At 38.1% G+C, this 72089-nt stretch overlaps 3 protein-coding genes, 2 long non-coding RNA genes and 1 pseudogene across 6 annotated transcripts; 3 read left to right on the top strand and 3 right to left on the bottom strand.

Annotated features, from left to right (window-relative positions):
- Window positions 1-6803: 6803 nt before the first annotated feature.
- On the bottom strand, window positions 6804-9490 carry LOC103414252 (G-type lectin S-receptor-like serine/threonine-protein kinase LECRK3). The gene has a single exon (XM_008352654.4). The coding sequence runs from the start codon at window positions 9413-9415 to the stop codon at window positions 6983-6985; it is 2433 nt and encodes an 810-aa protein (XP_008350876.3). The 5' UTR covers window positions 9416-9490; the 3' UTR covers window positions 6804-6982.
- A 3885-nt stretch (window positions 9491-13375) lies between these two features.
- LOC103414265 (uncharacterized) lies at window positions 13376-16957 on the top strand (annotated as a pseudogene).
- Window positions 16958-35722: 18765 nt separating this feature from the next.
- Window positions 35723-39466, top strand: LOC139190333 (O-fucosyltransferase 20-like). Its single transcript, XM_070810373.1, has 6 exons — window positions 35723-36632; window positions 36990-37158; window positions 37715-37804; window positions 37928-38211; window positions 38316-38574; window positions 38872-39466. The coding sequence occupies exons 1-6, from the start codon at window positions 35920-35922 to the stop codon at window positions 39106-39108; spliced, it is 1752 nt and encodes a 583-aa protein (XP_070666474.1). The 5' UTR covers window positions 35723-35919; the 3' UTR covers window positions 39109-39466.
- A 6550-nt stretch (window positions 39467-46016) lies between these two features.
- On the bottom strand, window positions 46017-53332 carry LOC103418601 (linoleate 13S-lipoxygenase 2-1, chloroplastic-like). The gene is made up of 9 exons (NM_001328828.1): window positions 52942-53332; window positions 49636-49904; window positions 49084-49321; window positions 48328-48648; window positions 48140-48225; window positions 47811-47921; window positions 47425-47726; window positions 46933-47199; window positions 46017-46776 (listed from the first exon to the last, which is right to left on the bottom strand). Exons 1-9 carry the CDS (start codon window positions 53330-53332, stop codon window positions 46017-46019), a joined length of 2745 nt encoding a protein of 914 aa, NP_001315757.1.
- Window positions 53333-56127: 2795 nt separating this feature from the next.
- Window positions 56128-57987, bottom strand: LOC114822539 (uncharacterized). 2 transcript variants are annotated; one of them, XR_011574482.1, is made up of 3 exons: window positions 57138-57252; window positions 56923-57011; window positions 56128-56262 (listed from the first exon to the last, which is right to left on the bottom strand). It is a non-coding gene; the product is annotated as an uncharacterized lncRNA (long non-coding RNA). The 2 variants fall into 2 exon arrangements; XR_011574480.1 differs by lacking the exon at window positions 56128-56262 and having other exon boundaries at window positions 56795-57011; window positions 57138-57987.
- A 2330-nt stretch (window positions 57988-60317) lies between these two features.
- Window positions 60318-60823, top strand: LOC139190670 (uncharacterized). The gene is made up of 2 exons (XR_011575013.1): window positions 60318-60596; window positions 60685-60823. It is a non-coding gene; the product is annotated as an uncharacterized lncRNA (long non-coding RNA).
- Window positions 60824-72089: the final 11266 nt, after the last annotated feature.

Raw genomic sequence — 72089 nt, 5'->3', positions numbered from 1 at the left:
AACAACGTAAATCCAACCGTGAATCTGCATGAAATGTAAATAACACAAGATGTATCGTGGTTCACCCCAAGGTTTGGGCTACGTCCACACTGATTATGTATTTATTTGAGGGAATAGAGAGGGAGAGGGTGAGAGCTTCTAAGAGCTTCTGAGGGTGAGAGAGGGGATCTCAGGCCTATGAATTGACCTCCCTTAATTGTGAGGGTGAGGGGTCCTTTTATAGAATAAGGACTCCTCACTTATTACATATTTGCCTCTTCCTTTATCACATAATTACATTTAAGTCGCCCAAGTATTTATACGGGGTCTAAATACGAGGCCCTAAATATGGTATAAACAGTAGTCCCCCAAGTCTTCAGTCAAGATAGTCTTTTGGCTGGAGACTTGAAATTCAGTCCATGTGTGGGCCGAAGTAACTAGATACTGTCTTGAACTGATGCTCGATATGAGGCAGTGCTTAATCTGAAATGACGCTCAACTAGAAGTAGCACACGCTGCGAGGCTGCTCGGCTTGTGGCTTATGTTGCCTTGGTTGGCTCAGCTTGTGGCGTTTGAAGGTGAGGGAGTCCCTTTTATAGAATAAGGGCTCACTCCTCAATACATGGATGATGGGCTAGAGTTGATGCTCTCTAATAGTGGTGAGGGGAGTCCCTTTTGTAGAATAAGGGCTTGCTCCTTAATACATAAATAATGGGCTAGGTTCCCCAAGTATTTTTCATGAGGCCCAGTTGAGGCCCAATATATGGTACATAATGTAGTCCCCCAAGTCTTTGGTCAATAGAGTCTGTTGGCTGGAGACTTCAAATTGGATCCATGTATGGGCCGAAGTGGCGGTTGTTCTAAGGCGATATTTGTATACCTTGCACTGAAGCTTTGTAAGTGAAGTTTTGCAAGTGAAGTTTTGAAGCTGGAGCTCTGTAAATGAAGCTTTCGAAGCTAGAGCTTTTGTAAATGAAACTTTTGAAGCTAGAGCTCTGTAAATGAAGCTTTTGAAGCTAGAGCTTTGTAAATGAAGCTTCTGAAGCTGATTTGACATGAGTGATGCTCATGAATGTTTGATTGACATGAGTGATGCTCATGAATGTTGACATGAGTGATGCTCATGGATGTTATCATGAGTGATGCTCATGAATGTTAACAGGAGTGATGCTCATGAATGTTGACATGAATGATGGTCATGAATGTTTATGTATGATTGTCATGAGTGATGCTCATGAATGTGTATGTATGAATGACATGAGTAATGTTCATGTATAATTTGGAGTACTAGGCGTACTTTTGATCACCTGGTTGGTGGTATGAAGGGGAGTACAGGTTGTACATTTCATCATCTGGTTGGTGGCATGGATGGCTAGTTGCCAATTTAGAGTACGGGTTGTACATCTCATCACCTGGTTGGTGATAATAGCGGCGGGTTGCCGAATAATTTTGGTGTACTGGGCGTACTTTTGGTCACCTGGTTGGTGGTAATAGCGGCGGGTTGCCGAATAATGGTGGAGTACTGGGCGTACTGTTGATGACCTGGTTGGTGCTATTTTGGGCATATGGGCCTTCGCTCTCCACAACATGCCAACCCATTTATTTTGGGCTTTGCCTTTTTCTTTTTTTTTTTCTTTTTTCTTTTTTTTTTTACCCTCTGATCGGGTTTTTACAGATGTCTTCGAAAAATAAATTACATCATTCAGAAATAACAAAAGTAAATCACATTATTTTGATGGGATGTTTATTCCTCACTTTTACTTTCTTTTTGCTTTCTCTTTTCTGCTTTGTTCCCCATTGCTTTTCTGCTTTTCTTTATCTCCGCACCTTTGTTGCTTTTGACTTGCTTGAACCGACGAATATGACTCATTGGTGACAGCTTGCACCTCTTTTGCTTTTGTCTTTCTTTTTTGCTTTTGTTTCTGCAGATGTCGTAGATGGCATTATTGTCAAGCAACACAGATACATTGGTGTGCTCCAGCAGAGAATAGGTTGAGAGAACGCTGTTGTAAGGCTCCACCACAGATGTAGAAACCTGGGGAAAAGGGTACACCGTGGATCCTAGCTTGGATTTCTTTGGATTTCTTTGGTGTAGATCCATCATTGAGTTCACCAGGCTTGTAGGTCCACACACCACACTTTGTCCGCATTAAACATTCTGTGGTTCCACACTTTTGGATTACTCCAACCATAGACAGATGATTGAGCACCGCAGCGAATAAGACGCGGAGAGAGATAATCATCTGACACAAAATAATAAATAAATGAGAACCAGAGAGAGATTTGGTTTGTTCTCTTTCGCGGCGAAGCACTCCATCGAAGACCGGAACTTGTGGTTGCTGCTACGGCCTTCACTCTTACTCCGGTGAAGAAACTCCTTCAGAAAAACCCACCTTCCTCTGCACCGATGACGACCGCGATGACGAAGCTGAAACCGAAGGAGTAGTACTGGCCAACGTTTTTCATAGTGGTGGTCCTGGACGATAATCAGGTGGTAAGGCTCGAAGTACGGCCGCCACATCTCCAAGAAGTCCAGATTTCGAATCGTAGGGATCACGATGTCGAGCTCGTCTGGGAAGTTTCTGCAAAAGTCCCTATCTTGAAGGTCTGATCCTCGCTGAAAGGCTTGGTCCGTGTGGGGCCCGTGCAAACCCTGGTCCGTGTGGAGTGAGACAGGGAAGGTAAGCCAGCCATATTGCTCTAGAATTTTGACGATCCCTTTCGTAATCTCCCTCCACGACTTGCAAACCAAAACGCAAGCAATCACATCCCTCCGAGCAGGCCAAGAAGTCTCACTAGCTTCAACGCGTTGGACTATGTCGAGAAGCAACTCCGGGGGCAAGTTTGCCCACTTAGTTTGCTCAACTGATGCAGGTGATGACAATATATGTTTCTGGGTAATGTGACATTTCGCACAGCGACGCGTGTGCTTCCTCTCTTCCCCTCATCTTCTTGATTTATTCCTCTTGTCATCTCTCATCTCGAATAACTCGTTAAACACGTTTCTGAATTGCAGCGCTCACTAGACGAGTATTTCCACAACAACTATGATCACAGTTCAAATGTCGTAGATGATACTTTTTGTGATTTCGCAAATCCCGGATGAGGAATGGATAGAGATGTTTTTTCTGCCCTTCCTCCTATTTCACCCATCTGCAACTGGTGAGTCTGCTTCTTCAATTGCCACATCGGTTCCTTCGCCGTAAACGGAGATATTCTCGCCGGGAAAACTAGAGTCGCGACAGAACTCGCAGTTTCAATTTTTCAGGAAACAGGGACTGTATGTGGTTTTGTTGGGAGGTTCGATGAGAACTTGAGCTACTGGTTTGAACTGGAGAAGTAGAGCTCAGTGAGGACCATGACTCGGGTTTAGAAGTCAACGGGGACCGAGCCGTGGCGCGACCAAGCTGAGCCGAGCGGAGAAAGGACTCGGAACTGTTGAGTCAGAGGGTTGCTGACGACGAGTAACTGGGTTGACTCGGGCGGGTCGTCGGCGAGCTGGGTCGAGAAGACCTTTTCGAACGAGATGCTGAGGCAGAGCTCCGGAGCCTTGAATTGCAATTAGGGCGAATAGGCGTAGCTGTTCACTCTATTGGCCAGTGAGGGACTGAGTTTCACTCTGAGAGAAAGAAAGAGAAAGACCTAGCCTTGATGCCTACTGAGAGATATTGATCTCTACATAAATCACAGAGAGAGATCTGGCCCTTGATGTTTACAGAGGACCAAAACTGAGTGATGGAGAGAGAGAGAGAGATGAGTGATTTTGAGATCTGGATCTTTTCTGTTTCTGGGTTTTTGCAAATTTTTGCAGATTCACGGTGGTGAGATTTGATGAAAAAATGAAAGAGAACCGACATGATTTTTTGTGTCGTTTCCCACAGACGGCGCCAAATGTTGATGCACAAAACCGGAAGGTCTTGGAACAACGTAAATCCAACCGTGAATCTGCATGAAATGTAAATAACACAAGATGTATCGTGGTTCACCCCAAGGTTTGGGCTACGTCCACACTGATTATGTATTTATTTGAGGGAATAGAGAGGGAGAGGGTGAGAGCTTCTAAGAGCTTCTGAGGGTGAGAGAGGGGATCTCAGGCCTAGGAATTGACCTCCCTTAATTGTGAGGGTGAGGGGTCCTTTTATAGAATAAGGACTCCTCACTTATTACATATTTGCCCCTTCCTTTATCACATAATTACATTTAAGTCGCCCAAGTATTTATACGGGGTCTAAATACGAGGCCCTAAATATGGTATAAACAGAATTCTTTTTACAAAGGTTAGAATTTACTATAACTAATAAAAAGAAAAACAAATAATGGAAAATAAATTATGACCATCTTTCCTTCCCTTTCCCACCAATTTCTTCACAAAGTCAAGAGTGGGGAGATAAAAAAGAAACTAATAAGGGTGTGTTTGTTGCACCAGACTATCTCGGATTGGATTAGCTTCAGGGACTAAGCTGGACTGGCTTAGACTAGACTAAGCTGGACTGATTTAGTGAAGCGTTTGGTGCAATGTCGGACTAAAAAGAAGGATAATAACAAACTACAATATTTTATATTTTTTAATTCATATCTAATAATACTATATTAATTAATTCTATCTCTTTTTCTTCTAATAATACTCTCCCTCTCTCTGGAAGCCTCCATCATTTTCTTCCTCGTTCTCTCCGTCCCAAACTCTCCGTCCCTTTCCTCTTTTTTCTGATTAATTGCCAAAACTGATTAATTACCAATTTTTTTTTGCAAAATGAAGAATCGAGCTTCGTTTTTCTGGTTTTTGTTCATGGGATCGTCGGGCTTGTCCACCAGAGGAGGAGAAAAACGAAGAGGAAGACCCGGTGGACAAACGAGAAAAACGAAGCTTGATTCTTCATTTTGCAGAATTCGGAGGTTGTGGACTCCGAATCTGGGGTTGGATTCTGTCTTCTCTGCTGCTGTTTTTTTGTTTGGATTCTGTCTTCTTTGTTAAATTTGTCTCTGTTTGTGGGCTGTCGAAGGTTGTGGACTCCGAATCTAGGGTTGGATGTTTTGGACTTTTTAATGTGCGAGGCAGTGAGGAAGAAGGAAATGAGAGCGGCGATTTACAAGGACGCGGTGGTTGTCCTGGGATGGTCCGGTGAGGTTGTCGAGCAGGGTGAGCAGTCAAGCAAAGCGCTGAGGAGTCGAGCAGAGCAACGATCTTAGCAATCCGGTGGTATTTGGGGGGTCTCGCTAAGACTACCTAGCGAGCCCCGTAGTCCACACGAGTCCCCTTTAGTCCCACTTAACTTAGTCCCAACACCTATCAAACATGGGACTGTAGTCCAGTCCAGTCCAGTCCAGTCCCTCCTAAGGAGGTGAAACAAACGCCCCCTAAAAGATTTATTATTTTTCATTAACCCTACGTACTTAACGAAATGGAGGTAAGTATTTACTTGGAATTGGATCCCATTCGGATTAGATCTCCATATCTTAGCCGTTCATCATATATCGTGTGGTCAGAAATTATTTAATTTTTTTTATTTAAAATTAAACGCAAATAGTATCTGACGAAAACTGGCCGCACGTTGTACGATGAATGACTAAGATGTTGGATCCCCACAAAGTGGATCCGAAGAGGATCATTTTCCTATTTACTTGTGCGGAAAGTAAGAAATGGCATCGAAAGGTCAAATGTTTCTTCCTATATATATAAAAGCTAGTTAATTATTAAGGCTTAATTCGTTATCCAACCGTGAACTCCTTTCTGTTTTTAGTGTAAATTATATCGTTGTACTGAAAAAATTGTTATTCAACCGTGATTGTCTTAGGGTTTGATCCTTATCTAACTATATCCCACTTGCTTGCATGGTGTCTTCTCCTCCATTAACGGTCAGTTTCACCGTTGATCTCAAAAAATCCATCAGCAACCTAAGCCATGTCACACTCACAATTACTAAGGAACTGCTCATAACTGAAGGCAAAGAGAAGAACATGGTTGACTCGCCACTGTCCATCCAGGTCGTGTTGTTCTTGATAACGACCGGCTGTAACGGTCCCATCAAGGACCAGTTGCTCATCTCAAAGTCCAATTCCTCCAACGAACTCAACACCCTCGCGTCCCTTCTTGCCCCTTTGGTCTTGTCTCTTTGGACACGGCAGATGGATCCGCTAGAGGTGGTCCCTCGATTATGAAGAAAGTTGAAGTTTCATTATAAAACTAATTGAAAATATAGGGAGTAGTCATATTTCTTCTAAGTTTATGCAATGTCACTTCTCCCATCAATGTAAGATTGATTCTGATTAACACGTTCCTAAAGTGTGACGAATTTTCAAGCCTAACACGTGGACAACACAAACGAAATAATATGAAACACGTGTGGTCGTTGGGTTTCATACGTGAGACAACATGCTCTAATACCATGAAATAGAGGTATCTCTCCCTGTCAAAACTTGTTTCAAACAAGTATTGAACAATGTTTACAAGGAGGCAATAACATTACACTGAAGGCTATCTCCCATGAGATTGATAATGAAACCAGGCTTATAATTTTGTAGACATTGAAATTGCGGTGAACATTTATTTCACCAACACATTAAATTTTGATATGTTAGGGCTTACGTGACATGCACCATGTGTCGCACAAATTATAGACATGACATGCTCCCTGCATTCTTCGCCACACTTGTGAAGAATTGCCAAGCACCCCTACACGTGCCGGCTCCTCTATTACCAAAAGCCAAAACCTTGCGGCATCTGTTTATCCAAGATCAAGACATTGCGACCCTTGGATCATCAACGCATGTATTACATCTTTAGAGGTTGAATCAAAGGATTTAAGTTTATAAAGAGATTGTAACCCTTTCATTAATACAAATAGTATTTTATACACGTGTTCTTGTTTCAATTGCTATAGAAACTTTGTGTTTAACCTATATCAACAGAAAATTGTGGAGAACAAGGTTGTTGTCATCTTATAGAAATACATGCCATTAATGTGGTACACTACTAAAATGAATTATACAAAACATAACGTAGATTTCAGCAAACTGAACTAAAAAGAGGACATGGAGGCACGGATACATCAACCACTCCTTCAAGCATCTGCGTAACCTTCTTCATTGTCGGTCTTAAGGACGGATCCTCTTGAACGCACCAAATTGCAACCCTGACTAGCCTCTCCAACCTTTTCATGTCATTTCTTGCCTCTTCATCATCTTCTATAAGCTTCTTTAATGTTTTTTCCTTGTAGCAATCATAAACCCAGTCAGTTAGTATCACTTCTTCTTCGTTTTCCCTTTCCATTTCAAGGCTCCTCCTGCAGCAGATGATCTCCAATAACATGACCCCATAACTATAAACATCAACCTTTGCAGTAATCGGAATATTCCTGAACCATTCTGGTGCAACATATCCTCTGGTCCCTCTGATGACTGTATTAGTAAGAGTTTGATCGCTCAGCAGAAGCTTTGCCAATCCAAAGTCCGAAATCCTTGCCGTGAATGAATCATCTAGAAGTATGTTGTGGGGCTTGATATCGCAGTGGATGATCTGCATGCTACACTCCTCATGCAGGTACATGAGTCCTCTTGCAATCCCGAATGCAATTTGAATCCGTTTGTTCCAATCGGGCCTTGAAATCCCAAAGAGAAAGCTGGCCAATGTTCCATTGCTCATAAACTCATAGACCAAAAGTTTGTTTGGCCCTTCATCACAGAACCCAAGCAATCTGACCAAGTTCTTGTGGTGAGTCCTGGCTATTGCTCTCACCTCTGCTTTGAATTCCTTCTCACCTTCTTGCGCCATTTTGTCCAACTTCTTGATTGCGACGTAGTTTGTTGAACTGATGGATGATATGATTCCTTTGTAAACAATGCCAAAAGCACCTCTTCCAAGTTCTTCCCTAAATCCATCTGTGGCTTCTTCTAGATCTTTATAAGTAAACGAGCGTAGATTTGCTTCCATAATACTTGATGCACTACTAGTAAGATTATGTCTTTTCTTGTATCCATAAAAGAAAACCAAAGAAATCGCTGCAAGAAATATAAAGTTAAGAACCACAGAGCTACCTAGAAGAAGTCCTCCTACTAAGATGAGAGTTTTTTGATCTTTTTTTCCCGTGTCTGAGACTGGAAAAAGTGGATCCTCTAAAGCAGCGTCAGACTTTGGTAATTTGATCAGCGCCTTCCCATACGTATTCCAGTCCTGCCTTCCATGTGAGACTGGCAATTTCTTCTTCCAGCAGCTACCTTCTTTGACAACAGCAACCATACAATTACAATCGTAAAGGCAAGATCTGGTGCAGTCATCTTCGTTCATCGGCTGTATTTGCTCATAGTTTGCAGAAGAGGGAAAATAAGTATTAGTCAGCTCATGCATAACATACAATTCTTCCAGCTTTGAATTGCCTTGTTCGCAAGTCGGTATTTTGTTCTGTTTACAGCCACCGAACTTATTATCTGAATCCAAAGCGGAAAAGCCAGGAAGACATTCACAAATTGGTCTTCTATTTGCATCAAGTCTGCAGACGGTATTGTATCCACACGGTCCACTTCCCAAATCACCATTTACAGCGAAGCAAATGTTGTCCGGGATAGACCAGAGAGGCAACCAGGACGTCCAACTCCCATTTTTTGAGGATTTCGGGTGAGCATATTGAGTGAAAAGCCCATCAAAATCCAGTGTAGCTCTGAAATAATAATCTCTTACTGGTGACACTTTTTTGTTTGTGAGGCTTACCATACTTCCATTCCTTATGACAATATTGAGGTAACCTGACTCGTTAAACAGCAGCTGAAAGCCCGTATTCATACCATCGGCAGCATCGGCAGTGTTGCTATCATAGTACGTTGAGTATGCGAACTCCGTAGGCAAGGCAACCGGATATAAAACAAGCCTTCCATCTTGTTTCACTTGGAGTTGAAACCTTCCCCTCGAGTAGTTGCTTGCAGTCTGCCTAGAATACAGCTTTTCGCCAATCTCCAGCAGTTGGGTGGGCAAAATGGTGTCGGCGGGATCCTTGAAGCTCTGCCATAAGTAATCAGAATTCTTGCCTGCAAGCACAAAGTTGCCTGTGTCAAGCATGGCAGCATATGCAACTCCACCACTAAGAACGGACTCAGGCTTCCAGATTTCTTGTCTTTTTGGGCCGGTGAGCGCAAATTGACCATCAGCGGTGAGCTCAATTTTCGATCCTTTTGGTGCTGGAGCGTCTCCATTTGCATACCAAACTACGGTTTTATCTGGTATATTGTCATACCATATGGCAAGCAAGAAGGTGTGTTGATCACCAATGCGGCGAAACCCGAAAGCAAATGTCCCGGAGGGTGACTGCCATGACGATTTAGATGTGTCTTCAGATGCAGTGCGGGACGACCCCAAGCTAATATTTGCAGCAGATTGGGCTGCTGCACAAAGTGGTTCAGCAACTACAAGTAAAAGGCCAAGCAAGTGAAGGAAAACAGGCATGGCCATTTTTCACACAACCTGATGAGCGCAGGTAGTATAAGGAACCAAAAGGTTGCATAAATAGATAAATAGCAATTGCAGATTTGCAACAATGATAACTCTACTAATATATATATATATATATATATATATATATATATATATATCCGTGGCTGCTTAATCATGTGTACAAGTGTCTCAAGTATCCGGAAATCCCTGGTACTCACGACCCTGGCAATTGGGAATTGGGATAGTCAAGGTTGACCCGGCCGGTATTATTAGTCAATTCGATAAATGTTTTTTTCCACATTTATTTGATTAATCATAGAGTAGAAAGCCAAGGTTGAAAAAGGGGACTCACTGCACCTGTTTTTCTTTATTCGGACTTTAATTTTCATAAAGATTTTCACTCCCGCTAATTTTCACATGTTAATATTCACCTAAAGTGAATCGACTTTTTAGTCAAACGAGTTTACATCCTTTTGATAACACTTTCTTTAACCAAAATATTCAACAATTTTTGTAAAATTTGAATCCAGAACCTCTTTCAACTATAGAATTATTAACGCTTTCCATCCTCTTGTTAGACAAACAATTTGTTATATACACATGTTGATTTATCTCCATCGTTACTTGCGGTGTTAGTCATATTTACGGTGCTTTGTTTATTCATTTCATTTTTTGCTTCCTTAATTCTGTTATTTGTCTATTGAATTTGATTGTATTATTTGTCTCCTTTCAATACAAGCGATATTCCTATTTTTAGTTAACACCAAATCATTACCGGTTATCATTGGCGTAATTTTAGAATTAACAAAAGTGCTGCCAAACGTGTTTGAGTCAATCAATCTTATTTATTTTGAATTAGCTTTGAAAAATTGTAGGTAGATATCTAGGATTGGACGCAATCAATCGGCGGTGGATTGTTAGAGAATTCCAAGTCTGAATTTTCTAGGATTGGACGCAATCAATCAGCGGTGGATTGTTAGAGAATTCCAAGTGTGAATTTTCTATGGACAATGACAAGCTCTAATAAAAAACACAAGGCAAGCACAAAGAAAAAGGACCAAGGCTTCCTACACTCCTCATCAAACATAAATAAGTAAAAATACAGCTTATTTTCTCCGAAGATCACGCATTCGAGTTGGAAAATAAAGTTTTATGTTCAACCATGGGGGCTCTATAGACAGGTATTGTGTGCTTTTTAGAATACTCTACTTATTTATTCAGGCTTCTCGGAGCGCCCTGCGCTTGTGACTGGTGGAGCTGCTTCCAAAATCACACAACTTCCACAATCCATCTAACCCCAAAAGAAGATTTTCGGCTTTCAAGTCCCACGAAATTAAGTACCAATTACTAAAATTTGATTGGGAAGCACAAGCATCTGTGATTGACAAAATGGGTTAATCTTATACCCTTTTTAAGGTTTAAAGCATCCGATCTAGTAAAAGCATTGAAATTCACCCAAACGAGGTCATATTTGCTTGACCAAACTATGGGAATCAATTTGATTAAAATCCTATTGAGATATTATGATTTGGTGCGATATGTCTATTTTTTAGTCTTTGAAAAAATAAGTCCTAAATATATTTTTAATAAAATAATGGGTAATGATGTAACAGTAGAAAGCAAAATTTTAAACCATATTTTGTAAACCAAATGATGTGATTGTTGATAATTGAATTATTATTTAAGTGTTGATTAACGTACTTATTCCTATTAGTGATACATCGTTTAATTTGTAAATTTAATTTAAAATTTTAGTACCCAAAATAAATCCCTAAGTTCATTTAAAAGTGCTAATCTCATCATACTATTATATTAGGATGAAATTAGTACTTATTAGGGATGAAATTGAATGAATGAACTTAATTTAAATGGACAAAAAAATGGGAAAGGGATCCTCTCCGATCCCGTTCACCAAGTCCACCAAGGCCATAAATCCGGACTATTGAAATTTGATCAAACGGCTAAAGTTATTATAACTTTTAAAGTGGGCCCCTGTTTGTAGCCGTTGAATCAAATTTCAAAGGTCTAGATTTGTGGCATTAGTGGACTTGGTGGAAGGGATCCGGAGAGGATCAATTTCCGAAAAAATATACCACATGTCTGTCACGTAACTCAAAATCAATGAAAAATTAAATAAAATATTAGAAATAAATTGGCAAGTTTGAATTAATTTAAATAATTTTTCCGAAAATAGTTGACAGACTTAGACCATCTCCAACCGAATGAGGGCCAAATGGCTCGTTTTAGCCCTATAGCCCTCCGAGAAATTAATATTTTAATGAACAGTGCCAGACCATATTTCTTATCATCTCTAACCGAGGGGCCAGAGGGCCATAGGCCAAACATAGCCCTGTGATAAAAAACCATCTCCAACTGAGGGGTAAAAGGGCTAAACATAATATATTATTTTAATTGATTAATATAGTTACTTAAATTAAACTACCTCAATAATTTTTCAAGATGGAATGTCATTAATTTTTCAAGTTGGAATCTCAATAATTTTACGTCTCGGATTTCGAGTGCCACGTGTCAATTTGTGAGTAACTTTGCAGATTTCTTGTTAATAAGGAATCTCAATAATTTTACATCTTGAGCTTCGAGAGCCACATGACGATCTGTGAGTAACTATGTAGATTTCTTGTCGATATGTAATCTCAATAATTTTTCAGATAGGATTTCGAGTGTCACGTGTCTAGATATAATTGGTTGTGGGTATTTTAGATAGGATTTTTATTTGTGTGGCACTCATTTTCTTCAGCTTCCAATGTCCATAAATAGGGTGGATATTGGCCTATAATTCACACACCTTCAGCTTTGCCCTCTCCAATATCTTTTTCAATTCAAGTTTGCAATGAATTCCAACTTTGGATCCTCTTCGGTTTCCAACTGGGGGTCCTCATCTAATTCCGAATTGGAAGATAAATGGGCGAAAATGAGACGAAAAGATGAAGCATGGCACAATGCATCATATATGGCAGCCATGGCTGGGGTCATGGCGTGTGAAGCAACTGAAGAACAACCTCAATAAGGTGGCTCTATTGCTGATCGTGGTTACAAGCCACGAAATAGAGATATGGCGCATCATAATCTGATGACCAACTACTTCAACCCCAACTCGATGTACAATGAAGAGGATTTCAAACGTCGCTTTTGGATGAGGCGTCATGTCTTCGAACGTTTACTTCATGATGTCCAACATGTCAATTCATAGTTTCGACAGAAACTGGACAAAATAGGTTGCCCTGGTTTCTCACATGATTAGAAGGTTATTATTGGACTCTGAATACTGCCTTATGCCTCTTCAGTTGATGCGATATATGATACATATGGTATTTCTAATCTACATGCCTTGATAATCTTGCTAAATTCTGTCACATAGTTGTTCAACTTTACAAAGAGAGGTACCTCTATCAACCAAATCGAGCAGATCTAGATCGGCTCCTTGGTAAAGCTGAAGACCGTGGCTTTCCGGGCATGATATGGTCATTAGATTGCATGCATTGGTAAAGGAAGAACTGTCCCATCAGATGGCAATGAGGCTTTAGTGGAAGATCGAGAAAGCCAACTATTGTGTTAGAGACGGTTGCGTCATTTAACACATGGATCGGGCATGCTTTCTTTGGAGTCCCATGATCCCAAAAGGATAATTTAGTTTTTGAGCGTTCACCCCTCTTCAATAACCTGACGGAGGGTAAATCACTTCAACTTGACTACTACGTCAACGGGCGTCAGTACAACATGAGGTATTACTTGGTAGATGACATCTACCCAAAGTGGGCGACACTTATCCAAGCAATTGCAAACCCTACGGATGACGCTGAAATGTGGTTTACCTTACACCAAGAGGCATACCAGAAATATGTTGAGAGAGCTTTTGGTATTCTATAAGCACGATGGAAGATCATTAAGGAACCGACAAGAGGATGTAGTTGAGAAAATTTGAACTCCATCATGATGTTGTGCATCATATTACACAACATGATTGTGGAAGATGAGCGAGATGGATATATTGATGGAGACTCTGATGGCAACCAAGATGATCCAAATAAGTCAAGAATGGCTCTTGCAAAAATATATGATAAGCCTAATTTGCCCTTAAATCCAAGAAGTGGTAATATCTCTTTAAATGAGTACATAAGGCGCCATAAGATGATATGTTCGTGTGCCACAAACAAGTATCTACAACATGATCTTGTTGCACATCTTTGGGCCAAAAGAAGCATGAAGTATGTGTTTAAGTTTTATGTTGTTTAATGTTACTTAATACTATTTAATGTTGTTTAATGTTACTTAATACTATTTAATGTTGTTTAATGTTACTTAATATTATTTAATGTTGTTTAATGGCTTAGGTAGTTATAGGAAAAAAAATCAAATTTAACGATTAGCTGACATCAGCAAGTAGTCATTGGGATTCAAAATGCTAGACTAGTCGGGGCTGGCTAGCTGGCTTGGGCCAACCAGTTGGCCCGATTCTCCAATTGTGGCTCGGTGAGGCCCATAAGCCATTTGTCATAGCTTTCGGTTAGAGACGATTTTCATATCATTTTGGCTATTTTCAACCCTATGGTCTGGATAAGTTGAAGATGGCCTTACCTTCCACTTTTCATTGAGGTGATAATGTAAAAACAAAATCGGCGGTTCACTCTGTGATTAATGAATGGATATGACCAAAAATAGGAAGTGACTCTCTCACCGCAGAACCAAACCCTGCAGGCCGTAATAAACACGTCTCTACCGCTCGGCCCACCCCGACGAAATTTGGGCTAATTATGGATGAATTTGACCAAAATATTGGCTGCAGTTTTGGTCTCTCTCTCAGTTCTCGTAATTTCTGTCTCTCTCTCTCTCTTTCGCTCTCCCATGGGTTTTAGCCAGCAACTTGCAGTCGTCACCTGCGACTGATGGTGGCCTGGGTAGACGGGTTGAAGCGATAAGCGGGTGGGGTATAGCAAGCCCAAGGGGAGGATGTAAAGTGGAATGAGATATGCGCAAAACCTAACCCCGATCGACGTCGTCACATTTTCAAATCAAAGCAAACCCAAGAGGCGTCGTCAGAACCTTCCTTCATCATAAACCCTACGGTACTGTTCCCTTCCCAAACCCCTCGTGTCTGTCAGCGTGTGAGTGAAAGAAGACCCATGGAGGAAGGAGGAGGAGAAGCTGGTTCAGCGAAACCAAACCCGAAAATATGCCAAGAGTGCAAAGAGACGGCGGGCGTCCAAGTACAAATGCCCAGGCTGCTCCGTACGCTCATGTAGCCTTCCGTGCGTCAAGGCCCACAAGCTTCGTTCTAACTGTACGGGCAAGAGGCCCCTAACCAACTTCGTCCCCCTCTCTCAGATGGACAATAATCAGCTCCTTTCTGGTACCTTATTTTTCTGATTTATTCCAGTGTTTTTAGTTTTTTTTTAAATTTAAATTCGACCCTTTTTAAGTTTTTTTAGATTTTTCAATTGTCTCTAGCTTGGGAATCAATTTGGTTGCAATTTTGACCTCTTTTCGGTAAATTTCAGTGCTTTTTCTTTCACTGTGAGTGTTTTCATGGACAAAGTACTGTCTTTTCGTGATAATTTTGCAGTTTGTTTGCATAAATTTTTTAACTTTAAGTACCTAGTTTGGAGGTTTTGAAGAAGATAAAATAACGTATAGGATATAAAATGGTCAAATTCATATTCTTTTGGGATTGATTTTGATGCCCGTTTGCGGATATAACATTCTCTGACGTTTTTCTAAAAGCTCAACAATTGAGTTTTATATTGTATTGTGAAGTTTCCTACTTTGTTTTCGCGTATTTTAACCATTGCATTTGACAATTGTGTTGGTAGACTACAATTTGCTTGAGGAAGTGAAGAGGGTTGCTGAGTCTGCTCAGAGATTGAGAAATAAGTTATGCAGATACAATAATTTTAGGCTACCCTTTTCCCTTAAAAGCCTTCGGAGTGCTGCTGCCAGTCGCAGGACGAAACTCTTATTTCTACCAAGTGGGGATGGATTAATAGTGGGGATGGATTAATAGTGGGGATGGATTAAAATTTGGGATGTTCCCTTTTAATGAGGATGTTAGTGCGTGTTCCAACGTGTTTGTGGAGGATTTGAATCAGTCATTAATTTCTTAAATATTTTTTTTTAATGATGGCCTGATCTGCTTCAGGAAGAAATGCATCTCCTGGACAATTGAATGGCGATTTCATTCAATGGATGTTGTTTTAACTGACCATGAGTAAGCTGCTTCCCTCTTTGAGAAGTCTAGTAATGTTTAACTTCTTAGGCTAGGCTTGGGTAATGTTTTTTGATGACTTATGCATATTGATTTTCATGCAGAGTAAATGAAAACATGAACCTCTGCTCTCTTATCGAAAACCATCTAAAACCTGGGCCATGGAATCATCACCTAAAGCTATTCTGTGAGGAACAGCTGGACTCTCTCAAGCTTTTCATTCGTAAATATCCCAAGGTTTGTTATTCTGTTTCTTAGTCTAGGCCTTAATATATTTGTTTTATTTTCTTTTAAATTGAAAAAAGGAAAATAATTCTTAAGAATGCACAAATATTGGAAGAATCGTGAAAGTGAAAAGAATAATTGGAATTTCTATGGTAAACCAGATGTAGAAGCAGCTCTAGTGCAATCAATCTTGGAAGATAGTGACAGTAGGAAATATGAAACTACTGCCTCATAATTCTATGGTGGAAAATTGTGTTCATTGGGTCAAATTAGAATTCACTTTTAATCTTATTGTACCTGCTTTGTAGTATTTTGATTATTTTTATCAGAAATATAAAACTACTGCCTCATAATTGTTTCTGTTTTTATCTTGTGAATGTATTACAGGGCACTAGGTCACCTTTCTGTGAGTTGGATATAAGAGTTCCGATAAGGCAGCAGTTAGCAAACTTAGTTATTTTGGAATACCCTGTCATTTATGTTTTTCTCCCTTCGCACAGTCTTGATTTTGAAATAGTTAAAAATTCCCCTCCTCCTTTCAGCAAACCAGAGCTTAGGACTTATGAAAAAAATGATTTGAGCGCATGAGGTGTTACCTTTAAGGAGGAGGAACTAGAAGACAACATCTATCCTATGGTCTTTGATCTCATGAAACATGAGACTTCAAGTTTCCCACCTAATATATCTAATAAAAGGAGGTGTGAGAAACCACCCGATGATTCATTTGCTAGGCCTTTGTTTGTAACTGTGGAAACTTGCAATGATTCATATTCCAGCTCCGATGCTAAGAAACAAGTGCTTTTTGAAGACGTGGACTTTGCTTTTGATCAAGGCTTGATAGACAAGTACTCAGGTCTTATGGCAGAAATTAATCCTGATGATTTTCTTGATTTGGAATGTGAATTTACCAAGGAATGAGTAGCAGAAAGAAATCTTTCAAGTGTCACGAGATTCTTATTGGCAGATGACGATATAGAGGAGGGAGAAATTTTAGAATAGTTGGCCTTATATCATTCCTCCAAGCAAGAATTAAAAGAGGGAACTTTCAGAGGAGCATCGCCTAAAGAGTAGTGCTGCCAACTGCAATTTTAGCTTCTCGGTGGTATTCTGCTCCGAACTCCGCCTATGTAAGTTTATCTTACATTGCCGGTCCCAAGCCCGGATAAAGGAGGAGGGGGAGGGCGTCAGGTAGTCGACAGCCGACACTCCATAATTACGTCGAATCCTTATGAAAATGAATCAAGAACGAAATCGCGCTAAAGCTAGGGCGTCACCCGTAAGTGGCGTGCTGTGTGGCCCAAGCACAGTGATAAGTGAGCAAGGGTCGCTGTATCTCCATCGGCACCCGAATGCAGTGTTAAATGAGCAAGGGGACCATAGAAACTTCTTTTCGAACGACTCCACTCAAAGTTGTTTGGGAGCATATGCTCCTATCAACTTTACACGGGACACACAAAAGAAATACTTTGATCCTATTAGACGGGGGAGGGTGAAGAAGCTAGGACAGAATGGTAGAGTTCAAGAGAGCAAAATGCGTTTAGGAACGTGGAATATAGGAACCTTAACGGGAAAATCTATGGAAGTAGTGGAAGTTATGGTGAGGAGAAAGATAAATATTATGTGCCTACAAGAAACTAAGTGGGTTGGTCGTAAGGCAAAGGATCTAGAAAACTCAGGGTTTAAACTTTGGTATTCGGGCACAAATAGAACGAGAAACGGTGTTGGCATCATCGTGGACAAGACCTTGACACAAGATGTTGTAGATGTCAAGAAGGTAGGAGATAGAATCATGGCAATCAAGATTGTAATAGGACAAGAACTTATCAATGTGATTAGTGCGTACGCACCTCAAGTAGGGTTGGATACGAGTTCGAAGGAGAAATTTTGGGAAGACCTTGGAGACTTGGTGCAAGGAATTGCTCAGACGGAGAAGATATTTATAGGAGGAGATTTAAATGGACACGTGGGCAGGGAGACAGGCAACTATGGAGGTTTTCATGGTGGCCATGGTTTTGGGGAGAGAAACGAGGATGGGGAAGCTATCTTGGATTTTGCAATGGCATATGATCTCTTCTTAGCCAACACATTCTTTAAGAAGAGAGAATAACATGTGATCACCTACAAAAGTGGGTCGTCAAAAACACAAATATATTTTCTTCTAATGAGGAAAGGGGATCGTATAACTTGTAAGGATTGCAAAGTTATACCAGGAGAGAGCGTGGCTAATCAACATCGCTTGTTGGCGATGGATGTACATATCAAAAGAGTGAGAAAAAAGAACAAGACTTGGAAGTGCCCAAGGACTAGATGGTGGAATCTAAAAGAAGAAAAACAAGTCATTTTCAAAGAGAAAGTAATCACCCAATGTGTGTGGGATAGAGAGGGGGAAGCTAGCCAAATGTGGGATTCCATGGCTAGTTGTATCCGAAAAGTAGCAAAAGAGGTATTAGGAGAGTCCAAGGGCTTTGCCCCACACCAAAAGGAATCTTGGTGGTGGAATGATGAGGTACAAACAAAGGTGAAGGCTAAGAAGGAATGTTGTAAAGCCTTATACAAGGATAAGACCGATGAAAGTGGTGAAAGGTATAGAAAAGCGAAGCAAGAGGCGAAGAAAGCGGTGAGAGAAGCTAAGTTAGCGGCTTATGACGATATGTATAAGTGACTAGATACCAAAGAAGGAGAGTTGGATATCTATAAACTAGCTAGAGCAAGGGAAAAGAAGACAAGGGACCTAAACCAAGTGAGATGCATCAAGGATGAGGATGGAAATGTTCTTGCTACAGAGAACGCGGTTAAAGACAGATGGAGAGGTTATTTTCATAATCTTTTCAATGAAGGACATGAAATGAGTGCTTTTTTAGGGGAGTTAAGTAACTCAGAAGAGTGTAGAAACTACTCTTTTTATCGTCGAATCCGGAAGGAAGAAGTGGTTGTAGCTTTGAAGAAGATGAAACATAGAAAAGTAGTAGACCTAGACGATATACCAATCGAAGTGTGGAAAGTTTTGGGAGAAACAGGTATATCATGGCTCACTGACCTTTTCAATAGGATTTTGAAAACGAAAAAGATGCCAAATGAGTGGCGAACAAGCATTTTGGTGCCTATCTACAAGAATAAGGGCGACGTACAAAATTGCATGAACTATAGGGGTATTAAGCTAATGAGTCATACAATGAAGCTCTGGGAGAGAGTCATTGAGCATAGATTGAGGCAAGAGACACAGGTTTCGGACAACCAATTCGGGTTCATGCCAGGGCGCTCCACCATGGAGACAATCTATCTCTTACGAAGATTGATGGAAAGATATAGAGATGGGAAAAAGGATTTACACATGGTCTTTATAGATTTGGAAAAAGCGTATGATAGGGTCCCAAAAGACATTCTTTGGAGGATTCTAGAGAAGAAAGGAATACGAGTAGCATATATCCAAGCTATAAAAGATATGTATGAAGGAGCAAAGACTGCCGTAAGAACTCATGAAGGACAAACCGAAAGCTTTCTCATAACTGTAGGATTACATCAAGGCTCATTCTTAAGTCCTTACCTTTTTGCGTTGGTAATAGATGAGTTAACAGGACATATTCAAAATGATATTCCTTGGTGTATGCTTTTCGCAGACGATATAGTGTTGATAGATGAAACTCAGGAAGGGGTAAATGCAAAGCTTAACCTTTGGAGAGAAGTGTTGGAATCTAAAGGTCTTCACCTAAGCCGATCAAAGACAGAATATATGGAGTGCAAGTTCAGTGCAAATGGAGGCCAAAACGAGTTAGGGGTGAGGATCGGAGATCAAGAAATACCAAAGAGCGACCGTTTTCGTTACCTAGGATCTATCTTGCAAAAGAACGGAGAATTAGATGGAGATCTCAACCATAGAATACAAGCTAGATGGATGAAGTGGAAGAGTGCATCCGGCGTGTTGTGTGACCGCCATATGCCACTGAAGCTCAAGGGAAAATTTTATAGGATGGCAATAAGGCCGGCGATGCTGTATGGCACAGAATGTTGGGCGGTGAAGCATCAACACGTACACAAAATGGGTGTAGCGGAGATGAAGATGCTTCGTTGGATGTGTGGGCACACGAGAAAGGATAAGATTAGGAATGAGGATATCCGGGGTAAAGTAGGAGTAGCCGAAATTGAAGGAAAGATGAGAGAAAATCGGTTACGGTGGTTTGGACATGTGCAAAGAAGGTATACTGACGCTCCGATTAGAAGATGCGACTATGAGACAGAGGTTTAGGGCCGAAGGGGTCGAGGAAGACCTAGGAAAACTTTGGAAAAGACTCTAAGAAAAGACTTAGAGTACTTGGATCTAACGGAGGACATGACACAAGACCGAACACAATGGCGTTCTAAGATTCATATAGCCGATCTCACTCAGTGACTTGGATTTTCCAAGTCTCCAACCGAGAAGTTTTCCTCCCTCGGGAAATTAAGGGAACACTACCTCAACCTACATGTTCCACTCACAAAGCTTCAACATACAAGCTTCAACAAAAGAAAATTCAAAGAACTTAGCGAAAAAGGCTTTGGTGTATTTAACACAATACATTGAAATGAAGGAAAGCTTATTTATTGATATTCCCAATAAGTTACAAATATGTACATATACATGAGTCAAAATAAACAAACATGAGGGAGCCTTCACAAATGTTGCTTAGGAGAAGTCTCAGCAGTCGGTAGAGCCCCAGAAAGAGAAGGCACCAGAGGGGGATCATTCGGAGCCTCAGTACTGGACAGAACCTTAGAAGGAGGAGGCATCAGAGGTTGATCATTTAGAGTTTCATTACGCGGTACAGCCCCAAAAGACGAAGGCAATAAATGCCTTTGGAACAAACCCACAAATCTCTGATGATCAAGTAAAACCTGACCATTAGATTCCTTCATCTGGTCAAGCTTCCTCTTCATGTTTGTAGCATAGTTATGTGCGAGCCGGTGCAACTGTTTATTCTCATGCTTGAGCCCTCTAATCTCCTGTTTGAGACTCATCACTTCAGCCGCCAATGATTTAACTTGGCGGGTTCAAGCAAATAGATGTTGGGCCATATTAGACACAGAACCTGCACACTGAACACTGAGAGCCAGAGAATCCTTAACATCTAACTCATCAGACCGTTTGGAAAGTAGTATGTTATCTTTGGGAGTGAGAAGGTTCCTGGCCACCACCGCAACAGTCATATCATTCTTCATCACAGAATCCCCAACGGTAAGAGGACCAGTAGGGAAGACGAAGGATGAGCGTCATATGTTGTCTGGAGAAGGCGTGGCTGTCTCTTCAACAAGGTTCAAGTCAAAACGACGGTCGGAGGGGCCAGACATTTTCAAAGGTGTTGAAGAGAGAAGAGGTCGGACAAATCAAGATCTTAGAAGTGCAAGAATGGAGCTTCTACTGGTGGAGATTCAAATGTGCTTTGGAACTTAATGCCAGCCTTTATAAAAATCTGCACTCGACGGAGCTTCAGAAATCGAAGAGGCGCCTGCTCAGAAACCGAAGAGGCGTTTGCTTTCTCAAAAGCTGGGCTGCTCAGAGACCACAAGGGTCGATCTCAGAAATCAAAGAGGCGTTTGCTTTCTCAAAAGCTGGGCTGCTCAAAGACCACGAAGGCCGATCTCAGAAATCGAAGAGGCGCTTGCTTTCTCAAAAGCTGGGCTGCTCAGAGACCACGAGGGCCGATCTCAGAATTCGAAGAGGCACCTACTTTTCCAGCCTTGTCAGCACCTGTCACACGCACACTCAGCTTTACGGAAATTATGGGCATTCTGTCGAAGATTTCTGGTGAAGTAGAAAGCACATGAATCTTACTGGTCAATCACCCACTTCCCACACGCAACATTAGCTCATGGGTACCACAGATAACTTTGCCAAAGTTCTCTGACAAAGTTGAGACACGTGAAGCTTGCAGCTCCCACTACATCGCTTTGACCAAGAAGGGTAAAAGAATAGCAAAGAAACAGCACTAACAAAGTTTAGAAACATAAATTTTGAAGGTCTAGCTACCATATTATTACCCACAAGGGTAAAGGAACAGTACCACTGCTGGATAATTGGAAAGTCCCTATGTGTCAATCTTTATGCTTCATGGCAAGGTAGACTAGCAAACATGCCCAACCTTTACTCACATTCGAGAAAACTCCCAACAAGATTGCTTGCTCCAAAATCGAAGAGGCACCGCCCTCCGAATCTCGAGAGCCAGACTCCCAACATGATTACTTTCTCAAAAATTGAAGAGACACCGCTATCCGAATCTTGAGAGCCAGACCCCCAGCATGATTGCTTTTTCGAAAATCGAAGAGGCATCGTTCTCCGAATCTCGAGAGTCAGATCCTCGACATGATTGCTTGTTCGAAAACCGAAGAGGCACCACTTTCCCAACTTCAAAAGCCGAATCTCCTTGGATAAAGCTTGTCTGTAATCTTCACACGCAATATCAGCTTTCCAGATACCACAGATCACTTTTTCAAAGTGCTCTGACAGAGTTAAAACATGTGAAGCTGGCAGCTCCCACTACCGTGCTATAACCAAGCAGGGTAAAGGAATAACATTACTACTTGTTGTTAGGGAGACTCCTATATATGTCGACTTCCATCCCCAACGGACAGGCAGACCTGCAAAATGCTCAACCCTTCTTCATATCTGAGAAGGCACTCCCAACGAAGCCTTTCGAAATATTCAGCTTTCTTTCCCCCCGATAATACCTTTGCAAACAAGCTATACTAGAGCAATAATATCTCATATCATAAGGGTTAAAAGCAAGAGTATCCCATATCATGCTTTTTCCCTGTCTTTTCCTTTGGCCTTGTTCTTACCTGCAAGACAAGGAGAAAGAGAGCAATCGGTCAGCACTTGGAATCAAGCTTCCAGTCAGGAACTAACTGCCTGGAACCCCTTACCTGATTACTTACCTGACATTGCTCTCGAGTACTCATCTTCAACATCTTATGCTTCCAGGGAAGATACCGCATCTGTCTGAGGAACATATAGGGCAAGTGAGAAGGATACAAGGAAGCATGTGGAGACAAGCGTAACAGCACACGTGCCGATACATCCACTACTCTGTCAAAAGCAAAAGTATCCCATATCAGCAGGGTTGAACGTACTCTAGATTTGATGGATTTGTTTTGACCCTCAAATTCTTCAGTCGGCTTTATACTCTGGAGGAAACCAGAAAACCCTCCAGCCCAGTTCAAGAATAAGCCTGTGGAAAGTTACTTCTTCAAAAGCAAAAGTATCCCATATCATCTCTTCTCATTTTTCTTCTCTTTATCCTTCATGCTGCCTGCAAGATAGGGAGAATGTGAACAATCAGCCGGAACTCGAAATCAAAGTTCTGATCTGGGACTGATTGCTTAGAGCTCTGATTGCTTACCTTGTCTGTCACCTCTTTCAGCAGATCCCCTAGCTCGGCGACTTGGGGGACTCCTACTACATGGTTTGTATCGCGCTTGACCAAGCCTGAAACTACAAGTAAGCTTCAAGTGAAATTGATACATTACCTTGTGCATCTCCACCAGTTAAAGATACCACCCCTGGATGGAGGAAGAGTACTTCCAGAGGAGATGCCACATCTACCTATGAGACAGATAAGGCAAGTCAAGACGATACCACACTCTGGTACTTAGAAGTTTCGTGACTACGAGATCATTCTCCCACAATATTTCCTAATGTCATTTGTACTAAATCATTCACTTGTACTCACTAAAGGAGAGTTTGAACCTATGTACTTGTGTAAACCCTTCACAATTAATGATAACTCCTCTATTCCGTGGACGTAGCCAATCTGGGTGAACCACGTACATCTTGTGTTTGCTTTCCTATCTCTATCCATTTATATACGTATTCACACTAATGACTGGAACAATCTAGCGAAGATCACAAAAAGCGATCGTTTTCGCTACCTAAGATCTATCTTGCAAGAGAACGGAGAATTAGATGGAGATCTCAACCATAGAATACAAGCTGGATGGATGAAGTATAAGAGTGCATCCGGCGTGTTGTGTGACCGTTGTAGGCCACTGAAGCTCAAGAGAAAATTTTATAGGACGGCAATAAGGCCAGCGATGGTGTATGGCACAAAATATTGGGCGGTGAAGCATCAACACGTACACAAAATGGGTGTAGCGGAGATGAGGATGCTTCGTGGGATGTGTGGGCACACGAGAAACGATAAGATTGGGAATGAGGATATCCGAGGTAAAGTAGGAGTAGCCGAAATTGAAGGAAATATGAGAGAAAATCGGTCACGGTGGTTTGGACATGTGCAAAGAATGCCTAGGGGTAGAGGTTCAGGACCGAAGGGGTAGAGGAAGACTTAGGAAAATTTTGGAAGAGACCCTAAGAAAAGACTTATAGTACTTGGATCAAACGGAGGACATGACACAAAACCAAGCGCAATGGCGTTCTAGGATTCATATAGCCGACCCCACTTAGTGGGAAAAGACTTTGTTGTTGTTGTTGTTGGTGGTACTCTGCTCCGGGGTTCTAGTAATTCTTTGAAGCAATGTCTTAAGCAGCTAGTAACGACTGGCTAGAGCCATTTGATTGCTTGATTTGAGATCTTAAGAGGCTTCCTTGTATACCTAGTTTTACATAAAAGTTTACCAAACACTATAATATTGTTTTTTTTTTCAAAAGCATTTTTACAAAAAAGTTTACCAAACACTCTGCTGCTTTATTTCACAGCTGCTTATTCTTACAGCACAGCAGAAACAGGTTTTTTTTTTCAAAGTACAGCAATACCAAACCAGCCCTTACTCGATCGAAACTTAACCAGTACATAATGGTTGACAGCCACTTGATGGCAAAGCTGCTTTTTTGTTAGGTCTAGCCTTCTACAGGTTGATTGTTAGTTAGTAGTGATGTTTGGGCTTCCACCCGTACTATAATCAACAATGAAAAATATTGACAACATGTCAAATTGTCAAATCAACCATCAAATTTAAATTTGATGTTTGAAATTTGACATCTTATTTGGAAATGCTTTAAGGTGTCAACAAATAAGGCCCAACTAGGCTAATTAACATATGGAATCTCTTTTTTCACCTTTTTTTTAGGAAACATAATAATATTTACATGATGGGTGGAGAAATATTAGCATCAAAACTTGTCACAACAAGATTTTTATCTAAAATCTTTCAATTACAAATAAAGAAGAATATTATTCAACCGTAATACTAAGACCATCTCCAACCATAAAAACTAATAAAGCCATGAACACAATTTTTGCCCTAAAAAAATATAATTTTTCAAGAAAATAACAATCTAAGAAATTGAAAACAAGAGGTATGAATGAAGCTCAAAACCTAGGGCAAAAAAGTTGAGGGTCAATAGCGTTGTCGTCCTCCAAAATATTAGAGCAAAATTTGAGGGGTGACAACGCTATCGACCCTCAAAATCCGAAAGTCAATCCATACCTTAATGCTTGCCTTCACTCGTTTAGCATACTATTCATAATATAGGCAAACTAAATCCTTCATTAGGTTTTGAATTTGTAACTTATTTATGATTAATTAAATTTTTACCTTCTCATGCACCTATAAATAACTTTTTTAACCACTTTGGTATAAAAAATTACTTTTAGGAGATCAAAGTCACACCCTTCGATGATGAAAAAGATCAGATGAATTTTGGTGGTGTATGGATTTAGAAGTTAGCTAGAACGACAAGTAATACAACAAATAATTAAAAGTTGCTACGTCTTTGAGGGACACATTTATCATGCAAAGAAAAAAGTGTCCAAGAGGCAAACAAAATAGGGTGAGAAATTATAGCCACAACAAGAGGACATGAAATAAATGAACATGGAGAGGGGGACATGACTCACATGTAAGAAACATGCATGGGTCGATTGATCAGCCTTTTGGCATTTGCCTTGTTTCCTCTACTCAACTCAAAGCAATCTCTCTTTGGTTTGGTTCCTTGTTAGCACCCATTTACATCTGTATCTTATCTTCTTTAATTTGTCAAATCATTCTTCAAACACTTCCAATCTATTGTATCAAAAATATAAAAACTCCAGTCAATTTAATACCATTTCTATTTCGTAAGGGCCAATGGTTGGCACCCACTTTGTTTTTATGTTCTTTTTCTTTTGTGTTACATATATAAGCATGAATTAAATCCTGAACTTATACTATATCTAGCTTAATGCTTAATACCATATCATCTCCTGTGATCATTTGGGCTAACTTCAAGGGTTGGCACCCACTCTTGTATTGATACAAACAAGAAATACTGCTCCCCACTTCGCTTAACTGCTAAATTTACACTTCCAAAAGGGGCAATATTTGATAAACAATGAAAGATTGGGATGGAGGATAACATGGTTTAGTTCATAAGTTTTGCATTTGTACCAAAAAGTACCAAACATTTTCCACTTTTTTACGGAAGGAACAAAATGATTTACAATGGACAAACTCATGATCACTTCTATTAATTTTTATTGTCAGGAACCAAAATGAAAAGTTATGTCAACCTCATAAACCATTTTATCTTAAAAGTCTAATAATAAAAATAACGCACATCTTCTCTACTCTTATTTTCCTTTTTACTTAAAATCATGGTTGTTCAACTTATCATTCATATATGAGCTTAACCACCCAACAACCCCTGTTAATATAATATCAATTTTGTTATGTTCTTATGTGAATCATTAATTAGGTAGTACTACTCCATCAGAAAGATAATTACGATATTGGAATATTAAAAAAATAAACATGTATATCAATTAGTTGCTTAAGATATATATCACTGTTTTATTACGGTAAAAAATTCATAAATGAAAAAACATCGCAACCTTACAATTACACAAACATCAAACATACACTACGTTTCTTCAATCATGGAAGACCCTTAATCCTAAACCCTAGTCACGAGGACAGAAATATTACAAGTTTGAGAAATAACGTAGAGAATCCATGAGGAAAGGCCATATCAAGCTCTGATGATTTTGCAATTGTTGGCAAAGAAGCCCTGCTATGAGTCCCTTCGAACAAACGTCGAGTTTCCTTCTCATGGTACTTTGCTAAGCATACACACCACAAACACTACCACTTCATATATAAACAATAGTCGCCTCTCTAGTCTAGAATCTGAGATTGAACAAACAACGACCACGACCACAACCATAAAATCTCTCATCGACAAAGTAGAGAGCAACCACACAAACATGAATTGAAGGCTCTCCTTGACAGAGAGAGTGAGAGAGTGACTATAACTAAAAACAAAGAGGAGAAAGAAATAAAAAAGATTAAAAATGACAGCTAAGAGTTTTTTTCTCCTGCTTGTCTCTAGCCACGGGGAGATGTGTCAAATGAAAACTTAAGTTATACATTATTGTGGAACCAACAAATAGTAATGTGTTAATTCCTTGGCAAGATGCAGGAGGAAAACCAAAGACAAATTAATTAGCACACGGAGACAACCAGCTATATATTAGCATGCGAAGAGTTTTGCACCTACTTTCTGACTCTCAGTCTCTCACTTTGAAAATGATAATTCAAGTAAATTTGTTAAGCTAGCTAGGTAGGGTTTGTAGTACAGATAGCATTGGTTATAACCACTCAAATAATTCTTAATTGTTTATAAAACTAAATTCTTAATTATTAGTAGATATAATTAGAGTTGTTAAGCAATGACAATTACAACTTGATTCATATATAATTTATGATATAGGTCAAATAATAACCTGCACCCATAATTAGGTATCGAATTTGTTATTGGTAAGAGTCGAATTTAAGACTTCTCATTTATAAGTAAAAAGAAATACTATTAAATTATATAGCTAGTGGCATAGTTCTTTGAGTGAAATTATATGATGACTATCATCTACTTCCAATGAATAAGAAGAAGCCAAGATGTGTCCAAATTAAGCAGAAACAGTCTCTTTAGTTTAAGATATTGTACATGCTTACAATATTGAACATGCTTGCATATCTCACGATATACAATAATTTTAAATAATGCCATGATCCTTACATTTAAACTGCCATATATCATTTTTATTCATACATGTATTTGTCACCGTCTTGCATCTTGAATTGTTTATAATGAAGCATAATTTTGCAGTTTGCAAAACTCTTTCTGTTTTACTCTTTCACTAGACAGACATAGAAAACTCTAATAAAGGTGAAAACTACTTGTTTCATATCGGTGTGTATATGCCTATTAGACGACCACGTAAAACTCTTACTAATAAATTCCAACTAGTATCAAGAAATTGAGATGACGCTAAATAATATATACACACTGACCTTAAGGTAGTTTACATTTTATATTTGTCACACTTATTTCAATTTAAATTCTATAAAATGATGAGGGAATTGGCCTCATGTGGCATGTGAGCTAGAGAATGTGCCAAAATATTGACCAAGAAAAATTGTGAAAATAAAAGGTGGGTCAGAACTATGGATCGATGCTCTTGTGTTACCAACCACAATTTTTTTTTAAAAAAAAAAAGGAAAAAGGAAATGTATTCCGCAAGAAAGAGCTCTAAAAAATATATATAATTCTCCACTTTACATTTTTTTTAACAACATAAAACGCATGCCTTTTATTGTTGCTAACCCGCTTCATATTGATTGCATATATTGCATTTTCTTTCCTCAATAGAAGTTGGTGAGTATTATTGTTTTTTGTGTCCTTCTCTTCGAAACGATATCTTATAAGTCTGATTTTGATACAAACGGCCAGATCTGAATTCTGTGAGTCTTGCTTCTAGTTTTATATCTTCCGACCAGTCTTCAACCCTCTTAGCCATCCGTTAAACGTCAAAGAATGAATTTTTTTGGCAGTAAAAAACAAACAGAAGAAGAAAAAATGTGACTTATAGAACCATATGTAGATTCCTCTTTACCCTCCTGCAGCTTACATGCATGATGAAATCGTAGTTGGCTTGACGTGTATGACTAAAGAATATATGACTCAACTACCAAGACCACCAATGGACGGCAGAGAAATTATTCTATAGCAGCTAGCTGGTCATGACTCATGACATGATTCATAGTACTATTCATGTCTAATGTCAATACTGAAGGCAATGGCGAATCCTAAGAGCATTTCCTCTTGATGTTTAATGTCAAATACCAAATTAAACATCTTGCATCTATATTTGATACCTTACATGTTTAGCGTTGTTTATTGTAAAAGAATGTCAATTCAATTCAATTATATGCATTTGTTATCTTCTCTGAATTTTTCATTTATTCTATACAACGAGATAATTAATCGACAACAAAGTTCTATTATTAAACTAAATTAATATTTTAGACAATATCAAACTTATGATGAATATATATCGTTTTAACATTCATATAAATCGAGCATAGGACCTAAAATTAAGTAAAAACAACTAGTAGTTAAAAATTACTCATAAACTACCATGTTTGAATGCATCATCCACTATTCGAATTAAAAAAAAAAATGGACGTCCACTAAAATCAATTGCCCAATTTGATATATGCAATCATAGTTGGTGAGAAATGTGGCAAAATTATGGCATATGAGATATTTGGCGTTGAAGTTGGCATTAGTGCATTGGAGTATGATTGTAATTATTTAGTATTACACTTTCTGTATGTCTTACAATGGCCAATGGATTTGCACTTGTATAATGATGACCGCACACACTCGACTAGAACTTCGAAACACACTCTCACACGTAAAGTACATAAATGATATATGTATAAAATTTGGAAGGTGCTATCTACACACCTATTTTTATCTTCAACACATTCTTCTTAATTTTAGGTTGTCAGAATGAATTAATTGAAGAAGATCAATAGACAGACTAGCAAGAATATGTAAGAGGAAAAACTGAGCGTCTGAATAAAACTATCCTAAAACTTTACAATTACACACAATTTAACATGTTATATTATCAAAATTATTAATTTAATACAATCATATTTCAACGTACAGTCACTCGGTCAGTAACAAAAAAAAAAACCACATAATATTCTTACTCTTGTTTTTGTATGGATCGATAAATAAAGGTGTACAAAAGAGAGGATGATGATGAGGGGCTTCCGTGACCCATGGTTTGAGTTCAAGACGATGGATCTAGTCTCTTTTCAGTTTGGTTTGAGATGTCATTGTTGTTATTGGCATTTTTCATTGGTGCGTCATTTTATCTGTTCACCAGAATTTTCCCTCCATTTAAGGATAAGGGATTTTTGTTTTTGTGTAAAGGCACCGTTGTCATACTCATATATGCCTTCTTGTATGTACGTGCTCGTTGTTTAATGAAATATCTCGTGTTGTAGAAAAACAACAAAGAAGACTTGACTAGTTGCTCTTATGTTCTTACAAAAACGATCTTAGTATAAAAGAATTCGTGCTCTTTCAGTAAAATTACGAAGTGTTTAGGGTTAATTTTGTATTTTAATATGAACGCAAAAACCCAACCCTATACACAAACTTAAACTCTACATACCTTAAACCCTAACTCTAAAATGCATAAAAAGGTCTTTTCATATTAAAAAAAGAAAAAGAAAAAAAGAGAGACTTTCTAAGAAAAATAGTAGGGTGTGGACAGAAATAACATCTAACAGAAAGTTCGGCTTCTCTATAAATATAACTCCGTGAAATGTGTGGACAACAAACAAAATGAGCTAACAAATGTCTTTAAAAATAGCTTTCAATAACGTATCTATTTTGAATGGTATCAATAACAAGTTTTGAATCTTCTTCCACTTCAATCTCTCGAAAGAGATATATTGAGATTTATGTAAGTTTTAAGGGTATATAATAGGAGTGTTGGTGTGGGGGTGGAGAGAAAGGCATCATTGAAAATTTGAAACCCTTGAAAGGGAGAGAGGTTAGAATATGGCCTGAGCAAAAGAAGATGGTATGATGAGAAAAAGACATGGCAATAAGATTGCTGAAGGCGATTGGCCACACAGACATCCAGACATAGGATTAGGCACAGCTGGAGCGTCCAAGGAGGGTGCGTATGTGGGTTTTTGCGTTTTGACCAAAGGTAGGAGAGATTTTTCAGTGTGACTGTCACACGAGATGATACACCACGTATTTTCTTATAAATAGTGGAATATGTGTGTTAAAAGGTTAATAACTTTAAAATTAAAAATTTTCACCACTTACATAGAAACATGTGGTGTATACCATCCATGTTCCCGTTGCAACTAAAAATTTCTCCAAAGGCAGAGAATATCGTAAGTCCAAATGATATCCACTTGGCCATGTCATGGCTTCAGATTTCAGTTTGGTACTTTCCACTTTGGTTGTTTCATCAGCAATCGGGCGCTAATAATTGATTGTTTATGTTGTTCAATAAGATCAATTAGCTTAATTACTTTATCAACAAGGAAACATCATTGTACGTTTGATTTGAAGAGCTTTTCACTTTCATTTTTGGGGTTGAACCAAATGTTATGGGTTTGAGGACAATAATTAGGACATTGTATAAACATGTCCCTTTCAAAATCCCCACTCATTTTACTTCTTTCTTTCGTTGAGTAGTGGTTAAGAATGTACGTGCAATTATAGATTGCAAAATGATCCATGTTATCGCTACAGGTAAGATGAATAATCGACGTGACCCATCGATGATTCACGATGGTTATTTGAGCTAATATTTTTATACTTTGGATATTGGGAAAGGAAAAGTCGAATCCAAAATGTTGCATGTGTTTTTTTTTTTGTTTTTTTATTTAATTAAAGGCAGGAAGAGCAACATCAGGTAAACAGAAATTCAAAAATGAGGATTTGAGAGGGAGAGACCAAGGTGAGCAAAAGCATTTGCAACAAAGTTTGCCTTCTTAAAAATGTGCTTCCAATCAATATGACTTTTTATTTTGTTAATAAGGGAGGGAGATTTTCAAACTCTTCAAATATTAATAAGAGAAATATCTTTATATCATGAAATAATGGCCTTTCTTCACATAAACTTATAGAAGTCGATCTTCAATGGCATTTTAACCAAAGTGCTTCTTAAGATTGACATAACTCCTCACTTTGGTCTCTGAAATTTGAAATCGATATAAGTGGTCTTTGAGTTTGTCCACGGTCAATTAGTTTGGTCTTTCCGTGAAATATCTCTATTAGATAAAGCCAAAATGAATGAATTAACCTCAATTTAATAAACAATGGGCTAAATGATTTGACAAAAAAATTGAGAGTATTCTTGTTTTTTTTTTAACGGTGATATTTCATGAAATAACCAAAATGATTAACGATAGACAAAATTAAGGACCACTTCTATTAATTTTAAATCTCAGGAACCAAAATAAAGAGTTATATGCTAATCTAAGAAACTATTTTGACTAAAAAACGATCTTCAATCTTTGATCTTTCTAGTCTTTTATTTTTGTCGAAGATCTAGTTTCTATACATCATTTTGAAGTACTAACTCGACATTCCTTGGTCCATAGCTACTAGCTACAACCCACATTTGTTTCGGTGTAAGTGCAAAGGAGTAGTTTCTTTTTCTTTCTTGTTTTTTGGATAAAAGTGCAAACTAATAGTAAATTAAGAGTAAACATGAACTAGGCCATGTTTGATATTACATTTTTTTACTAAAAGCTTTTAAAGTTAAAGAATAAAAGTTTGATAAAAATAAAATATTATGTTTATTTTTAAAGCATCGATCTCCGGACAGCAACTTTTAAAAGCATATTGTAAGTTATTTTAAAAAATACTTTAAAAAAAAAGAGAGTAGAGTTGAGCCTTTAATGAATATTTTTAATTTCTGTAATACCCTCATTACTTTTTAAAAATGATATTATTTATCCTTATACATAGATATTTTCACTTGGAGAACAAAGTAATCGCCACCACCTACCACTGCAACAACCAAGCTTATATCACCACCACCACTACCACCACAATCGTTGCTACCACCACCGCCATCACAATTGTTACTACCACCAACACCACCTCGTTGCCACCACCACTACCACCATAACAACCACAATTGTCACCACTACCACAATCATAACTGTCATTACCACCACCATCATTATTGTTATTGTCACCACTGCCACCATCACTATCATAATCACTATCACAACTGTCAATACTGCCATTACAACCACAACCACCATCGTTGCCAACCACTAGCATTGTAACCTCTGTACACAAACCATCACACCTCACTATTGGCACCACGATATACTCTTGCAATTGTTGCTACCATTACCATCACTGTCGCCCACCCCAATGCCACCTCTGCTATTAATGTCACAGTGTTGCCATCACCACAATCGTCGCCACATTTATGAACCACTAGCATTACACCACCGCCACCATCACCACCATTGTCGTTGCAATTGATATCGCCAACAACACTGCTATCACCACCACCACCACTACTGATGCAATCACTACCACCTCTACACCCCAATTACCACACTCTATTATTGGCCCACCTCCACTAAAGCTGCCATCACCGCCACTACCTTGCAACCGTTGTCGTTGCCACCACTCCCATTGCTATGTCCATTTTTATCATTATGTACAATTATATCATATCTGTATGATATTTACCAAATGCTTTTACACTACTTTTCATACTCACAATACTTTAAAAAATACAATTTATCAAATGTTGAACTGCTTTATTATACACCTGGTTATTCTTAAAGCATAATAGAAACAACTTTTCTAAAAAACACAACAATCTCAAATTAGCCCTTAATCCTGTTAAGCTTTTGACCGGAAAATTTTTTATTTTGATAAATTGGTATCCATTTATTAATGAGAAAAAAAAATTGAGTCCACTTGTTGAGTGTGATGCTTTAGTACTGGTTTGGTACTGAGATGTTTTTATAAAAAGTAGGTATAAAAAAATGAGCTCAAAAAGGTGTTTGGTAAACACTTAAAAACAACTTATTCTCACAGCATATCAGAATCAATTTTTTTTCAAAGCACAGCAATACCAAACCAACCCTAAATTTTATGAGTTTAATTCTTCAATTGTAATTACCAAGGAAAAGAAGAGAAAAGCAAATTAATTAACCCATTATAAGAAATGAGAGATTTTTTTAGTATATTTAGAACACGTGTTTGTATATTATTAGTATAAGGGAAGAAAACTTAAATTAGAGTAATGCTACATTTGCTATTTATTTATACCATCTCTTTAATAGAGTTAGAGTCTGTTAATGCATGTGTGTCTCATCTATATTAGAGAAATACTACAAATAATAATACAAATAAATGATAATACTACAAATAATAATACAAATAAATGATAAGAATAACATTTTTACTTAAACTATTTTATTTTTTCACTTATATTATGACACGTAATGTATCAATTTGTATTCTGAATACGTGAAAAATCTCACATAACAAAGCATCCCATTATCCATTATTTATTTGTGCCAAAATCAACTATATATCTAACCTGGGGACAAGGATTGTCTGCTCTTCTTGTTCCCGTGCCCTCCCATGCCCTTCTATTTGTGTGGTCACGGTTAAGCCACGTCAACATTTTATATTACTATTCATTTTTGTCTTATTATCTCTATAAAAATAACAATATAAAGTGTTGACGTGGCTTAACCGTGACCACACAAAACAGAAGGGCATGAGAGGGCACGGGAACAAGGAGGGCAGACAATCCTTGTCCCTAACCTGGGATTATGTAATTTCTTGGGCCCATAAAAGGGAAAAGGATGAATCCCATGTGGCATGAGAATTGAGAAGTGACTATCTGCCAGGTGGAAAAGCTGCCAGTGTGTTAAAGCAGAGCAGTGCCAGCTGGTGAGTTTCGGGAGTCAGGCATGTAGGCCTATAGCTCCCCTTATTGGTCTGATTGGGGAAGAGATACCAAGAATAATCCAGGCTGTTGGGAAGAGAGAAGGGCACTCCCTTTCATTTCATTTTGTTTATATGTTTGTTACAGCCAGCTGGCTCTATTACAGCACGACATGCATTCTCCTCGAGATGTAAGGTTCGTATAATCTTTATTAATTAATGAAATCTTATTTGTAAACTAAAAGATGATGAAATGACAATTTAATTTTCTATCACATAACAAAAATGATGAACAATAATGTAATAATATATAATATTAACCACATGTAAAATCTTGTAAGGTTCGTGTAATAATCATATCAATTTTTATTTTTTTTAACTGATAATTACATTTGAAAATTAAAAGCTGTTTTGTTTAAGTTTTCAACTTTCAGTTTTTATATTTTGAATCTTGACGTTTTATGTTTGAATCCTCACTTTTTTTATTTTGTTTATATAGCAAATTGGAAAATTTAAAATCATATACGTTCTTGTTGAAGAAAATTATAGTTTAAATATACATACAAGAAAAAAGAAGTATTACATTAATTTATAAAATTACTTATTGGATGTAGCTATTTTCACATTTTGGATAGGTTTTTTACAGAGCAAAATGCGCTAGATAAAGCCATTTGTTAGGGAGATGTCGTTAACGTCGTTGAGGCAACTAGTAAAACTACTTTCTTTATTGGGGTGCATACTCTCAAGATTTTTTAGGCTAAATTTGTGTATACTCGTTGAGAGGCAAATAATGTTTTATATTTAGTGCTCTGATTCAATGTGATATGAATTTTTCCTTGATATTAAGACTTATTTAAGAAGTTGAATGTGGTCACCCAACAGTAATATTTTGCTAATATTTAATAACGTTGCCCTTGAAAAGTTAAAAAAAAGTCTCATAATGCAAAATCATGTAAATCCCGATTGAAATGCTTATTATAGAATAATAACTGAAACGCCCATAAAAATAACAATTGACATGATTATAATTTTATAAATACCCTATAAAAAAAAATTATAAATACAATTAATGGAAATTCCAATATATTTATTTACAGGCAATAATTTATTTGAAAACCTTCCATTTCTAATATAAAAATAGATTGCTGGCACCTATTTAAACGTAAACGCGTACGCTTCTTCTCAGACTTTCGCCTTCCCGCCGCCTGTTTCACACCATTTCTATACTCTCTCTCTCTCTCTCTCTCAATGTTCAATGCGAGTGAAAGAATTTCATAGATACAATAAACCCTCAACTTTTTTCTTTCTTCAAAGAAGAGGAAGAAAAACAGAGTTATTACAGAGCTTCTCAGCCTGTCAATGGCGAAGTCTAAGAACAACAGCAATACCAAGAAACTTTCTTACATTTCAGTCCCTTCTCAGATTATCAACTCTCTGTCTTCGTCTTCTCTGCAATCCCTTCTCGTTTCTCCCAAGAAATCTTCAAGGAGCAAAAGCTGCAGCAGGTACTTGAGCTGGCTCAGCAACTACAGGAGCCCAAACTTCTGGGTTTTCTTCCTCTTCCTCTTTGGATTTCTTGGGATGCTGAAGCTGGGATTCCATATCGACCGTTTGATTCCCTACTCTCCATACCCATGTTCCACAACTCAGCTCCGGGACTTGGTCCCTAATGGCTACTTCAAATCACAAATGGGTTTTGGTTCAAACGCTGAAAACAGTCACCAAGTTGAGGTTTTGAGCGAATCCCAGCCGTTGATTTCGAGTGGGGTTTTGGAATCAGAGGTGGGGATTGAGCTAAACAGTGGGAAAGTTGGGGAGGAAGCCGAGGGGAGTGAGTTTTGGAAGCAGCCGGATGGTTTGGGGTATCGGCCGTGCCTGGATTTGACGCAAGAGTACAAGAGAGCTAGTGAGGGGATAGTGAAGGACAGGACTAAATACCTGATTGTTGTGGTTTCTGGTGGGATGAACCAGCAGAGGAATCAGATTGTCGATGCTGTCGTTATTGCTAGGATTCTTGGTGCTGCTCTGGTGGTTCCTATTTTGCAAGTTAATGTCATCTGGGGGGATGAAAGGTATACAATGTTAACACTCAACTCACATTTTTCTTACTAAATTACTTGCCTTTTTTGGATTCCCTCCACCTAGTGTAAATATATTCGTTGTGTAGATATGTCGTTGTATTCGACATTGCCTTTTCCGATTCATTGAGTTTGTGGGATATCATGATTCAGTATAGAACTTACCAATTTCCAGTCCCCATATTCATGGAATTTATGTCAATTTACTATCTTTCCTCTTTAAGAATGGCTTACTATTCAACCCAACGAATAGTTAGGCTTTGTTGTTCTTGGTTTATGAATGGCTTAGTGTTGCAATATATTTGCTTAGGAGACTAAAATTGGTTTCTGTGTTTTATTTGATGGGTGCAGTGAATTTTCTGATATATTTGATTTGGAGCACTTTAAGGAAGTCCTTGCTGACGATGTTCGGATAGTTTCTTCACTGCCATCAACGCATATAATGACAAGGCCCGTGGAGGAGAAGCGGACTCCTCTTCATGCTTCGCCTAATTGGATTCGGTCGCGTTATCACAAGAGGGTAAGAATCATTGCTGTCTTTGTGCTTGCTTTGAAACAACCCTGTTGTATTTCCTAAAGATTTGAATTAAGGCAATATGGAAGAGAGAAAAAGATGCTTTAGCAGCTCTTAGTTTGTTATATGGGGGCCTAGTGACACCAGCCGTTTGTATTTGTTTGGTTGTTTGTTTTTGCTGGTGTGTTCCTACGAATATGTCAGCTTTCAAACGGTTGTTCTCATCTTTTAGTTTACAAGTGTTGCTACAAAAGCATGGGAATACCTCAATACAATTGAGGAGCCGTCCAGTCCAACCCTTATGACTAAAATTTTGTACTTACCATCTAAACCTTATGTGCTGCCGAACATTTTAACCATACAAAACTAATGGCAATTTCAGGGTTTTCTGATCATATATTAAAAATACAATAAGTCATTTTCCTCATGTGTAATTCCATAACATGATTTGTTTATAACCCTGTTTATCTGTTTTGTCATTTGTGGTCAGGTTACAAACGAATTTCCTGTGGAATTCCAGTTGGCACTACAAATTATGCTAATTCATCTTTTTTCTGTGCAGATTAAAAGAGAAGGGGTTTTACTGCTAAGAGGCTTGGATTCAAGGCTCTCTAAGGATCTTCCCTCTGATCTTCAAAAGCTTCGATGCAAGGTAATTCACTAAGTAGGTCTATAATTTTTATTGTTGTGTATGCAAGCTGACTTTGTTTCATTACAGAATTGAAACAACTTCCTAGAGACAGCTGACTCTGATCTCTTCTTTGTTTGACTTCAGGTTGCGTTTCATGCGTTGAGGTTTGCTCCTCCAATTTTGGGAATTGGTAACAAACTTGCAGAGAGAATGCGCAGTAAGGGGCCTTACCTTGCCCTTCATCTAAGAATGGAGAAGGATGTATGGGTGAGGACTGGTTGCCTTCCTGGTTTGACTCGTGAATATGATGAGATAGTAAACAATGAGAGGAAACAGCGGCCAGAGCTCTTAACTGGAAGATCAAACATGACTTACCATGAAAGAAAACTTGCAGGTCTCTGCCCCTTGAATGCCGTGGAGGTGACCAGGTATGTTAGCCACATTTAGGCATTAGAACATAAACCAAATTGATATCTTTTTGTATTTGTTATTTGTATCAGAGTTTTCTGACAAACCAAATCTTGTGTTTTAGGTTGCTTAAAGCTCTAGGAGCTCCAAAAAGTGCAAGAATATATTGGGCTGGTGGGCAGCCTTTTGGTGGAAAAGAAGCCTTACAACCGTTAATCAAAGAGTTTCCCCATTTTTACAATAAGGAAGATCTTACTTTGTCTGGTGAACTAGAACCTTTTGCAAACAAAGCTTCTGTGATGGCTGCCATTGATTATATAGTTTCCGAGAATAGTGATGTCTTCATGCCTTCTCATGGGGGAAATATGGGCCATGCAATGCAGGTATTGTTTTGGTTTTGGTTTTAATAAATGTACATACTATATGCTAGACGAAACACTAACAACTATGATTAAAATAAATGAAGTTAACCTGTAAGTAGTGAAACAATGAAATGCTAAGATAAACACACAAATGATTGGACATTGTCAACCGACCTGAAATATGAGCTATGTGTCATTGAGAAAATATGCTTGGAAGACGAACAATATGAAATTATCATACTAATAGTTCTTTTACATATGATGCTTACGTAATTTGATGGAGACTTCCCTTACACCTAGTTTTGTATTCTCTTTCAGGGACATCGTGCCTATGCTGGCCACAAGAAGTTTATAACCCCAAACAAAAGGCATATGCTTCCATACTTTCTGAACTCTTTTCTCCCTGAAGCAGAGTTCAATAGGATCATAAAGGAATTGCACAGAGATTCCATAGGACAGCCAGACCTCAGGAGGAGTAGAGTTGGAAAAGATGTCACAAAGTATCCCATTCCAGAGTGTATGTGCAATGATACTAATACTCATCCGTACCTGTGAGTCAATTCTGAAGATTTCCAGCATGATGTTTACTCTGCAATGGACCCACTTCATCCAAAAATTGGAACATCTCAGTAAATCCCTTGAATTTGAGCCCTCTGAAAAGTATATAAGGTTCTGTGAAGAGAAAAACTCTGGCTTCAAGGTAACCTGGATTCGCTTTCAGACTTTCATGGGAAACTCAGCACAAGGCAAAGAAGGTCCCCTAATTCTTTGATTCTTTATAGGAAGAATTCTTTTAGGATAGATTTTTTTTTCCACATTTTGGTTCATTCGTTATTGTACCACATCATTGTATTATAGAAGATGCGTGTATATAAGCATACTTGGAGTAATAATCCATATATCTGTTTCACAAGCTCGCATCACATACTTTCCGGTTCTGCATGCAGAAACTGCACAAGCCTCAGTTTTCGTTGAAATTTGTCACTTTCATGTATTGATCTCTGTACTTTGAAACAGAGAAACAAGTTATCTTCTGGACCTTAACGTTAAATCAAAGAAGCAATATTACATAACCTTTCCCACTGGGCGTTTGATCATTCTGCATTATATCATGGCTGAGTTTCCTGATATTTACCTGATTTGGGATTACAATGTCGCATGTAGACCTTTGCATATCTCTCTCCCAGGTACGCTGCTAGCAGATGAAATCAATTATGTGAAAATCCACCTCAGTTCGCACGTTATTGTCCTTTCAGGGGTGTTCTGCAGGAGGCAGTGAGAGAATTTCTTTTGCAGATCGTGGGGGGAGAGTTCGCACGTTATGTCTCACATCGACACTTATGACTGACGATAGTATTATTGGAAAGATAATCTAACATGTTTGTAGAACTCAACTCAATGAATGAGTGAGCCGATATTGCATTGATATTTAGATGAGTACAATTGATATACGTGTAGAAGTAGGATTACAAATAAATAGCAGCATGTGAACTAAATACAAAACAGAATCAAGATTGAACTTGATCAGCAGCAGCCGCATCCTCTGAGGAATCCGTGTTGGAACAGAACTGTAGTCAGTTTATCGTTATTTGTACCCAGTAAGACCTAACGGACGATAAATTCTCTTATAAGCATGGGGAAAGTGAGCCTTCACAAGCCTTGATGATTGAAGCCACTGGATTGACACATGTATTTGTTTTATTTAAACTCTTTGGAAACCCAGAGGCATCCATACTTATGCTAGCTCACCTTTCTAATGCTTGTAAGAGAAGTTATTGGTCACTTGCCTTAAACTTAATTACACTAACTATCAAAATAGTTGTCAAAATTATTGTTGGTAGGTTGATTACTTGGGTGGTAGGGTATTAGAGTGTGATAAGGCAGATCTTTGTGCACCAATGCTACATATTGAAATTGACATATTTTCTCACCATGTGGATGTAGAAAGGGAAAACCGTGTATATCTGTAAATCTGCGTTTATTTGCTTCAAATCCTGGCCGAGACCGAGGTTGGATCAATTGAGATCTGGGCGTGAACGGTGAAGCTGGAGACGTCATTGATGTTGAAGCAATCGAGCTACATTCAAGTTCGTTCTGGTTCTGGTAAAGTCGCCGGAACTCCATAGAAACCGAATTCGATTTGTTTTCGTATCATCTAAGCTAAGAGATGGCTGGATTTGGAAGTTCTGAGATGAGAACTCCGATCTTCTCCGGTGAGAACTACGAGTTCTAGAGAATCAAGATGGTGACGATCTTCAAATCTCACGGGTTATGGAGATTAGTTGAAAAATTGGTCATGACCTCAGATTCAAAGAAGGAAAAGAAGGGAGCTCTGAAGATGAAGTCGAGGAGAAAATAGTGGATGTGTATATGCAAGATGCAAAAGCTTTGGGTATTATACAGAGTGCAGTTTCTGATCAAATATTTCCTCGAATTGCCAATGCAGATTTAGTGAAGATGGCATGGGATCTGCTATACGGAGAACACCATGGTGGTGATCAGGTACGGTCGGTTAAACTCCAAAATCTTCGACGTGAGTTTGAGTATACTAGAATGCGTGATGATGGGAACTGATTAATCAAATGAAGACGTTTGGTGAGGTATTATCAAATGAAAGACTTGTGCAAAAGGTTTTAATTAGTCTTAGTAAACCTTATGATCCCATTTGTCTTGTGATTGAGAATACAAAATGTATAGAGACTGTTGAATTACAGGAGGTTATGGCAATTCTAAAAAGCTAGGAACAACGTTTTGATATGTACACTGTTGATGCTCCTGAAAAGGCATTTACCTCTTTCTTTGTGAGTTCAAAAGGGCAGCAGAATAGGGGTAATTCTCAATCCAACGGATTTAAGTCTCAGAAAAAACTGGAATGCAAAAGGCAAGAAGTGAGATTCAAAGCCTAAGTTTCAGCAAAAACCATTTATGGGTCATGCACAAAATGCAAATTCTTCATCCTCCATGAATCAAGCAGTGACAAAACCTCATTGCGAAGTATGCTCAAAGTTTCACTTTGGTGAGTGCTGATATAAGGAAAATCCAAATGTCACAACTATTATAAGTTTGAACATTGGGCTAGATAGTGCATTGTGGGTAAGGCTATTCAAAAGGCTAACTTTGCAAATCAAATGGAGGTATCTGGTAATCTATTCTATGCTAAGTGTACAACTACTGAAGCAAAGGTAAATGGAAATTGGTATATTGATAGTGGGTGTAGTAACCACATGACAGGATGTCACATCCCGACCCGGGGTCCACCACATCCCAGGCCCGCTCCACTGCCGTAGCACGATATTGTCCGCTTTGGACCCCGACTACACCCTCACGGTTTTGTTTCTGGGAACTCACACGAGAAGTTCCTAGTGGGTTACCCATCATGGGAGTGCTTTCGTGCGCTACTCCCTTAACTTCGGAGTTCCGATGGAACTCGAAGTCAGTAAGCTCCTAAAAAGCCTCGTGCTAGGTAGGGATGAGAATATACATTTAAGGATCACTCCCCTGGGCGATGTGGAATGTCACAATCCACCCCCCTTAGGGGCTTGACGTCATCTTCAGCATACTTCCGGACAGGGATTGGCTCTGATACCATTTGTCATATCCCGACCTGGGGTCCACCACATCTCGGGCCCGCTTCACTGCCGTAGCACGATATTGTCCACTTTGGGCCCCGACTACGCCCTCACAGTTTTGTTTCTGGGAACTCACACGAGACTTCCCAGTGGGTCACCCATCATGGGAGTGCTCTCGTGCGCTACTCGCTTAACTTCGGAGTTCCGATGGATCCCGAAGTCAGTGAGCTCCCAAAATGCATCGTGCTAGGTAGGGATGAGAATATACATTTAAGGATTACTTCCCTAGGCGATGTGGGATGTCACACAAGAAATGTCAATCTTCTTGTTGATGTAAGAATGTGGCAGGAAAAGTGCAAATGCCAACTAGTGACCTAGTGAATGTGGCATGAATGAGATCTCTTGTGATTGATACAACTAAAGGAAGGAAATATATCAGAGAAGTGATGTATTTACATGGGTTGAAAGAGAATTTGCCAAGTGTTGGCTAGATGGATGAGCATGGATATTTCTTGCTATTTGGAGGAAAAGTGTGTAGTGTTTTTTATGGACCATCACTTGATAGTCTGGTTATAAAAGTAAGAATGAAAGAGAACAGATGCTACCCTCTGTCTTTAATGCACAATGATCAGATTGTATTAAAGACAAGTGTCACTCATTGTACTTGGACTTGGCATAAGAGGCTAGGTCATCTCAACCTCAAGAGTTTTAAGCAGCTTAGGGAAAATGATATGGTGCATGGTCCTCCACATCTAGAAGATGTTGATGGTGTATGTGAAGGATGCTAATTGGGAAAACAACACCGAGATTGGTTCCCAAAAGAGCAAGCTTGGAGAGCAAGCAATCCATTGGAGTTAATACACACTGACTTGTGTGGTCCCATGCAAAATGAATCAATTGTTGGGAACAAATACTTTATGCTTCTTATTGATGATTGCACGAGGATGTCATGGGTTTATTTTCCAAGATGCAAATTTGAGGTCCTAAATTGCTTCAAAAAGTTTAAAGCAATGGTGGAATTACAGTGTGGTTTCAAAGTGAAGTGTCTAAGGAGTGACATAGGGGGTGAATTTGCATCAACTGAGTTTAACAAATTCTTAGAGACTGAAGGAATTCAAAGGCAGCTATCTATGGCATATACTTTAAAGCAAAATGGAGTAGTAGAGAGGAAAAATAGAACACTTGTAGAGATGGCTAAGGCAATGCTTCATGGTAAAAGCATGCCATATTTCTTGTGGACAGAAGTTGTTCATACGGTTGTTTACATTCTAAACAGGTCACCTACAAAAGCTCTTTGTGATTTAACTCCATTTGAGGCTTACAGTGGTAGAAAACCAGGTATTGGTCATCTAAAAGTGTTTAGATCGTTATGTTATGTGCATGTACCAACTGAGATAAGACAAAATCTTGATGCAAAGAGTGTCAAAGGTGTGTTTGTGGGATATGCAATATGTGAGAAGGGGTGCATGGTATTTGATCCATGCATTAAGAAGTTGATTTTGTTAAGAGATGTAGTTTTTGATGAAACCATGTCCTAGAATTAGAAGGAAAACTCAAAGAATCATGTTGATGTGACTTATATTCAAAATCAACCTGAGAATGTGATTGGTGGAAGTTCACTTAGATTGAGTGAGGTTGAAGAAAGTTCCTCTAGTTCTAGTATCCTTCCAAGCACTGAGGAACAAGAAAGGGTCACTCATGGGTGTTCAAAACCAAGCTGAATTGGGATGGCTCAGTGCAAAAGAACAAGGCCAGATTGGTTGCCAATGGGTATGTACAGAAACCAGGAATCGATTATGATGAAACATTTGCTTTGGTTGCTAGACTGGATACAATCATAACCTTAATTGCTCTTACTGCACCAAGAAGCTGGAAGTTGTACCAACTAGATGTTAAATCTGCATTTTTGAATGGAAAATTGCAGGAAGAGATCTATTTGACCAACCTTAGGCGTTTGTGATTAATGGCAAGGAAGACAAGGTCTATAAATTGCACAAGACTCTTTATGGATTAAAACAGGCACTTAGAGCCTGGTATGGGGAGATTGACAACTATTTTGCTCAATGTGGGTTTGAGAAAAGCTTGAGTGAAGCAACCCTCTATGTACTAAGACAAGGGGAGAGAAAGATATACTAATTGTATCCATCTATATGGATGACATGGTATATACATGAAGCAATCAAGAGATGCTGGATGAATTCAAAGAAGACAGGATGGTGAAATATGAAATGATTGATTTTGTGACTTTTCCATCATTTCCTGGGAATGGGAGTGATTCAAACTGATTCGAGCATTTTCATTCATCAAAGGAAGTATGCTTCTTCTTTATTGAATAAATTTGTCTTAAGTGAGTGCAAATCTGTTTCTACCCCTCTTGTTGTTACTGAAAATTTGAGCAAGGATGATGGAAGTGGTGCAGAGCAAATGAAGAGCAATACACGAAGATTGTGGGAAGTTTGTTATATCTCATTGCTTCAAGGCCAGATGTGATGTATACACCTAACTTACTTGCTAGGTATATGCATTGTCCTACAAATAAGCATTATGGAACTACCAAGAAGGTGCTTAGATATGTCCAAGGAACATTAGACTATGGACTGAAATATGAAAAAGGGAAGAATGCAATGATGATTGGGTTCTTTGATAATGATTAGTGAGGATCAATTGATGACAGCAAAAGCACTTATGGCTATGCATTTTCCTTTGGAAGTGGAGTCTTCTCATGGGCATCCATTAAGTAAAACTGTGTTGCACTTTCTACTGCAGAGTCAGAGTATATCAATGCATCAGAAGCCACAACTTAGGCCATATGGCTCATGTTTGTTCTGGAGGATTTTGGGGAGCTACAAACTGAAGTAACTCCATTGCAATGTGACAACACATATGCAATTTCAATAACTAAGAATCCAGTGTTTCATCAATGGACAAAACACATTGATAGAAGGTATCATTTTATCAAAGATGCTTTGCAGCAAGGAATTGTCGATTTAGGGCTGGTTTGGTATTGCTGTGCTTTGAAAAAAAGCTGCTGTGAGAATAAGCGGCTGTGAAATAAATTAGCAGAGTGTTTGGTAAACTTTTTTGTAAAAGTGCTTTTGAAAAAAAAAAGCAGTCTGATAGTGGGTCTTTTCATTAAAGGAGCACTGTAGCTCCGTGTGCTTTGAAAAAAAGCCAGTTTTCCAAAGCTGCAAATAGCAGCTTCAGCTTTTTCCTTTGATTTCAACTTATTCTCACAGTAGCTTCCAAAATAAGCCTTTTTTTTTCAGTTTACCAAACACCTAAAACCTTCACAGCTTTTTTTCATGGGTGCTTTTTTTTTAAGCACCTCACTTCCAAATCACCCTTTAGTCGATTGTCTTACCAAAGAGCAAGTGGCAAACATTTTTACCAAAGGAAAGGTTCAACTACCTCAGGGATAAGCTTGGAGTCATATCAGCTCAAAACTTAAAGGGGAGTGTTAGTGTATAAGCATTGAGCTGATTTGAATTTAGTAAAATAAGCCTTGTATTTAGTTGTGTATCCACTTTGATTAAAATTACCAAGTGCAGGGCTCATATTGTAATTTTGTCTAAGTGACATGTGGAAGGATCCTTGAACTTAGCTAGATGTGTGGCTGAGATTATTTTTTGATGTAATGGTGGGAATCCAGATGCATAACTAACCGTTATGCAGTGCAATGTGTGTGAGTGAGTTAATAGAAAGAACATTCCTCTGCGATTTTTGCAGAGAGAGAAGCACTCATATTCATCTCCATTTCCTGTGATTTTATCTTCCTCTCTTCAATTAGCACAGTCTGAATCAAACTCTAACAATTGTTTTATTAAGGGCAAAATAGAATATATATATAGATAGATAGAGCTTTTACATCATCACCCTCAAATATCATCATCAAATTTAGATGGAGATGCTGTTTGGAACTCCCATTCCTGTGACACCGGATGTTGAGAATGGCTTCAAAAGCTCATATGGAACGACGCCTGCTCCAACTCTGTTTTTCAGTTTCAAATTGGTATTCCTCTCATCAATAATTCCTTCTAGCCTCTTCAAATTGCCATTGAATTTCTCATATGCGGCCTTGATGACAGGATTTTCAGCCCATGATGACTCTGGATTCCCACCAATATACTCCTCATCGGGTGAATGATTCGAAAGCACATCTAAGACGGCCATAACTTTTGTTGCTTGAATCTGTGAGGGGAAGCACATCAGTAGAGCCATTTCTGGTTTCTTCAAGAAGTTCTGGAAATACTCATCAGATGGATCTTCAGTTGGCATATTGGTTCGAGCAATTGTAGGGCGGTTAGGGAAATATCCAGCATACATGTACTGGCCAAAGTTCACTGCTGCATGGTGACCTGCTGTTACCCAAATTATGGTTGTCAAAATGTGAATCAGATTTTCCGGGGTTTTCAAAACAGGCCACCATGGCTCATCTTTCTTGTCTGCATGGCCCTTGGTTCTAACTTCTGTCCACCAACCTTGAAGCTCTGTATCAGACTCAATAAGATTTGGGTCTGTATAGTAGTGGTTCACATAATCACTCACCCACTCCTTAATGGCATCCCACAGGATGAGGCCATCATTTGCAAATGGGTAGTCTTCAATTGCTAGCTTCAAGCCATGCTCAGCTGTAGAATCCTCAACTGCCATTCCCCTAAAATCAAATCAAACAAATATGAACAAGCAGTTCAAATTCCGTGGGGGTTTACAATGAAGTTTTCCTTTTAGATATAAAAAATCTTCTTCGTACAAAGTTTCCTGCATCAAATAGTTTGGAATCGTCTTATGCTAGTTTTATCAAGTAAAATACCTTCTGATGAGATCTGCTGGCAAAGCTTCCATGTCAAAGCGCCAAAGCTGGTCATAAGCGGCAGAACTCAACTCTATGGAGTACTTTCCAGGTGAAAAGGTGCTCTCAATGACTCCACCTGCATTGATGAGGCTTTCTCGAGCCAGAGCATTGATTTCCATTGTATACCGGAAATGAGGGTGCAGAAGTCTGTAGATGGGATGCATTGCGCTTAATTGTCGATTAGCAGCAATTATATATGGCTCTGTACAGCAATGAGTCCTCAGCCTATAAAAATATTAAAGGACAAACAAGTTATTGCCCATGACATAGTCTCATATTTCCTAATTGCCACAGCTACAATAACCGAAGATGCACACTTGAGCAGGAGGTGTGATGTGAAGTTGCACATTCGTGGTTTCCGGATCACTCAAATGCCATTTACAGGACTAATTTGGTAATTCAATGCCAATATAAAAATGGATTCGAAGCCATCTTGTGTGAGTTTCTTACCAGTGCACGACAAGCTGATGATAGCCGGCATCATGTGCAAGAACGTGGGCTTTAGCAAGCCTCCAGAGCCAGCAACCGGTGGCATCCCAGGTTGGAGTAAAGACTTGCTTCCATTGTGGCTTGTCACCAACAGGCGGTCGAGTGAGTTCAATGGCAACAGGCCTCAGTGTCCCATCTGCAGTGAGGAAGAATAGTGTACGAGAACCATACAGTGTGGTACCTTCAATCTCTCTTACTTTGTTCACGTAAGGCATGAGCAGATCATGGTAATCCAAAATAAACATCTTCTTCCTTTCCAAGGCCTGCATTTCATGTTCAAGCAATCTTCCTTTACTTATGGCATAACCCGGTTGCAAGTTAAAGAGATTGGAGTGTGTTTATTATACCTCATTGACAGTCATACAACCTTTGATCTCCTTCTCAACCAGTTCTGTTGTGATCAATGATTCAGGGGGGCCATAAATCTCGGGGTTGAGTTTACTTTTCAATGGCCATTCCTGCATCCAGAAATTGTAGAATTCAGTGCCAATTCAGTGCCACTAGAGAAAATAAAAGAGAGTTTAATTAACTAAAACAAGATATTCTTCTAACATTTAATTACTTGAACACCAAGGAAGATGGAGGCCTAGGGTGAGAAATGGAAAGTACAAATTTGAATTTCTTAATTGAAGTGAAAGACTTCTGCTTGTATCGGCAAATTAATAAAGAAGCATACCGTCACTAGCTCGATACTATATGGATTAAGACCAGCAAGAGTTTGCCGGGAAAATTCTTCATCTCTAAACCAAGAAAATTTATCACCTGCAATATACAGCAAAATTGATCACCTCATGAGAGAATCATTGTTTAAAAAGTTTTGCTCGATCGTAATCTATACACAGGGAGAAAGGGAGGGAGGCATACGGTCTATTATTTCGGGGGTCTCAAAGAGCAAAAGATCATCTCCACCATCTATAATGGTCTTGACTAGCCTTGGGATGATTGTCTGGAAAAACCCACCAGTCTTTGGCTTAGGTAACGTGACTCCTTCGTTATACAGTGAATCTATGGCTGTGAAGTATGGAAATCCTAGGTCTGGGTCAAGAAGTGCTGTCTCTAGCGAAGGGAGCAAAGCATGTAGCACAGATTTCAGGGTCTTTGTTGAAAATGTCAGCTGTTTCACGTCTGCAAAAGCTTCATCTCTTGGTACATACACACTGCTGCTTCTTTGTTCCGACAAAGGATCTGCAATATTGGTAGAAAATATATGACACTATAATCGCATTGCTCTCGTAGTTTCTCTGCCAGACAATTTCCCACACGAGCAATTAGGCATAGTACAAACAAATGGTTCAGACCAAAAATCATTGTCGTTAACATTAACTTCTTGAACTACATAAGTTTCCACTCCAAAAAGCACATAACACAAATTTACATGCGTGTTATGGTACACGCACTAAAACAAATGTTTAGTTTTCAATGTCTAGAACACGGTTTTATTTTCACATATGGCCCAATTATGGGAGCAAAATTGGATGCTAAGGGTTTCTACCCCTCTTTTTCCCATTTCACTCGTGACAGGACTTCATATTCCGAGTTAGAAAGAAAGAAGATGACATGACTTCTACCTTTTACAACCAATTGAGGGATTAGTATGTAATTAGTTCGTTATATAATTACCCTTTTTAGAGCGTGGTCTTCCAGTTCTGCAGCGCCTCGGGTACGGGTGATCTTTGCCACCAAGGACAGGCCTAGCCAGTTCATCTTTGCTGTCCGGATCGCCAATGTCATTATAAGTGTCATAATCGTAGATCCTATCAGATGTTTTTCTTTGGCCCTCTCCATTTCCTCGCAAAGTCTGCAGCTCCGATTCTCTTAGCTTCTTCAACCCACTCGGTGTCTCTGATGGTAGGTACGACTGTTTCATTACATGTTCACACAAATTACCGCTTCAAATGATATTGTATGAAATTCACTATGTCAGCCAACCAGTCAAAACATATGGTAATTTTAAGACAGAAGTTAACAAAGCGATCAACAGTACATCAACGACATGTACAAGACATGAATCTCAACAGGACTGCAAAATTGCAACAGTATAGCCCAAAAGGCTAAACTAACTCGCAGGATGAGGAGTGCTAACATATCAGGTAAGAAGTTGTATATATATAAATGTTTGTACAATAATAATGAGAAAGCAAGGAAAAAGTATAAGGATCTAAAATAAAGGACCTTGTTAGTGAAAAAAATTCTCTTCTCTGGGTTGTCAAATTTGGAATGAGCCCAGGTATTACACGGAACATTAACAGTGCCGTTTGGGAAGCCGTTGAGGTCGATGCTCTTGATGAACATCTCCTTGTGGTGTTCATTCTCTACCTGAACAGCTCCAACCTCTCCAAACCCTGCTGGGATGGTGAAAGTAGCCTCATACACCACCTCGTCATCCTTGTGGCTCGCTTTGTGCCCATACCCCTTCACTGTTTCTTTCTCCAACCCCGTCTCTACGACAAAACCCAATTCAGAAATATGTAGTGAGTAAATTAATTATTTGTTAAGAGAAACAGTTAAACAAACTTAGGATTAGTTTGGAAATGCTTTTAAAATGACTGTAAGTTTTTTTTGGTAAAATTGATTTTGAGTTTTAAAAGCACTTTAAGTTCTTTTTGAAAAAAGTACCAGATTTGTACTTCTTGCAAAAAGTATTAAGTGCTTTTCCAATATTCATTTGATTTTTAACTAAGAATTAATTTAAAAAATATTTTTACCAAAAACATTTTAGTCATTTAAATGCACTTTCAAACGTGCCCTTAATCAATATTTCTAAAATTTAAAGTGCTATTTGTTCATACAATTGTAAAATCACACGTGCTATGCATGTTAGCAAAGAAAACTTATTGCATAATCAAAGCATTTCTAAAGGATATGTCAAATAAATAGGTCAAAATTTTATTTTATGGCTGATGTGACGGATTAAATACAAGTATTAAATCTTTTTTTTAATGGATGTGTTAAATATTTATTTTATTATTTTATTGGGTCTATAGCTACATTAACTATTAAAAAATAATTAAAATAGTTTAGTTTTTTAGAGTTTCTAGACCCACCATTTTAACTTATTTCTCCACCCATCTTATATCCACCATTTTAACTTTTAAAAAATGCAAAAACCCAAATCCTCTAGCTCCCACATACTGTTATTTCTAAAAAGGATACTTTAGATACAATCCCTAACTATCAATGTTCTTTAACTGAAACCTTTGTGGTTTTCAATTTTTGATCCAAGTCTCTGACATTAATGTAATAATGTATTTCTATATAAGTTATTATATTTTTAAATTAAAAATAAAATTTGTAGTTATTTATATTAATGAGATTTTAAATAAAACTCATAATTTATGGAATAAAAAAATAAAGATAAATTATACTTCCCAATATATTGTATGTATCACACATGGGTATGTTCATCAAAACTAACCAAAAAATTATTGCACCAAAACATGGGTACATTTTTCAATATATATCTACTAATTAATAAAACTCTCTTTGTCAACTAAAAGAGGGTGAAAAAACAAATTAATCTTCTATCACATAAAAAAATGATGGGCAATAATATAATTTCACAAGTCCAAATTTTACTATTTTTTATTGAAACCTCACCTACAGTTGATGTTAAAATACCTTCAATATATATTTAAAACCGAAAACAAAACCCTCACACTCCCCCTCGTTCCCTCTCTCCTTCTCATTTTCTAAAAAAAATGTGTTCATACACACGAAATGTGTAGGCAAATGCTAGTATACATATATATTAAGCTTAATGACATTATTAAATTTCTTCTATTAAACTTGACATGAATACATTCTCAAATCAACGAAATAAAATGTATCTATATTAAGTTTAAAAAATGAACTAGAAAAAAGATTTAATGAATTATATATATAAAAAAAATAGGTACATTTTATACTAAAAAGGGTACATTTTACATATAACAAATTGATATATTTAAGAATTGGTACATTTAAGATTAGAAAAAGTTGAAGAATTATATGAACGGGTACATATAAGATTAAAAAATTGTAATTTTTTATAACTAAAATAATGGGCACAAACTTATTCTAATTTTATTTTTTATATTTTGGAAATGTTTTGAAATGAAAATTAATTGGGAGTTTAATAAGGACGTGAATATTAAAACCCTAAATCAATTACTAATTTTTATTTTAAAAATTATGTAACTGACATGTAATTCATTAATACATTAATACTAGAAACTTTGATCAAAATTTAAAAACTAATAAGATCTCAGTTAATGAACATTAAAAACTAAGGACCGGATACTAATTTTTCCTTTTTAAAATATCTCTATTTTTAAAGTTTAAAACAAAAACTGAAGATGGAGAAAAAAGCACGAACTCATTAGCCAACATTAACCAAAATCGCCACTGCACCCGCCGGCAATAACTCTTGTTCTCCTTGCTGCGGTCAAATTTTTTTCTCCTTTTCTCTTCCTCTCTCTTCCTCTCTCCCTTTACCAAATCTAAATATAAGGATCGTCAATATGAATAACTATGAGATTTTAAACTTTTAGAGATCCTTGTCAAGAAATGAAGCCCCTCACCATACGATTGCAAATCGCTCCCAGCTATCAGTCATAGAGAGAGAGTTGATTTGGAAAGAAAGGAAGAGAGGGCATGGGAAAGAGAAAGAAACGGGGAAGGAAGAGGGTAGATATTCAAAGCGTATGTATCTTAGTACTTTAGAGATTATTTTTGCAAAAAATTAGATAAATTCAAAATATAGGGAAAAAAAATAACGAATACGTTAAAAAAAAAAAACTAATATGACTACAACTTAATAAAACAATTAAATAGTTTCAGATCTGGGTAGTCTTTTTTCTTTTTTAATTTTATTATTATCAAAGAAACTTACTATTGAAATTTGAAATACGATATGGAGGCAGCCTTACAAAGAATCCTTTAAATAAACTTCTTCCTTAAAAGAAGGGGACTTTATATATAGAAATTGTTATTAACAGTTCAAAAATTTTATTTTGCATTAAAAACTTTCTTTTATATATATTATATGTAGATCTCGAAACCAATCCGATTATCTAAAGGATTCGAGTAGTACAGATTGAAAAGGGCATTTCTATCCATTGAATCAGGTTTCTGATAGAGTTGATTTCCAATTTGTTTCTATATAAAGGAAAAAGAAAGGCTGTTTTGAATAACCTTGGGGCTAATCGTTTATTATTTTTGTAAAAAAAAAAAGAAAAAAAAAACCCAAACGAATAATGAACAAAAAATACACTAGAAGTCTAGAACCAACTGATCTCACTTGTATCAAACCAAAAAAAAAAAACAAAAAAAAAAACAAAAGAACTCTCAACTCCAAAAATATTAGTGGAAATAAAGATAACATAATTTGAGATATTATTAACCACGGTCATACTGGCTGAGGCTGCAAGATAATCTTTGTGTGTTCTGTTTAATGGAAAAAGTTATATATTTAGTATGCTTATAGTACTGCTTGCTTACTGGGGTCAAGCTCGGCGCTAACAAGCTCCAAAAGCAAAGTTTTTCCGAGCAAGTCGGTTAAGTCATCGAGGGGCCGAGTCAAGCCTATGCTGGAGAGTAACCCTCCTGTTACTGTCACCGTCACCAAAGCCTTTACCGTAAACGCGTTATTTTCCGTAGAAGTAACCGTGGACACTGATACGGGTGATGGTTTGAGATCACTAGAAGTGGCACGGATCACCAAGGATGAGGAGTTTTTCTTATTACGATTTTGATGGACATGGTGGCGCGGAAGGATGTTGATCAGGGAGGGGCTACCATGCTTAATCAGATGATTAGGGTTAATAGAGGATTTTGGTAAGAGAGGGAAGGATGGAGCATAGTTGGCTTTCTGCAGCTGAGATGTCATCATCTCCCTTAAGGGTTGGATGATGTGTGCTTTGTAATGCTAGACTTTTTTTGAAAGCTTATAATTTGCTAGAATGGCTTTCAGAGTTCATGCATTTATAGAGAGAGAGAGAGAGAGAGAGAGAGAGAGAGAGAGAGAGAGAGAGAGAGAAGGGTTGATTGGCTAGGAGGGATTTGGATCCTCGCTGGATCCCCTCCCTAGGATGAAGGGTTGATTGGCTAGGAGGGATTTGGATCCTTGTTGGATCCCCTCTCTAGGGATCATAGGGATCAACGAACACGAATTGTTGATCAAAAATCGTGCGGCCACAATTTTTTCCTTTTTTATATTTTTGACACAAAACGATCCTGCTTTACTTTTGAAAATATAAAAAGCATTTAATTAGGACCGCACGATTTTTTATCAACGGTTTGTGTTTGTTGATCCCTAGGATCCCCAGGGAGGGGATTCGGCGAGGATCCAAATTCGGCTAGGAGCTCGTTGACGAGATTGTTGTCATATTTAATGCCCTATGGGTTCACTCGACATTTTTTGTGTGTGGGCAATAAAAATTTGGAAAAGGATCCTCGCTGGATCATTTTCCTGAGAATTTCGTGATCGTGACCATTTATTGTATATCGTACGATCATAAATCATTTGAAATTTAAAATTTAAAATAAATAGTACCTAACGAAAACTGACCGCACAATATACGATGAACGACCACGATCGGCGATGATCCTTTTTACCGTTTGTAAGAGCAAGTTCAGCCCTATCTTTTAGGCTGGCCCAAAGCCTAAAAAAATAGGCTCGCACCCAAAAAAATCTCTCCACTCCTAAAAATAGGGCAGCCCAAAATCCAAGCCAATTTATAGGCGGGCCCAAAATGGGCTGAGGTAGGAACTGGCCTATCCAGTGTCATGCTGACGCCAGCATAACGTCAACGGACAACACAAATTTTTTTTGCGTCAAGTGCATGGGCACGCACCCCGACACGTCGAGCTAGCACTGCAGACACACTAAAGGGGTGCAGGACATGGGCTACGTAGCTAAGCCTCGGCCGTTGGATTTCCAACTGTAAAAAAAATTTGAAATTCAAACCTAACCACTAGTGACGTGGCACAATCTGGACCGCTCGATTTTCAGATCAACGATCCAAATTTTTCAACAAAAAAACTTAAAAAAATAAATTAATAAATAAAATGTTCGAAATTAATAACTTTTTTTTAAATTTTAAAAATGTCAGAAATTAAAAATAAAATTACTTTTTAATAAAAATTAATAATATTTTAATAAAATGGACTAGGCTATTTAGTTTTAGGGCTAGAGATGCACTTGGTTAATTACTATTTATTGCAGTTAATTACTATTTATTTTGGTGGATTAAATGGACTTTGGGTCAACTCATTTTTTAAGGGTGGAGTTGCTTCCTTATTTCGTGTGGACCCCACAATTCTTTTGATTCCCCAAGATTGGTAAACTTACCACTTCAATACTTCGTAATCGGAATTCAACTCCTTATTTTGATTCTGATTACAATAAACACGCCACAAGTACTTCCAAAGGGGAAAGGATCCAGGAATCCAGGGGATCGTGTAATCATGTTCGTTTATCGTACATCATGCAGTCAATTTTCGTTAGGTACTATTTATATTTAATTTAAAATTTTAAAATTTTAAATAATTTTTAACTGCATGATATACGATGAACGAACATAATTACACGATCTTCGGAAAAAAGAATCATGCGAGGATCAATTATTTAGTATTGTAGCTTTCATCTTTATATGACATTCACAGTAAATGTCTTTGGATCTAGCTAGCTACGACGGTGGTATGCATGGGGTATGGCTTTCATCATTATTGAACATAGTACATATCTTTGGATCTAGTTACGAGTGCGGTAGGTTGAACAAAGCAAGCAATTAACACGTGAAGAGAAAGTTATTTTTTTTTAATTTTTTTGGAAACTAGAGAAAGTTACTTTGGCGGTCTCTTAAAAGAAATGTGTCATTCACATACTTATTTTTATTTTTTACTTTTTTTTTTAATTTTTATCATCAATAAGTTAAAAAAAATTAAAGAATATAAATTAACAACGACATGTGAAAAGTAAAATAATGTATATAGATAACATTCCCTTTAAATGATAGTACGACGTAGTGATGCTTGAGTTGTTAGGACACTAGTACCTAGTGTTCCGGTACGTAATTATTTGGCCTTATTTCTCTTTCAAATTCACATGGCATTTCTCAAACAAGACTAGTTAGTAATTATCATATGCATATCTTGTTAACAATTAATTGGTCATGCGCTCATCCCTCGACAATACTCACCATTATCGTGTTGGAATTGGATCCCCTCTTGAGCAAATGGTCGTTGGTTTAAAATCCAACGGCCCGTGTTGTGTGATTATGAAAATCCCCACCATTTGCTCAGAAGAGGATCCAATTTTGATCGTGTTAAGAAGAAATATATTCTTATGAATAACACTTGCATTTTCCTCTTGGGTGGTGAATGAGCTAATTCATTTACTTATAAATGATGTATTTTTATAGTAAAAATGTTCGTTCAAATTTTTAATTTTTTTTTAAAGATTATTCTTACAAAAAAGAATCGATGATCGTTTAATCATCTAAATGTATCAAGTATGACATACCCGGACCATAGTCAAAACATGCCAGCCGTCACCCGAATATGACGTAACCAAAAAGGGAAGTGAAGCATAAAAATATGGATAAATTAAACTAAATTTAATCTAATGTAGCGAGTGCACAGTAGTGGGAATAACCCATAAAACATTAGTGTTCAGAGTATAGATGACCTAAAAGTGTGCAGTTGAAACTAGATAAAGTACTTATTACACAACAGGAAAAGTTCCTACATTTATTTAGAGGTATGTCAGAATCGCCAGATATTCCTCTTAAGCCACAGAGTAAATCAACTAACTAGGACCTGAAGGGTCGAAAAACAGAAAGGTAAGTGGGCAAAAACAAAGGTTTATAAAACACATTTATTTTCTGAACATACTAACCCCTCGCCGTAAAACATGTATAGTTTCCAGAAAATCATACTACGTGTAAATATGAAATCAAATGCAAATTAGCAATAAATCTAGAGATACGCCAAATCACAATATCGCAATAGTAGCATAATAAAATCAGGTGCTCATTAATCTATGCTGACACATGAGTTCATGCAGAGGATTTCTGACATGAGCAGGACTGGGTGTAATCATAATATACGCTCTAGTGCTATAATCACGTGAAGACTAACACTATTCACGGTCACATACAAGTCGGAGTTGCCTATTGCAACCTGTACGACAGGACTGACACCTACTTGGATCTAAGGCGAGCGTGCAATGCAGATGTGAACATACATGTGAAAGACTGGCCCTGTCTCTGGCCCTGGGTGAGCACTAACACCGGATGTAGCAATGTATGATGAGCAGGTAAAATGCATATGAACATGCCATGACAACATATAAATTTCAACCACAAAATAACATTTCTAAAATTAAATAAAACATGGCATGATAGGCATAAATCAATCCAAAAGCATTTGTGGAAACTATAAAATTATATATATATATATATATATATACACACACACACGAAAACAAATGTCCAATCACTGATACGTTAATTGATCGTAGCCTCCTAGCCTTTCTTGACCTCGTACGTCCTCGGGATAAGTCTCACCTACGTGGGAAATAACTAAACTAATTAATTAATTAGGACATAAACAAAAAGGCTAGGAAAAACACCCATAGTTTGCTCAAACGGAGGGTTTAAATATACGAAAATGTTTTACACGAAGTCACGGACCCGTACACGTCAACCACACGTTGGCCGGAGGCCGAACGAGCCCTCATGCGCCACCTAGCCCACGACTACACGCTTGCCCATGCAGGTCAGAAGCTGACAGACCTAGGGAATATTCTGTTAGACTTGACGGAATATTTCGCTAACGATAACGGCGTCAGTTAACGGTGTTACTTGACGGCATCAAAATATTCCGTCAACTTTGACGGAATATTCAGTCTTCTTCTCTGGTAGTCCTCCGCCGTCTGGTTTCCCGGTTTTTGGAAAAAATTTCAAAACTCTGTAACTTTTGTCAATTCTTAACCATTTTCAACGAAATTTATATGGAATTGAAGCCCATGACGAGGAAAATAAGATTGTATCTCTTGAGAGTCCAAAAAGAACTTGGAAAAGGGTTGAAAAAGCCTCGAAAGCTTCAGACCTAAACTCAACGTCCCAAAACCGTGAGTTTCCTCATCGGCTCCACTTTAAAACTAAGTTAATGGCCTCGAGGAGTTGCCTAGATGCTCCCAAAATTCCCAAAACCTTGTAACTCACACAAGAAGACGTCAGAATAAACTCCACTCGAGTCAGAGCTTCGAGTTGGACACTCAAAACTCGTCCACTTCGTGATCGGTTGGTACAGATGTGTTTGTGGGGATGAGAGGAACACGATGGTGGTAATTTGAGAGTCAATCCATGAGTGTTGATGAGGGTCCTTGATGTTGCAGAGAAGAGAGAGTCATGGGTAAGGGAGAGAGAAGGAGAAGATGAGAGAGAGAGAGAGAGAGAGCTTTATGATTGGCTGAGAAAAAGAGAGAGAGAGATTGATGTTTGAATGGGGGAGAAAAATGAGGAAAAAATCTTATTGGTTGGTGAGAGTGAATAAGGTATGGGTCCAGTTTTAAAGAGAAAAAAAGATAGAGTTTGTACAATTGAAATCAGACGAAATCTAATGCGTCTTATAAAAAATAGTGGTTTTCAACACTAAATAATTAACACGCGCACGTGTACAAATTTACCCGTTGTTCACGCACTTTAATTAAACGTAACTTTTTCGTTACAAGTCTGTTTCAAGCCTAACTCGCGCTCACGCGCTCGTAACAACGAGTACTATTTAATTAGGATAATGAGAAAAATAATTTAAAACCGAATAACCACGTCCACGTCACTTTTCCAACAAGGGCATAAACATCAATTTACACACATGAGGAGAAAATTACATAGAAAATTAGGGACAGGTTGTCACGAAGTAAATCAACACTATATAACATGTCAATGATGAATCATCCATTTATTTAATATACTTGGATGACTAAACAATTATTGATTCGATTAATTTTTTGTAATGATGATCTACAAAAAAAAAAATTAAAAAACAGAACAGTTCTGATCGATTATGAAATTTCTATGATGAAGATACATTATTTGTAAGTAGGGAATGAGCTCATCTCCGAATCTCGAGTCTATACATTTATTATCGGTGCATTTAGGTGAATTTAGACAAATCTTGATCATTTGATTAATCTACTCCATCCACATCAGATTTATATTGACATCGCCTTCACAACATATCACTCTGCGTCTCTCTGCCTTTCTCCTCACCCATCTCTCTTGCCGTCTTCTCCCCTCTTCTGTAAGATCACAAAGAGAACTTCACATGGATGCTGTGAGGTTTCTTATGATGGATGGGTGAAAGGTTGACTAATATCAGTTAATCCTACTAATTATGTCTTTCACTGGGATCCAGTAGGAGAACAAAAAACGATTAACAAAATCGGAGGGAAAAGGCACCCATTTTCTTACTTATATTAACTTTTGGAATTGAATTCTCAATCCATTTATGAAAAGCAATTGAAGTTTTCGTTCAATATGCGACAGAAGTTGGGAGGACAGCGAGAAAGTAGACTCCCAGATATAAATTAGTGCTAAGGTGCAAACGTGTATTTTGTTCTAATATGACGTAATTGGAATTCAACTTCTCGTTTCAATTTCGATCACAATAAACACGCCACAAGTACTTCTAAAGATGCATCAATTATTTAGTGAATAACTCATGCACGTGCTTGGTTGTAGTTTTCATCTTTATATGACATTCACAGTACAAATCTTTGGATCTAGCTACTAGTGCGGTAGTTTGAACAAAGCAAGCAATTAACACGGGAAGAGAAAGCTACTTTGGCCGTCTCTTAAAAGAGATATGATGTTCACACATATTTTATTTTTTACACTCTTTTAATTTTTCACCATTGATAAAAAGAAGAAAATCAAATAACATAAATTAATAAGAATATGTAAGAAGTAAAAAAAAAAGAAAAAAAGATGTGGATAACATCCATTTCAAATGATTGTACGACTTAATGATGCATGGGTTGTTGGGAGACACTAGTACCTAGTGGTCCCGTACATTATTATTTGGCCTTATTTCTCTTTCAAATTCACATGGCATTTCGCAAACAAGACTATTAGCAATTATCCATATGTATATCGTGTTAAAAATTAATTGGTCATACATCATCTCATCCCCCAAACAAAATGTATATGGATAACACTTTCTTTAAATGATAGTACGACTTAATGATGCTTGAGTTGTTGGGACACTAGTACCTAGTGGTCGGTGCGTAATTATTTGGCCTTATTTCTCTTTCAAATTCACATGGCATTTCTCAAACAAGACTAGTTACTTAGTAATTATCATATGAATATCGTGTTAACAATTAATTGGTCATGCATCACCTCATCCCCAAACAAGACTCACTATTATCGTGTGAAGAAAGATATTCTTATGAATAATACTTGCATTTTCTTCTTGGGTGGTGAATGAGCTAATTCATTTACTTGTAAATGACGTATTTTTATTGTAAAAATGTTCGTTCAATTTCTTAATTTTTATTTGAAGATTATTTTTACAAAAAGTTATTCGAATCAGTGATTGTTTAATTATTCAAATGTATCAAGTAAATCAACACTATATAACATATTAACGACGAATTATTCATTTATTTAAGATACTTGGATGACTAAACAATTATTGATTCGATTAAGTTTTTGTAAGGATAATCTACAAAAGAAAATTAAGAAACTGAACAGTTCCGATCGATTATGAAATTTCTACAGTGAAAATACATTATTTGCAAGTAGGGAATGAGCTCATCTCTGAATCTCGAGTCTCTACATTTATTATCGGTGCATTTACGTGAATTTAGACAAATCTTGATCATTTGATTAATCTAATCCATCCACATTGACATCGCCTTCACACCATATCACTCTGCGTCTCTATGCCTTTCTCCTCACCCATGTCTCTTGCCGTCTTCTCCCCTCTTCTGTAAGATCACAAAGAGAACTTCACATGGATGCTGTGAGGTTTCTTATGATGGATGGGTGAAAGGTTGACTAATATCAGTTAATCCTACTAATTATGTCTTTCACTGGGATCCAGTAGGAGAACGAAAAACGATTAACAAAATCGGAGGGAAAAAGGCACCCATTTTCTTACTTATATTAACTTTTGGAATTGAATTCTCAATCCATTTATGAAAAGCAATTGAAGTTTTTGTTCAATTTGCAGGAACAGAAGTTGGGAGGACAGCGAGAAAGAAGACTCCCAGATAGATATTAGTGCTAAGGTGCAAACGTGTATTTTGTTCTAATATGATGTAAACTGATTTACTTTGTTTGATAAATTGAATAGCTAAGATTTGCCTAAAGCGTAATGTACAAATGACAAATGTAGGAATAATGTTATTTTTGTGAATCTCATATGTAAAAAAGGTAAGATCCAGAAACACATGTGAGACCCATCTTTAATAGTTAGGTGGTCCAAATATAATATGAAAAAGAGATATTATATTTGCAGTTTTACACACTTCAAATTACTTTCCCTACACTTTTTTTTTTAAATATTGTTTGACACACCACTAGCATTTGATAGAAAAATATTAAAAAAAAATAAAAGGATGTGAAGAAAGTAAGCTGAGGTGTGAATATAATTTTTCTTTAAAAAATATAATAAAATATTTTTTTTTATCAAATAAGTTAACAAATAACACTTAAAATAAAAAATTTGCTAACCGATAAGATATTCATCCTCTCTTTTGAACTCACAAGGACAAAATTTCAGTGTGTGTGTGTGTGTGTTGATGATGGTGATGGAACAATTCGATCGGTAAAATGGATAAGCTAGATAGCTAAATTTGGAATGCAACGGTGGAGTAAAACTTCCCGGTTTTCATGTATTTTCTCTGTACATGTCCCTTCAAACATAGCGTCCTATTTCCCTCCAATTCGGTCATCGGAATAGCTGTATGATCATGCTCGGATGCTTTCACTCTAGTTTCAACGTCAGATAAATCACTTTTCAGCGTAAGCATATGGCTACTCTTACTCATGTTGCATGATTGTTCGAGAGTCATATTAGGGAGAGAGAATTTTGCATTTGTTTATAAGGACTTTGTTGTGACATATGTTCTTATCAATATGTGATTGTGTAAATCCTAAGTAGAGATAAAATAGGAATCCTTTGGGATCTAGAAGATCTTTCCTAATATACTTTGTATTACTTGGAGAGCAAGTTTCTCTCCTCCTAATTACTATAAATAAAGGCACAAGGACTGGGGAATTAACACACAATTCCTCAAGTCTATTCTCCAATCTCTCTTCTTCTCTTTGCCGCATATCTCTGTAAAATATAGGCCACAACACGTTATCATCACGCTCTTTACGCTGTGCTTAGAAGAATTTAAAGAGAATTTATTCGTCTACAATCAGGGGAGTATTACGTTTCAATTATTTTTAATTGATTAAATCTTGATTTTATTGAATTCATATATTGTTATTGATTCAATTTATTTTTCTTCTTATGTTGAACGTGATACAAGCTTGAAGATGAAAGCCAAAAATTGAAGAAATAATTTTTCTGCATCAAACCAATTCATTCATATCATCACGCAATCAGGTTCTTCCAAAACAACGGCTTTTAACTCGATATTTTTGAAGCCCTGATCGCATGAACATTCACCATGATGCATGACCCAACTTTACGTTTAACGTATTTTAGATTCTACATAAATTGTGTATGCCTCATAACCAAAATTGCTGCAATTATGTGAATCTGATATTTTCCATGAATAGAATCTTACATATGTACATGCATTGAAACTATTATTTGCATATGCATCAAAGTAAATATGTGATTCATTGAATTATATATGCATATAATTGATTTGAACAAGATCGGAATTGGGGAATTAGGGTTCTATTCGAACCCGTGCCTTTGCACCATGCAAGGTCGCAAGGCCGCAAGCCACCAGGCCCGCAGCCTGTGATGGCCCAGCCCGTCCCTTAGCCAGGCCTGCAGCCTGCATCCAATTCCCCAACAAAAGCCGAGAAACCCAGGAAACCTTAACGCCAATCCCAGCGTCCACCACCATCACAGGTTGGCCTGCAAACCACCCTCACACATCGGGTCACCATGTTTGACGGCCTGAAGCTCGTCCTCAACATCAATTGACCGAGATTCGCATAAATCTCATCGGATTTTTTTTGAAAAACCCGATTCGAAATTCTAGGGTTTTCACAATGAATGTCAAGATTTTTTCGATTCTCCATTCCTATTTGAGGTTTTCGACGACCCACGGACTCGATTAAAGCATCATTGTCCACAAGCCCACCGCCTCACATGGCATCGTCGATCAAAACTCGGTCTTCTTCCCCGATGAACACACCCAACTACGGCTGGGATGTTTTTGGACTTTCCCCGAGCCCCATTTGGGCTCTGACTCTCGGCCCGGTTTTTTTCCGCCTTGGGCTCACCTGAAGTGACCCAAAACCCCTGCTTAGGCCTATTTGTTTCTCGGCCTGCAAAAAGAAAAAAGAAAAAAAAAACAATTTGTTTTCAGCTTCTTGGGTCTGCCTGCCGCAGCCCAATCCCTGCCCCAATCCTTTCCGTGGGCCTGTAGCCCTGCCCGAGACCCCCAACCCAATTCTTGGGCCTGGGATACACGGCACACATTTTTTTTAAAGCCACCCGTGGCTTAGTTTTTGTTTTGGGCCCCGAATTTTATTCGCCTAATTTCTTTTTAGGCCCAATGGGTTTATATTTTTTTTCACCCACATTTTAATTTGGCCCGAAGTCCAAATAAATTAATTCAATTATAATTGTGAACCTAAAGTTATATTTTTGCACATACTTGTTGCATATTTGCTTGCATATATATTTGTGTTTGCTTGCAGGTATTATGAACTTAAAAGTTCATACTTCCGAACCTGAAGTTTCGGAAAAGTGCCATATGAACCTGAAGTTTCTTAATGCACAACACTCATGTTGAGACCCGAAGTTCTCCATGCTTAAATCCGTTTAAACCAAACCATGTCTTAGTACCTGAATGTTCTAAATTTGTTGTTTATGGAAATTTTATTTCCTAAAACACCAATCACATTCTTGTTTCCTCCATTCAGCGTATTGTCGAACCGTAACAAGTTCGATTTCACTGATTTGGAAGTTTCGAATAGTAAACTACTTTATGTGGATACAAGACGTGAATAAGCATCCGCCATGATCCTTATTCGAAGAATTATGCCTGAAGCATATCCAATGGAAGTACCTCCCTGCTAAGGACTCCATGACTCTTCAAATCTGTTATGGACTGTTTCAAATCATGCAAAGATGAATTTTTGCCTGAAGCAAAACATGATTGAAACTGTTACGTCCATGAATAGGTACAATTCTCGTCGTCCATTTGTGAGACTCATTTTGCCCCACCTAATACATTTGGAAGAGCGAAATTTGACATGGACGGCTTATTGGCCGAACCCCATTGTTTTTTTTGGTTTATTTTGTGAATAATTTATTTTGTTCTCGGATTTAAGATTAGTGTTTGGATGTCACCATTATTCTCGAATAAAAGAGTTAATTAACGAAGATTACCACATGTGACTACAATTAACTCATGCTTAGGTATGTTTTGTGGGGAAGTTAGCTGTCTGGTTCTATGCTAACTTCATACCTAATCATCCCCCGACAACCTTTCAGGCTTATCCAACCTGATTGTGGGGCATGACACTGCCCTATATTGTCCAATGGTATTAACTTTACCATAAAGGGAAGCCTTATACTCACTTCGTTCCGGAAGAACGCATTTTTTAAGCTTTAAGGATATTCGAGAGTATTATTACCATATTGAAACCAATGTAGAAAAATGGAGTAAAATTCCTTGGCATATTACCATTTTGCACTTCTTACGAATATAGTTAAATGCATATTCTAGAGAAGATGGAACGCTTAACGAATGGATTACATCCATTCAAGTCCACTATGTGGCCGGCCAGAAGCCCGTGATTCATAAGGAATTTTCGCTATGGATGTACGTTTAGGATATCTAGGATGATTCGTGATGCGCCGTTTTGGGCATCCTTTTACCAGAAGTAAAGAAATCATACCTGGACACGTATTATACCTTAGCACCCTCCATCTTTTTACAAAGGATTCAAATGGGACATTTGTGGATAGATTCAACCACCCTACGGACCATTTAAATATTCTATAGTATTGGTTGATGCTTCTACACGTTTGTCACACGTGTGGTTGTTGTCCACAAGTTGCATTCTCCACACTGGTAGCTCAGATTAACAAGCTCAGGGCTCACCACCCTGATTATCTGATCAAATTTATTTGATTGGATAAGTTGGAGAATTTACATCGACATTTACATCGAACAATTTAAATCTCGATGGATATTGCATGTCGGTTGGGTTTTTTGAAAGTTGAACATCCAGTCCCATGTTCATACCCAGAACGACCCAGCAGAAGTATTCATTAAACGCCTTCAAATGATTGCGTGGTCGACTGGTCATACGTACCACAGTTCCCGACCTCTGCTTGGGGCCATGCAATATTGCAAGCAACCATGTTGGTCTGCCTGAGGCCCGTCACGACCCAACCTTATAAAGCGCGTGTCAGTTGGTTACCAGATACGAACCCGACATATCGCATCTGCGCGTCTTTGGTTGTGCGGTCTATGTGCCATTTTGCGCCGCCCTTACGTACACAAAAACAAAGGGGTCCTCAGGGAAGGATGGAAATCTATGTCGGTTATGATTCTCCTTCTAATATTCGTTACTAAATAACCTTTGACAGGCGATCTCTTTACTTCTCGTTTTGCGGATTGTCACTTTTATGAGACAGTCTTCCCGTCGTTAGGGGGAGATAAGAACGTCACCGTTCCTAAAGAACGACGCGAATTATCGTGGACGTCCCCACTATGTCTCATATCGATCCCAATCTAGATCGTCAGAGTTTAACCAGACATTTCCTCTGATCTAGAAAAAGTGACGAGATCACATATACCAGCTGCAAATGTGCCTGCAAAGATGTGTACCAAATGTACTTCGGACCTTTGTCCTGAAAGTAGGAAAGCCACAATTATGGCCGACCCTCGTACATTGGCGGCTAGTCAATCAATCTATCTTATGCCAGAAGCATGGTAGATCACTCGGTTCGAGGATTCACCTCCCCAAAAGAGGAGGAACGTGGCACGAATGAATCCGCCCCTCGATCGCTGTCTCAGACCTTTTCATCTCATGAGATTAAATCCGGATTACTCCCGAGACCTGAAGTTCTTGGTCCAGTATACTAGTTTGGATGAGATATGGAATTGGAATGAGATTATCATAAATGATGTTTCATTTATATGGTACCGACATAAATGAAAAGCGACGATAACGAACCGCGTTCCATTGATTAATATCAACGTAGAACTGATTGGTCAACTAAAAGAATCAATCTATGACGAATGAGATGAATGAAATAGTACAATATGACGCATTGTGGCGCAAGGTTTCTCTCATACGCCATGTGATTGATCGCAGCATTACAAACGTGGTTGTAGTATCTCTGGGATCGTGATATGAACCTACATGGAGTTTCCAAATGACTTACATGTACTGATTCAAATAGTTCTAGACCACAAGAACATCCTCTTGATTCTCAAGCGGCCTTCACTTTACGGATGCAGAACTATCCGGGCAGATGTGGTATACCCGTCTAAGTGAATATTTGATCAGTTAGGGATATATGCCCCTGCGTGTATAAAATCCGAAATTGCTAAAGTTGAGAAAATTAACTCGCATATCGGACTATAAGATGAATGATCTTAGGAGAACTTGACATTACCTCGACCTGAAGTTTCGAGCTAATTTTGATGGTATTCTGGTCCACCACTCAAACTAGACCCAGAAGGTGTTATGTCTGAGTATATCCTGATCATCTGTATGCTAGATGCAAATGAGACCTTTACGGAGGGTATGGAGCATAAGGTTCCATATTGGAACGTGAGGCAGCCATATCTAAGTACCATTGGCGTTTGTTGTACTTAGCTCAAATGCACTAGATCAGACATCTTATGTGCTGATAATCTTTTGACATAAAGCAGCACTGCGCCTAACACGCCACCACCAAATTTGGTGTTAAAGACGTTTTTCTGTTACTATGGATTTGGGCTTATTCCCTATGCATCTCAGAATAGATCACACCCTCTTGATCTTCGGAATGATGCCTACCTTGTGGGATTCGCTGAATCAGACCATTTGTCTGACCGCACAAGGTACGTTCCCGCATGGTTATGTCTTTACCATTAAGGAACACCGCAATATCTTGGAGGTTAACTAGATAGACTTTTTGTTGCGAAACCTTTGAATCGCTCCAAGACTCACTATGTCTCATCACGTGAGAGATATGGTCGAGAATTCTTGTTGAGCATATTCAAAATCCTTGCGATTTTCATCCATCGTTAAGTCCCAACAACGATCCATGAATACAACGCTGTCTGTATCGGCCAGATCAGGATACATCCAACAAAGTCAACACCAAGCATATTGTGTCTACATCAGCATGAGCATCAGAAGATTGAAGTCAAGCAGTCCAATCCCAGACAACCTTACCAACATCTACACAAAGTCACTACCAAAGTCTACCTTCCAGAAGCTTGTCCAATGAATTGGTATGCGTAACTTTCTCATTTGCAATGCTTGTAGTTTCATTTGGAAGTTTTGTCAAACTCAGGAGGAGTATCTAGAAGTATACTCACTTGATCTTAATGTACTCTTTTTCCCTACGATTAGGAGCATTTTTCCCACTGGGTTTTTGCTACCTAACTAGGTTTTAACGAGGCACCCATCCTGGGCTGATCATACTCTTGTGAGCTCTTCTACTTGCGTCCAGAAGACGTATAGTTTTGACTTAATGCAACTTCTCACTTTTCTCCTTAGCCTATGGGCTTTTCTCCCACCTTGGGTTTTGCCATAGTAAGGTTTTGTGAGTTTTACCACTCCTGCATTCTTCCGTCTTTTGAGACTCGCATTCGCTACTTGTGCCGACTAAACGAGACGATTTCATCCACTACTTCTACATTTGCCTGAAGATCTGATGCGCCATCTACTTGAGTATTTGCACACTCAAGGGGGAGTGTTATGACATATGTTCTTATCAATATGTGATTGTGTAAATCCTAAGTAGAGATAAAATAGGAATCCTTTGGGATCTAGAAGATCTTTCCTAATATACTTTGTATTACTTGGAGAGCAAGTTTCTCTCCTCCTAATTACTATAAATAAAGGCACAAGGACTGGGGAATTAACACACAATTCCTCAAGTCTATTCTCCAATCTCTCTTCTTCTCTTTGCCGCATATCTCTGTAAAATATAGGCCACAACAGACTTGTATTATTTAACTTACTTATAATATTGTCAAATTAATTTTAGGCTTATTTTTAGCTATGTTTTTGGCACTTGATTTTAATTTTACTTTGCTCCTTGTAACTCAAAAATCGGCACTTTATTATCTGAAACTCAAAGTTCGCTCCACTTTACCATTAAAACTTGACCTTAATCTCATTTTGTCCTCTAAAACTCGAAAGTCACCTCTATAAAACTTAAGATTTGCTTCACATTGCTTTAGATTTGTTAATTTCTTATGTGTGTTTGATTTGGATGCATCAAACTAATCATTGTATTTTTTATTTTTTTTCATCTCTTCAATTTCTTTTAGACTTAATATTATCTGACTGTTGAATATTAACACATAATAGAGATTTATAATAAAATTTATTGCACATGTGACATAGTTTTATTGAGTGTTGGGGCTCACATATGTTTTAAGAGCGACCTATAAGTTTTTGAGAGAAGACAGAGTCCATAAGTCAAAATAGAACAAATTTTATAAGTTTGAGAGAATAAGTGGTAACTTTTGAGTTAAAAGGTAATGTAAGATTAAAATAGTAAAGAGTGTAAATAAAAGATAAGCTTTAATTGTATCTCTGATCTCTATTGATATTAAACATAAAGGTATCAAAAGCATTTTCATATAATTATGTACCCTGGTAAAATAGGAAGACATATCATTAACTAAAGACCTCATAAGATTGCACTCTGTTTTTAAACAAACATAATATTAGGATAAATTACACAAAATTACTTATCATGAGTAAAACCATAATTTCATACTTTATGTTTTAAGCATTACAATGTTATACCTCAATTTATAAATTCGTCGCAATGTCAGAATTCCGTTAATTAATCCGTTAAACGATGATGTGACAAATGTAGGATGATTAGGGTCTATATTTTTCTGACGTCGAAGACGGAATTGGATCCTCTCCGAGGCAACCCCTCGAGGATCCTCCTGATCGATGTTAGTGGGCCGTTGAATTTTTATCTAACGACTATAAACAGGGGGACCCTCTAAAAGTTATAATAATTGTTGTTGTTAGATAAAAATTCAACGACCCACTAACCCCTGTCAGAATGATCCCGAAAGTTTGCCTCGAAGAGGATCCAACTTCGTGGAAGACCATATGGATAAAAAATAAAACTACAAAATAAATTAGGCCATCTCCAACCGAAGGGTCCAGAGGGCTAGAGGGCCGAAAATAACCCTAAAATCGTCTCCAACCGAGGGCTAGGCCAGAGGGCTCGGGAATCTGGGAAGGCCCCATGGAATTTCAAAGGGCCAAAGGGCTGGCTGCTTTCGGCCAGCCAGCCAGCCTCGGGCTGGTTATTTTTTTTTATGTTTTGTTATTCCTGTCGGTTATAACTGACAGGAATACATGCCATTATTTAATATACTAAATAATGGCATGTATTCCTGTCGATTATAACCGACAGGATTTAAAAAAAAAAAATCAAATGAAACGGCTACTAGCCGTTGCATTTGATTTGATTTTTTTTACATTATTATTTTTTTTATTTACAAAATTTTTCATATAACTTCTATTTCACAAAATTTATTTCATATTTTTTTTAAATTCTATTTTTTTTCCTATAACTTCTATTTCACAAAATTTGTTTCATATTTTTTTTAAATTCCATTTGTTTCCTATAACTTCTATTTCACAAAATTTATTTCATATTTTTTTTAAATTCCATTTTTTTCTATAACTTCTATTTCACAAAATTTGTTTCATATATATTTTTTTAAATTCTATTTTTTTCCTATAACTTCCTAAGCCATTATACAACATTAAATTAAATTAAGTAACATGAAACAACATTAAACAATATGAAACAACATTAAATAACATTAACCAACATAAAAATTATACAACATGAAACTTAAACAACATTTTTAAAAACATTTAAAAACATAAAATAATGCCTACTCCATGCTTCTTTGGGCCCAAAGATGTGCAACAAGATCTTGTTGTAGGCACTTGTTTGTGGCACGAGAACGTATCATTCTATAGCGCCTCATGTACTCATCTATAGAGATACTATCAGTTCTTGGATTGAAAGGCAAATTAGGCTCATCATATATTTTTGCACGAGCCATTCTTGACCTATTTGGATCTTCTTGGTCGTCTTCGGACTTTCCATCAATATACCCATCTCGCTCATCCTCCACTATCATATTGTGTAATATGATGCAAGATATCATGATGGAGTCCAAATTTTCTCGACTCCACCCTTTTGCCGGTTCACTAATGATCTTCTACCATGCTTGTAGAATACCAAAAGCTATCTCAATATCTTTCCAATATGCCTCTTGGTGTAAGGTAAACAACTTTTCCGCGTCATTACTAGGGTTTGGAATTGCTTGGACAAGTGTCGCCCACTTTGGGTTGATGTCATCAGCTAAGTAATACCCCATATTGTATTGACGGTCATTGATGTAGTAGTCAAGTTGAGGTGCTTTACCTTTCGTCAAGTTATTGAAGAGGGGTAGACGCCCAATAACTGTAATGTCATTTTGGGATCCAGGGACTCCAATGAAAACATGCCAGATCCATGTGTCATATGAAGCAACCGCCTCTAACATAACAGTTGACTTTCTAGACCTTCTGCTAAAGCCTCATTACCATCCGGTGGGACAGTTCTTCCAATCCCAATGCATGCAGTCTAATGACCCTATCATGCACGGAAACCCACGGTCTTCAGCTTTGTGAATGAGCCGATTCAGATCTTCTTGATTTGGCTCGCGAAGGTACTCGTCTTTGTAAAGCTGAACAATTGTGTTACAAAATTCTTGAAGAGTATCAAGGCATGTAGACTCAGACATACCATGGGTTTCATCCATCGAATCAGCTGGGGAGCCATATGCCATCATTTGGAGTGCAACAATAACCCTTCTGATGAGGTAAGAAACTAGGGCGGCCTGCTCTGTCCTGCTTCTGTCGAAAGTACGGATTGACCTGCTGGACATCACAAAGTAAACGCTCGAAGACATGACGCCTCATCCGGAAGCGACGTCTGAAATCCTTTTCTGTGTGCACTGAGTTGGGATCGAAGTAGTTGTTCATCAGATTGGCATGCGTCATTACTCTGTTTCGTGGTTTGTAAAAGCGACCAACAATAGAGCGATCCTATTGAGGTTGTTCCTTAGTTGGCTGACACACCATGGCTGCAGCCATAGCTGCTGCTATGTTTTGTTTATTGCGTCTTACTTGAACTTCTTCATCAGACTCCTTGTGACAGCCTGTCCCTAATTTTTCAATTTAATAAGTTTTAAAAACGTGATTTTACGAAAATGCCTTATAGGCGAAGGTTTTGACTTTCATTGACTAACGTGTTGTGAGACGTACTAAACATTCTTTTAGCGTATTCCTAAAGTACTCAACAAGATGAATGAGGAAACGCAAGCAGAAGTGAATTTGGAGTTACGAATCGAAAGTATTTTGAAGAAATAACTATTTTAATTATATTATATTAGTGTATGCTAATTAGAAGGACATGGGGTGTGTGTGTGAGTGTGCGTATGTGTGTGTGACAGAAAAAAAATGATTAAAATGAAAGGCAGATGCTGCGGGGGAGGAAGCTCTCATCTGATGAGAGGCAGACGAACCAGAGAAGGAGGAGATGACTGGACCAATGAGAGGAAGAGAAGGGACGAAAAGAGAGAGAAGTGAGAAGCACGGGATCATGGATCCCCTCCCGTTTCCATTGCAACCCGACATGCGAGTGGGTGATACTCGATGGGTTTTCGACGACTCCTCCGGCCAAATTCCAGTGATTTAAGCCGTGCCATCACCTGGGAAGTACTCTACTACTCCCTCTTTACCATTTACACCCTGAATCCGAATAGATTAGGCTCGAAATCACGAGGAATCACACCGGTGGGTGCGACGAACCACTCCGGTGAATTGGCAAATTCCGAATGCAATCATATCAATCTTCACCACCATTACACTTCCCTCAACCCCAGGGACAAAGCCCAAACAAGTTTGGGAGCAACAGAGTTGTTTAGGAGTCGGATTGAAGATACCCAATTTTAAGGGTTTCATACGGATTTTGATGAAATTGGGGTGTTTCCAAGCCAAATTGGCTTTGGTCACAGGTATGAAAGTTAATTTACTCATTGAGATCTTCAATTTTGCAAAATTTGGTAATTTTTAAAAGTAGTTGAATTTTCCGGCGAGTCAGGGCGGTCGACCGCCACCTGCGGCGACGCGTGACCATGGGGCCACCAATGCTATTTTAAGGCTATG

This window comes from Malus domestica, chromosome 02 (genome assembly GCF_042453785.1).
Source record: "Malus domestica chromosome 02, GDT2T_hap1".
NCBI classification, from domain to species: domain Eukaryota; kingdom Viridiplantae; phylum Streptophyta; class Magnoliopsida; order Rosales; family Rosaceae; genus Malus; species Malus domestica.
Note: the sequence above shows the minus strand (reverse complement) of the source record. Positions and strands in the feature narration are given on the sequence as shown.

Excerpts from the sequence above, each read along its gene's own strand:
- LOC103414252 (XM_008352654.4), bottom strand. The coding sequence starts at position 9,415 with ATGGCCATGCCTGTTTTCCTTCACTTGCTTGGCCTTTTACTTGTAGTT.
- LOC139190333 (XM_070810373.1), top strand. The coding sequence starts at position 35,920 with ATGGCGAAGTCTAAGAACAACAGCAATACCAAGAAACTTTCTTACATT. Across the intron at positions 36,633-36,989 it reads GTCATCTGGGGGGATGAAAG|TGAATTTTCTGATATATTTG; the intron begins GTATACAATGTT and ends TGATGGGTGCAG. Across the intron at positions 37,805-37,927 it reads TTCAAAAGCTTCGATGCAAG|GTTGCGTTTCATGCGTTGAG; the intron begins GTAATTCACTAA and ends GTTTGACTTCAG.
- LOC103418601 (NM_001328828.1), bottom strand. The coding sequence starts at position 53,332 with ATGATGACATCTCAGCTGCAGAAAGCCAACTATGCTCCATCCTTCCCT. Across the intron at positions 49,322-49,635 it reads GAATTTTTTTCACTAACAAG|TCGTACCTACCATCAGAGAC; the intron begins GTCCTTTATTTT and ends GTAATGAAACAG. Across the intron at positions 48,226-48,327 it reads GACCCCCGAAATAATAGACC|GTGATAAATTTTCTTGGTTT; the intron begins GTATGCCTCCCT and ends TGTATATTGCAG.